The sequence below is a fragment of the Hyperolius riggenbachi genome, chromosome 3 (genome assembly GCF_040937935.1).
Source record: "Hyperolius riggenbachi isolate aHypRig1 chromosome 3, aHypRig1.pri, whole genome shotgun sequence".
Lineage (NCBI taxonomy): Eukaryota > Metazoa > Chordata > Amphibia > Anura > Hyperoliidae > Hyperolius > Hyperolius riggenbachi.
The window spans coordinates 206,104,917-206,177,005 of NC_090648.1; positions in this window are offsets into that span (position 1 = coordinate 206,104,917).

Genomic DNA, 72,089 nt, shown 5'->3' on the forward strand with positions numbered 1-72,089 from the left:
TGCATACGTCTGCGGCTTCGTGGCGTCCGCAGGGTTAGGTGTCAGCAACTGAGGAGCCCACCCGTCCCACAGACCATGGATGTTCTCCGGGCTCCCACAACACTGGCCATTCACATGTGTGCAACATCCCAGTCCCCTCATCTCCCGTGGCAACGACTTGGCAGTCCTGACATATGCAACTACAACTCCCTCTGCTGACTTACAGTCTAAGACTTTATCTACAGGTCGCTCTGTACACTGCTGACCTACTAACCTTCCTTTGACTGATTTTGTCCAATTTATTTGTGGTGATGACACATGAGTCTTACATGTGTCAACAGGAGGGATAGTGGCTAAATTAGAATAAAACCACATGGGAACATTTAAGCTATTGCAAGAGGGCGCACATGGGCCCTCCGAATCCAGATTAATTAAAAAGATCCAGAGCCACAGCTTGCTACGAACACTCACACGAAGCTTCGGTGGCGTTTGAATCTTGCTCAAGAAGAACGCTTAGCGGTCATTTCCTTTTAAAACAGTAGCCAGATACAATCTGTTCTTGATAGTTAGCACCACGGGGTAAAGAGGGGCGGAAATTTGAGATCCTGAGGCGACGGGAACATTTGCCTGAGCCTCAGTGCGACCACGATCTCAAAGGCTGTGGGAAGATATTAGAGGATTCTTCCTAAGGCACAGGTGTAGTTCTTTATCTTGAACCATGGTGAAAAGGAGATAAAAAAGGGGGAACAGATACCCAAAAAGGCTACATAGGGGAAGTTGGGTTAGAGCCATAGCATGTTTAAAGAAGAAGAAGAAGAGTCCTGGAATGACAATGACTGAACGACCTCCATTGAATAGCAATGACAGGATAGACAAAGACTACTGACCCATCCCCACCGGACAGTATTAACAAGATGAACGTGATTAGTAATATAGTTCTAGTGACCGGTGGAATTTTTAATTTTTTGGATTACTTTGGCAATTTTTACTGCAAATCAAATGAATGCGTCTGACTGTATTGTGTGTGCAGCGGCCAGACCGCAGATTGCTCTGGTACCAGTAGTGGCGAGTGGGTCTGAATTAGAATGTATGATACAAAGTATGATAAGTGTGAATCAACCACGGAACTGTACTACAGAGAGAGTCCGTATGAAGGTACCAGGCACGCCGCAGCGTGCATTTGCTACAGCCAGCAATCTTACGTGCTATAATAGATCTGCCCCCAGTAACCATCCAATGATCAAGTATTGTGGAGAAATAGTGGAGATAACCAATGATAAAGGGTTGAGCCTAGGAACAAAATGGCAGTTAGAAGATACTTGGTGGACTTGTGAACCCAACAAAGCAGAATCATCATTGCCACCAGAATGGAAAGGGTTGTGTGCCCCTGTCTGGATGATAGAACATGTCACTATATTGCCCTATGAGTCCTTTAAAATTTTGGTGGATAAAAAGGTACACCGGAGTAAAAGGGAGGCACCAAAAGGGAGTTTGGACCCATATGTATATATTGATGCGATAGGGGTCCCCAGAGGGGTGCCAGACGAGTTCAAGGCTAGGAATCAAATTGCTGCAGGGTTTGAGTCAATTTTCTTATGGCCAACAGTTAACAAAAATGTAGATTGGATTAATTACATTTATTACAATCAGCAAAGATTTGTTAATTATACTAGAGATGCTATCGAAGGTTTGGCAGAACAACTGAAAGCAACATCATTAACAGCACTGCAGAATAGAATTGCATTAGATATGCTGTTGGCAGAGAAGGGGGGTGTATGTGAATTTTTTGGGGGAACAATGTTGTACCTACATTCCAGATAATACATCCCCTGATGGAAAAGTGACAGTGGCTCTTCAGCAGTTAAAAGACCTATCCGAAGAGCTGAAACGAAACTCAGGTGTTTCAAACCCAATAACAGACTGGTTACAGAACTGGTTTGGAAGCTGGACTTCATTTTTTCAGAGTTTTGGTATCGCATTCCTAACTGTTCTTATGGTTCTGTTCCTACTAGCCTGCTGTATTTTTCCAATGCTGAGAACATTTTTTGCAAGGTTGATAGATAAGCATATGAGTACTACTATGTATGCAGCCTTAGCACAGCATGATGAAGAAGCATACGGTGATTTGGGAGGAGATTATGATGGTATGCTGGAGGGAGATGGCTAGGCCAACGTGTGAGGCAATAATTCCAGCTCACGGCCAGAGCCTGATTTTTGTTTTTGATCATTTCACTTCTATGCCCTGACTTGCTGTAGTGCATACCCATTTGCAGCAAAGGGGAGTAGAAGGCTGTGTTTGCTTGAATCTCTAACCCCTGTAGTGGAGACACATTTGCAGATACCTGAGGTTTAAGTAAACATAAGCACAGAAATGTGAATGTAAATATTCCTTTTATACACATATGTAATCAAGCCACAACCCACAGTATTAATTATAAACAGGAGGGAAATGTGGAAAGAATTTTATAATTAAATCTGTTAATCTTTATGTATACCCTGTATATCATGTATATCCTGTGTAACCTATGTGACTATACAGACCACATGCACAAGATTAGATTATTGTGTTAGAATGACACTTTAAGTTAACCGAGGAGTTATCACGATATCACTGAATATATATTCTGCATATGTTTTGAACCATTTACTGTGTACAGTTTTTTCCATATTCCTTCACAGTAAGCCAGAACAACCTTCAACCCCCCCTCAGTGTCATTCTGTACCAAGCACAGAGCCAGCAGATTGAGAGGACCAGTTTAAACCAGTTCTCTGAAAGTATGGGTGATTCTGAAGGACATGAGACAAGGAACTGATGTCAGAAGATTTCTCTTTCCTATTGACTTTCATTTATTCATGAGGGACACAGAGGAAGAACAACCCCACCTAAAAGGAGGAACTGGACATGATGATTGGACTTTTAACAGATAGAACTGCCCAAAGGGAGGAATATTTTATTATATTCATTAGGTTTAAAAGCCTCTGCGCACAGGAAGAACTTGCTTTTCTTTGCTTAGCAGGATTTGTGTAGCTACAATCCATATATATATGCTGGCGAAGAAACGCCCTTGTACAAGAAATAAAGGTTTCTAAGGTTTTGGCAACTGAACGAAGAGTGTCTCATAAGTGAGTTTATTTACTTTTAACATCAGCTCCCACCATCATGAAGATCTTTGAGTGACTGGTTCTAGCCTACCTGAAGCGCTGCACCAATACCCTCCTTGACCCACACCAATTCACATAAAGGTCTAACAGGTCACTTGAAGACGCCATCAACATTAGCCTGGTGTACATCAAAGAACACCTTGACAGACCTGACTCCTACGACTTTAGCTTGGCTTTCAACACCATCTTCCTGGACATCCTGCTTGAAACCTAGGGCAACTCTGTGTTGACTCCACTCTAAGCCCATGGGTCATAGGACTTCCTCAACAACAGAACACAACTGGTTAACCTCTTGCCGACCACATTGGGCATGATTCACAAAGCCTTTTCACATGTTTTCTTCTGTTTTTACCTTATGTGGGTTACTTTTTTAGACTTCCAAAGAGCAAAAAAAAATAATATAATTAACTTCCCTGGCGGTATGATTTATTTCCAGATTTTAGTGTCTGAAAGTGGTGCAATTTTTTTACACACTTTTAGACCTTAAAAATAATACTGCTAGATAGATCTGCGGCAGCCCTGCACATTACTCACCTCCCATGGATCCAGATTGGGGTTACTGCTCTGAGCTGCGGATTTTTAGCCCGAGCCTGACTCAGGGTTACTGCTAAGGAGGTTAAGGTAAGAGAAGTAATATCGAAATGAAGTCAATTAGGAACAACTTACTTTGAGTGATTATTTTGCTTGTAAATGTGCTGAAAGGTTATTCTTATCAATTAGGTGATAAAGAAGTCATGTATGAGAAGTTTTGTGAATCCATTGGAAGCAGCAGAGAGGCTCTGTTGTTCTTCAGCACTGCCATATGGTGTCATCTCAGGAGGAATAAGATTTGACAGTAGCTTGCGCTCACAAGAGTGCACTCTCCAGTCACTGCAAGAAGGGGACTCCAGCAAACAGCCTGCTGGCCAGAGATCGGAGCTGGCAGGCTGCTTATTTAAATATTTAATTAAATATTTATATAGCGCTGACATCTTACGCAGTGCTGCACAGAGTATATTGTTTTGTCACTAACTGTCCCTCGGAGGGGCTCACAATCTAAGCCCTGCCATAGACATATGTCATGTATGTATAGTGTAGTGTATGTAACTTAGTCTAGGGCCAATTAAGGGGAAAGCCAATTAACTTATCTGTATGGTTTTTTTTTTAAATAAAATGTAGGGTTTTTATTAATAAAAAAAATAAAAATAAAACTATCAGCAGCAATAAAATACTTCCAAAAGAAAGCTCTACTTGTGAGAAGAAAAGGGGGTAAAATTCATTTGGGTACTAAGTTGTATGACCGAGCAATACACAGTTAAAGTTGTGAAATGGTGAATTGTAAAAAATGGCCTGGTCACTAGGGGGGTATAAACCTCTGATCCGCACTCCTGTTCTCCATGTACACCAACAACTATACCCCATGTGCTGACTCCATCAAAGTCATTAAATTTGCAAATAACACCATTATCATCAGCCTCATCGACAGTAATGGAGAGCATGCTTACCACAGCGAGATTGAGATAATTTGCAACACCTGCAACCAACAGATACAAGTTCCAAATAGTAATTAGCGCAGCAAAAAAGATCATCCGATCGCCCCTGCTACCACTATGTCTATAATGTAACATTGGATCAATTCTCTGCTGGCAGCTGACTGTTAGTGTGAGCAGGGTCAGACTTGCTGCAGATAGATAGGGAAAGTATTAGCTAGGCCAGTGTTCTTGTTCCTTACTTGCTGTGAAAGCACTCCAAACAGCCCTTTTGAGGGCTAACACATCGGTCTCCTGTGTTTGTGACATGCCACAGCCCACTGACACCCAGAGCTGTGTGCACACTACTGCTGTTGCCTCATTAAGTTGCAGGCACAGAGCCACTCCAATACATTATTATTCACTGTATTCTGATAGTACTATTGTATTTCTCGAGACACTCCACAGCCCACTGACACCCAGAGCTGTGCATGATTTGATTTATGCCAATTAGGGTTTAAAACCCGACTTTGCATCAACTCCGTAATTTATGGTGAGACTTTTGACAAGGATCCCCTTCTGGCATGCTCCTGCCTAGGTGTTAGACCCAGAGCCGGATTAAGGCTAAATGGGGCCTTAAGCAAAGTAACTGATTTGGGCCCTCCATCATGTCGTAATAGAATCAGAAGATGCAGCTGCACAGCAACATGCCGCACACACCGGGGCAACTGAGCTACTGGTTGCTATGGGCAACAGCCCGCTTTACTCTGTGGGTGCACAATGCAGGGAATAGCAGCGGCAAAATGCAGAGTGAGAGATGAATGGCTGGGACATTTGCACTCAGGGGCTGGGGCACCCCTGTGAAGAGGGCGCCAGATATGACAGCAGCAGCACTTTCCCCCTGCATCTCCAGCCTGGCAATAGCAGAAAGCTCTGGACACCGCCAACCCGGAAGCCGTTCCCCAGACAGAATTACATAACCATCCCTACCACCGAACAACCGATTTCCTCCCAAACTAGACAGTCACCATGCAGCCTCCATCCCAGTGAATATGATAGTCCAGCAGAGAAGGCAGCCGCAGCGGGGGAGAATGACAGCACCAGATGACTCACATTCACCTATTGTGATCCAAGCAATAGAGGTCCCGTCATCCGGAGCCCATCTGTCTCCTCTAGAGTGGTGTCGCTCTGTTACTACTACTATTACTACTTCCTACTTTCTGTCTGATCTGAGAATTAGGAAGTTCAGAGCGAGCAGCTGCACTGTAGAAGAGACAGATGGGTTTCAAATGACGGGATCTCTATCGCTTGGATCATGGATAGGTGAGTGAGCGTTTGCCATCTGCTGCTATCATTCTTGCTGCAGTTGTGGTTCTCTGTGGGAAGGGAGGGCAGAGTGGGCAGCGGCAGAGCGCACAGTAGCAGGAGGGGGACCTAGGAGGAGAGCCTGGCTCTGAAGACAATCAGCAGCGCACGGCATCATTTGACAAGACAAGACAAATAACATTTATATTGCGCTTTTCTCCTGGCGGACTCAAAGCGCCAGAGCTGCAGACACTAGGACGTGCCCTATAGGCAGTAGCAGTGTTAGAGAGACTTGCTTAAGGTCTCCTGCTGAATAGGTGCTGGCTTACTGAACAGGCAGAGCCAAGATTCTAACCCTGGTCTCCTGTGTCAGAGGCAGAGCCCTTAAAGGGACTCCGAGCAGTGCCTGTGGGTATGCCTTTAAGCATACCCACAACTAATTAATTACATCCTCACACCTACCAGCATGATCTTTGTAATTATATCCCCCCTGGGTTCCTTATATTTCATTGCATTGTGCTGAATCGAGCTGCCGACTTTGGAGAAAAGTCGTCCTGCGGCCGCAATTTCGATCGCCTAAATAGCGAAAACTAAAAGGCATATATATCATTGGAAAGAGGAGAAAGAGAGCTTTAAAATGATATGCATCTTTCCATAGTTACTGCACTGCCCAGAGTCCCTTTAACCATTATACCATCCAGCCACCGCTGACAGGATGGCGAGGGCTGGTTTATGTGCTGATGGGGCCCCTTTGACTCTGAATGGGGCCCCAAGCGACTGCTTTTGTTGCCTGGTTGGTAATCCGGCCCTGGTTAGACCCCTTGAAACAACTTTTTCATCACTTTTGTGGCCAGAAACAGTCTTTGTAAGTTTTAAAATTTGCCTGCCCATTAAAGTCTATGGCGGTTCACCAGATTCGCCTGATCGCGAACATTTGTGGTTCACACTCGCGAACAGAAAATTCTATCTAATTCTAATATCTCTACCCAGGACCCAGTGCTGCAAGGCGAGAACACTAACCACTACACCACCTCGCTCCCATGTTTATATCAATGCAATGTTTGTCATCTGTACTTCTGCGAATGCCGTGTGAACCACGAATAATTCCTGGCACGACAATCGTTGTACTTTGCAAACATGGGCGTAACAATAGGGGATGCAGCCCATGCGCCCGCGGGGGGTCTGGCCCCCCCTGGGGCCCGCTCATGGCCGCTTTGAGGGGCTGGAGGGGTCGCACCATGAGGGGAAAGCTATGGCCCCACTCGGCGAGGAGGGGGGAAGGTCCTCCCCCTCCTTCACCTCGGGCTTTTCCCTCTGTGCTCCCCTCCAGCTTCTAGCTATACAAGTGCAGCGGAGCGGCGGGCAGCGGCAGGCAAATATACCTTCCGTGTGTTCCAGCGCGGACAATTCTCGCTCTAGTGACTGAAGCGACTTCCTGTATAAAAAAGGAAGTCGCGTCAGTCACTAGAGCGAGAAGCGTCCGGACGCACGGAAGGTATGTATGCCTGCCGCTGCCCGCCGCTCTGCTCGCTGCACTTGTATAGCTAGAAGCTGGAGGGGAGCACAGAGGGGAAAGCCCGAGGTGAGGGAGGGGGGGACCTTCCCCCCTCCCCACCGAGTGTGGCCATAGCTTTCCCCTCATGGTGCGACCCCTCCAGCCCCCCAAAACAGCCACGAGCGGGCCCTGGGGGGAGGGGGGCCCGCTCGCAATTTCTGCAGGGGGGCCCGGGGGTTCTTAGTTATGCCCCTGTTTGCAAATAAAGATAATGATTCTTCTTCTGACATGTAAAAGCTCTACTCTTATCCTTGACACACATTATACTCCTTCATGAACCACATACATCCCGTTTATAATGACGCTGCGTTCAATGCCATGATGCTTGTGACTTAATATAACAATTTTGTATACAGATTTAAACTGTTATCTTGTGACATAATTACTTTCTCAGAGAGCTCCATGTGATTTACAGAGCAACAGGACATCTTCAGCTTAAATGAACTGCACCACCATGTGACCTTTGTCTTGTTAATCTACAGGAAATTAGACCTCAGTAGCAAAGAGTCCTTTTGTTGTTATACATGGACTTCAAAATACAATAGCTGTGTTTGATGTGTTTACATATAAGAGAGTGATTGCAGCTTCAATGGAGGGCAAGGGAATGGTTGAATGTCATGTGTCAAATGCTACAATTGATCAACTCAACAAGAAGTTTAATCTTGAAATGTGATGCCATTTCTATAAGATACACTCAGTCTTCAGTGATCTCATCACTCCTACTGACTTTGCCAAGCACTTTGCAAAATGTCAGGATTCTTTTACTACATTTGGAGACTAGAGAAGAACCTATGGCAGTGTAAAATGAATATGCCATTGGCAGAGGCATAGCTAGGGTTTTCAGCACCTGGGGACAAAGACAGTTTTTGCGCCCCCCCCCCCCTCTGGACAAAATGGACGTGGCCACACATCAGAATGTGGTCATGGGTGAAGTCAAAAGTTATTTAGATATATGTGCCCCCTTACCCCATTCAGATAGCCAGATGTGCCCCCCTTTAAATAGCCAAATGTATGCCCCTTTAGTTAGCCAGAATTCCAGATGTGCCCCCCTTCACCCTGTTTAGACAGCCAGATGTACCCCTTTTAGATAGCCTTATTTTGCTACTGTTAACGCTTCTACAGAGGCTGGGAGAGAAGCAGGGGCACTTCAAGCAGCCAGCGAGCCACCTCTCATGCATGTGGGGGTGCAATGGCCGTGCTGAGCACCCTCACAGTGCTGAGCTACTCCTCTAGCCATAGGTATACTGTACGCCAGTAGATCTGCCAATGTTTCACTTCAGGTTTGCTGTAAAGATGAACTTAACCAAGGATCGAACTTTATTCCAATCAGTAGCTAATACCTCTTTTCCCAGAAATCTTTACCTTTTCTCAAATAGATAATCAGGATGGTCTGTTTGGCTCATATTGTGGTGAAACCCCTTTCACAGTGTGATGTCATGACAAAGGTCCTAAAAGTTTGTTGTCTATAAACTTCGTTTCATTGTGGGAAATAAAATTTTTTCAGCTGCTGAGCAAGCAATATCTCCCTCTGTGCATAGAACTAGAGTTGGGCCGAACCTCCGATTTTCGGTTCGCGAACCGGGTTCGCGAACTTTCGCGAAAGGTTCGGTTCGCGTTAAAGTTCGCGAACCGCAATAGACTTCAATGGGGATGCGAACTTTGAAAAAAAAAAATAATTATGCTGGCCACAAAAGTGATGGAAAAGATGTTTCAAGGGGTCTAACACCTAGAGGGGGGGATGGCGGAGTGGGATACATGCCAAAAGTCCCCGGGAAAAATCTGGATTTGACGCAAAGCAGCGTTTTAAGGGCAGAAATCACATTGAATGCTAAATGACAGGCCTAAAGTGCTTTCAAACATCTTGCATGTGTTTACATCAATCAGGTAGTGTAATTAAGGTACTGCTTCACACTGACACACCAAACTCATCGTGTAACGCACCGCAAACAGCTGTTTGTGTAGTGACGGCCGTGCTTTACTGGTGCGCACCATGGCGAGAGTGCAGGTTTTGGTGGCTTTACAGCCCATATGGTCACCTGGCTGATGTAGCTGAATGACAGAACAGTGACTGTCCAGCTGATCAAATTTGGTCTGACCACAATGAGGCAACGACCTTATTATCGTGGGTGTGCCCCCCGAGACACTCATCTAGGCGCCGGTCATTGCTCCATTGTGATACGCAAGCCCCTTCACCACGGCAAGGTAATGATCACGAAGGGGAATGGGCGCATGTACATGCCTTTTCTTTTGTTGTTGCAGCTGCCCGCAGTGCAGCCAGAAAAATTAGGCAGTCATGTACACGCACCCGAAAAATTATTACAGCGGCCGCTGCTAGCAGCGGCCTAAAAAATTCAGCAATCCGCCTGGAGTCCCGGACCCTGTTGGTGGTGGCGGAGAAGGTAGTCAAGCGGCCTGCAGGCAGACATGCTGTGTGGAGGGACTGGGAGCGACTTAGTCTTCTTGGGGCAGGCCAGGCAGCCAGTCACACGGCGTGCAGGCAGAGATGCTGTATGTGCGGGGACTGACTTAGTCTTGGGGCGGGCAGCAGCCCTCCGGGATCCATGCCTCATTCATTTTGATAAAGGTGAGGTACTTAACACTTTTGTGACTTAGGCGACTTCTCTTCTCTGTGACAATGCCTCCAGCTGCGCTGAAGGTCCTTTCTGAGAGGACGCTTGCGGCAGGGCAGGAGAGAAGTTGGATGGCAAATTGGGACAGCTCTGGCCACAGGTCAAGCCTGCGCACCCAGTAGTTCAAGGGTTCCTCATCGCTGTTCACAGCAGTGTCTACATCCACACTTAAGGCCAGGTAGTCGGCTACCTGCCGTTCCAGGCGTTGGTGGAGGGTGGATCCGGAAGGGCTACGGCGAGGCGTTGGACTAAAGAACGTCCGCATGTCCGACATCACCATGAGATCGCTGGAGCGTCCTGTCTTTGACTGCGTGGACACGGGAGGAGGATTAGTGGCAGTGGTACCTTGCTGGCGTTGTGCCGTCACATCACCCTTAAAGGCATTGTAAAGCATAGTTGACAGCTGGTTCTGCATGTGCTGCATCCTTTCCACCTTCCGGTGAGTTGGTAACAGGTCCGCCACTTTGTGCCTGTACCGAGGGTCTAGTAGTGTGGCCACCCAGTACAGCTCATTCCCCTTGAGGTTTTTTATACGGGGGTCCCTCAACAGGCAGGACAGCATAAAAGACGACATCTGCACAAAGTCGGATCCAGTACCCTCCATCTCCTCTTGCTCTTCCTCAGTGACGTCAGGTAAGTCAACCTCCTCCCCCCAGCCGCGAACAATACCACGGGAAGGTTGAGCAGCACAAGCCCCTTGCGATGCCTGCTGAGGTTGTTCTCCTGCCGCTGTCCCCTCCTCCTCCTCCTCCTCCCCCAAAGAAACACCTTGCTCATCATCCTCTGAGTCTGATTCGTCTTCTGCACACGACTTCTCTTCTTCCTCCTCCTCCCCCCTCTGTGCTGCCGCAGGTGTTGAGGAAACAGCTGGGTCTGATGAAAATTGGTCCCATGCCTGTTCCTGCCGTAACGGTTCCTGGTCACGCTCATTCGCAGCTTCATCCGCCACTCTACGCACAGCACGCTCCAAGAAGTAAGCGTAGGGAATTAAGTCGCTGATGGTGCCCTCACTGCGGCTTACCAGGTTGGTCACCTCCTCAAACGGCCGCATGAGCCTGCATGCATTCTCCATCAGTGTCCAGTTGTCGGGCCAGAACATCCCCATCTTCCCAGACTGTTTCATTCTACTCCAGTTGTAGAGGTAGTGGGTCACGGCTTTCTTCTGTTCTAGCAGGCGGGAGAACATGAGCAGGGTCGAGTTCCAGCGAGTCGGGCTATCGCAAATGAGGCGTCTCACCGGCATGTTGTTTTTGCGCTGAATTTCCGCAAAGCGTGCCATGGCTGTGTAAGACCGCCTCAAATGTCCACAGAACTTCCTGGCCTGCTTCAGGACATTCGCTAAGCCAGGGTACTTTGCCACAAATCTTTGAACCACTAGATTCATGACATGTGCCATGCAGGGTATGTGTGTCAGCTTTCCCATATGCAAAGCGGCAAGCAGATTGCTGCCGTTGTCGCACACCACGTTGCCTATCTCCAGGTGGTGCGGGGTCAGCCACTCATCCACCTGTTTCCTAAGAGCAGCCAGGAGAGCTGCTCCAGTGTGACTCTCCGCTTTGAGACAAGCCATGTCTAAGATGGCGTGACACCGTCGTACCTGGCATGCAGCATAGGCCCTGCGGAGCTGGGGCTGTGTAGCTGGAGAGGAGAACTGCCACTCAGCCAAGGAGGAGGAGGACAGCGAAGAGCATGTAGCAGGAGGAGAGGAGGTGGCAGGAGGCCTGCCTGCAAGCCGTGGAGGTGTCACAATTTGGTCCGCTGCGCCCTGCTTGCCATCGTTCACCACCAGGTTCACCCAATGGGCTGTGTAGGTAATGTAGCGGCCCTGCCCGTGCTTGGCAGACCAGGCATCCGTGGTCAGGTGTACCCTTGACCCAACGCTCTTCGCAAGAGATGACACCACTTGCCTCTCAACTTCACGGTGCAGTTGGGGTATGGCCTTTCTCGAAAAATAAGTGCGGCCTGGCATCTTCCACTGCGGTGTCCCAATGGCCACAAATTTACGGAAGGCCTCAGAGTCCACCAGCCGGTATGGTAACAGCTGCCGAGCTAACAGTTCCGCCACGCCAGCTGTCAGACGGCGGGCAAGGGGATGACTGGCCGAAATTGGCTTCTTCCGCTCAAACATTTCCTTCACGGACACCTGACTGCTGCTGTGGGCAGAGGAGCAGGAACCGCTCAAGGGCAGAGGCGGAGTGGAGGAGGGTGCCTGTGATGGTGGAAGGGAGAAAGCGGCAGAAGCAGATAATGCACCTGATGGAGGAGGAAGAGGAGAAGGAGGGTGGCTTTGCTTTTGTGTGCTGCTGCTGCTTTTGCTCAGGTGGCCATCCCATTGCTGTTTGTGCCTTTTCTCCAGGTGCCTTCGTAAGGCACTTGTCCCTACGTGAGTGTTGGCCTTTCCACGGCTCAATTTTTGTTGGCAGAGCGAGCAGATGGCTTTGGTCCGATCTGAGGCACACACATTAAAAAATTTCCACACCGCTGAGCCACCCTGGGATGTGGGCACTATGGGGACCTCAGCAGCTGATGCTGAAGGGCAAGTTGGCTGGCTGTACATAGGTGGCAATACATGGTGCCGGACACTGCCACCAGCTGTTTCTGACGAAGAGCTGCCCCAGCTTCTTTCAGCAACTTCTCTCCTCCTCCTACTCTCTGACTCCCCCTCTGAACTGTCCCCCTCTTCATCTCCTCTATTGGGTACATACAGAGGATCCCTATCATCGTCATCATCGTAATCATCCTGCCCAGCTTCGCTTGCCTCAGACAAATCCAAACATGCACCAACATCAGTAGGTCCTTCATCCTCCTTACACGTTACATCCATAATGTTGCCGCGTAACTCAGACATATGAGCTGGTGAAAATTCATCTGGCTGTAACAACAATGGCTGTGCATCAGTGATTTCACCACTAAATAATTCTTGCGAAGTGTCAAATGCAGCGGAAGTGGTGCTAGTAGTAGCACTGGTGGCTGAGCAAGATGAGGTGTTCTGTGTCGCTAAATACTCAACCACGTCCTGACAATCTTGGGAGGTGATGGGACGTGCCTTCTTCCGAGCACTGTACTGTGGGCCAGGTCCACACGAAATTACATTTACACGACCTCGCGCAGACCTGCCGGGTGGCCTTCCTCTGGCTCTGCCACTACCTCTTCCTCTACCTGTTTTGTCCATATCGGGTATGCACGGAGTGGTATATCACACTGCGTGCACTCACGTAGGTAGGTGGGTTCACTTAACTGCACAGGTATGCGCACTGATGCTGTGGGTTCACTGAACAGAACAGGTATACAGTGGCGGGTTCACAGAACAGGTATGCAGTGGCGGGTCCACTGAACAGAACAGGTATGCAGTGGCGGGTTCACTAAACAGAACAGGTATACAGTGGCGGTTCACTAAACAGAACAGGTATGCAGTGGCGGGTCCACTGAACAGAACAGGTATGCAGTGGCGGGTTCACTTAACTGCACAGGTATGCGCACTGATGCGGTGGGTTCACTGAACAGAACAGGTATGCAGTGGCGGGTTCACTTAACTGCACAGGTATGCGCACTGATGCGGTGGGTTCACTGAACAGAACAGGTATACAGTGGCGGGTCCACTGAACAGAACAGGTATGCAGTGGCGGGTTCACTAAACAGAACAGGTATGCAGTGGCGGGTCCACTGAACAGAACAGGTATGCAGTGGCGGGTTCACTAAACAGAACAGGTATACAGTGGCGGTTCACTAAACAGAACAGGTATGCAGTGGCGGGTTCACTGAACAGAACAGGTATGCAGTGGCGGGTTCACTTAACTGCACAGGTATGCGCACTGATGCGGTGGGTTCACTGAACAGAACAGGTATGCAGTGGCGGGTTCACTAAACAGAACAGGTATACAGTGGCGGTTCACTAAACAGAACAGGTATGCAGTGGCGGGTCCACTGAACAGAACAGGTATGCAGTGGCGGGTTCACTTAACTGCACAGGTATGCGCACTGATGCGGTGGGTTCACTGAACAGAACAGGTATGCAGTGGCGGGTCCACTGAACAGAACAGGTATGCAGTGGCGGGTTCACTAAACAGAACAGGTATACAGTGGCGGTTCACTGAACAGAACAGGTATGCAGTGGCGGGTTCACTTAACTGCACAGGTATGCGCACTGATGCGGTGGGTTCACTGAACAGAACAGGTATGCAGTGGCGGGTTCACTAAACAGAACAGGTATACAGTGGCGGTTCACTAAACAGAACAGGTATGCAGTGGCGGGTCCACTGAACAGAACAGGTATGCAGTGGTGGGTTCACAGCACAGGTATGCAGTGGTGGGTTCACAGCACAGGTATGCAGTGGTGGGTTCACAGCACAGGTATGCAGTGGTGGGTTCAATGAACAGGTATACAGTGGCGGGTCCACTGAACAGAACAGGTATGCAGTGGTGGGTTCACAGCACAGGTATGCAGTGGTGGGTTCACAGCACAGGTATGCAGTGGTGGGTTCACAGCACAGGTATGCAGTGGTGGGTTCAATGAACAGGTATACAGTGGCGGGTCCACTGAACAGAACAGGTATGCAGTGGTGGGTTCACAGCACAGGTATGCAGTGGTGGGTTCACAGCACAGGTATGCAGTGGTGGGTTCACAGAACAGGTATGCAGCCAGACAGGAACAAGCTAAGCCTAACTAATCTTTCCCTGAGAGACAGTCTGCAGCAGCTCGCCCTACTCTGACTAATGCAGGCACACGAGTGGCCGTAATGGCCGCCGCTGCCTGCCTTATATAAGGGGGGGTGGGGCTCCAGGGGCTAGTGTAGCCTAATTGGCTACACTGGGCCTGCTGACTGTGATGTAGAGGGTCAAAGTTGACCCTCCATGTGCATTATGGGGCGAACCGAACTTCCGCAAAGGTTCGCCTGCGGGACGCGAACGCGAACCACTGAAGTTCGCATGGAACCGTTCGCAGGCGAACCGTTCGGCCCAACTCTACATAGAACTCCCAGAAACAAACATTTCAGTGAGATCACCTGATAGAACTTAAGATGTCACCACCAGTGATACATTTCAGAATGTAAATTAGGGAGAGGAAAGATTTTACTTTACAATGGGCAAACACTGACTAAATAATTTATAAATGAATATTGTGAACAATAAGCAATTTTATTAATTATGTTATTTTCACTATAGTTCCTCTTTAACCTCCCTGGCGGTAATCCCATGCTGAGCTCGGGCTAGCCGCCGGAGGCTTAATGGAAGTGAATGGAGGCAGCCGGGAGATTTTACATACCTCTCGGGTGATCCTGACCTTCGTAGCCCTTTTATTTCCTGTCCTCGGAGGCTCTAGGTCACTCTGGTGAGATCACCGTCCTTGATCTCACCAAAGTGTTACAGCGCCATCCAGTGGATGGCGGTAAAATTGCAACGCTGGAGCCAGGGAGGTGAGTGAGAGCAGGGGCTGCTGCTGGCTTCCTGGCAGCATGATTGTTTCCTTATTTAAGGGTCTGAAATGTTTCAAAAAGACCCTAAAATCTAGAAATACTCATACCGCCAGGGAGGTTAAAGGAAACATACAGGATTTAAAAAAAAAAAAAAAAAAAAAGCAGATCTACTTACCAGTGGCTTCCTCCAGCCCCTGGCAGTTTATGTGTCCCTCGCCACAGATCTGCTCCCAGACTTTTGCCCGGGGTTCCCTTCATTGCAGTAGCTGACCTGACGAGGTTGGCAGCCTCTACTTCTGTGCAAGAGTGCAGCCGTGCAGCTCACGGTCATACTCCTGCAGCTGCCAGCTCTCTGCATAGGAGCCTGCACAGAATGCTCCTGGCTACGTGGGCACAATAGCGAGTGGCGTGGCCATGTGCTCGCGCAGGTGCAGAGGCTGCCAACCTCACCATATCTGCTGCTGCAACGGAGGGGACCCCGGGTCACCTGCTGGGAGCGGATCTGCAGTAAAGGACACATAAGCTACCAGGGGCTGGAGTAAGGCTCAGGTAAGTAGAACTACTTTAAAAAAAATCTTGTATGTTTCCTTTAAGGAAGGTTACAGTTAGTACATTTACAGAAGTAGGTTTAGAATTAGGTTTAATACTAATGATATTTTATTTGTTTAAGAATCTCTACACAGGGTTGCCCAATAGGTCGATCGCGATCTACCGGTAGATCGCAACCGCCTTCTTGGTAGATCGCGGCCTCTCGGCCGCGTCTCGTAAAAGTTTGTTGCGGCCAGCAGCTCATCGTGTTTAGCTGCTGGCCAATAAGGATTCAGGCGAGGAGAGAGGGAGGAGAGAGGCGGCGCGGCCGCTACATCATGGCTGGGGGCGGAGACGGGCAGCCCGCAACGTGCGTGCTTGTAACGTGCCCGGCACCGCCCCCAGCCATGACGTAGCAGCCGAGCCGCCTCTCTCTTCGCCGCCGCTTCTCTCCTGCATCCCATTGGCCTGCTAGTCTCTCCTCGCCACCTCTTCTCCTCTGCCTGCCTGCCTGCTAACCTACGCTGCAGGTAAATACCGCTGGAGGGCCCATATACCTGGCTAATCTACACTGGGGGCCCATATACCTTGCTAACCTACACTGGGGGCCCATATACCTGGCTAACCTACACTGGGGGCCCATATGCCTGGCTAACTACACTGAGGGCCCATATGCCTGGCTAACTACACTGAGGGCCCATATACATGGCTAACTACACTGAGGCCCCATATACCTGGCTAACTACACTGAGGGCCCATATACCTAGCTAATCTACACTGAGGGCCCATATACCTGGCTAACTACACTGAGGTCCCATATGTCTAGCTAACTACACCGAGGGCTCATATATCTGGCTAACCTACACTGAGGGCCCATATACCTGGCTAACCTACACTGAGGGTCCATATACCTGGCTAACTACACTGAGGGCCCATATACCTGGCTAACTACACTGAGGCCCCATATACCTGGCTAACTACACTGAGGGCCCATATACCTGGCTAATCTACACTGAGGGCCCATATACCTGGCTAACTACACTGAGGCCCCATATACCTGGCTAACTACACTGAGGTCCCATATACCTGGATAATCTACACTGAGGGCTCATATACCTGGCTAACTACACTGGGGGCCCATATACCTGGCTAACTACACTGAGGGCCCATATACCTGGCTAACTACACTGAGGCCCCATATACCTGGCTAACTACACTGAGGGCCCATATACCTGGCTAATCTACACTGATGGCCCATATACCTGGCTAACTACACTGGGGGCCCAAATACCTGGCTAATCTACACTGAGGGCCCATATACCAGGCTAACCTATACTGAGGCCACGTAACCTATGCTGCAGGCACATATACCTGGCTAACCTACGCGGGGGGTGCTTAGCATTTGGGACGTTGGTAGATCTCCTGGCCTCGGCAAATTTTAAAGTAGCTCGCGACCCGAAAAAGTGTGGGCACCCCTGCTCTACACAAAGTCATTTTCATTGCAGAGCAGCTAGTGATTAACCACAGTGATTAACCCCCCAAAGACCAGGCCTTTTTTTTGTGATAATGGCCACTACAGGATTAAGGCCAGGCTGCAGGGCCGCACAACACAGCACACGAGTGATTCCCCCTCCCCCCTTTCCCCCCACCAACAGAGCTCTCTGTTGGTGAGGTCTGATCGCCCCCCCAGATTTTTTTTTTATATATAAATATTTGTTTTGTTTTTTTATATTTTTTTTACATTTTTTTAAATAATTTTACATTCCCCCTGGTGTGACGGAGTCCTTCTGTAGTTAAAGATTGTTTACAGAAGAAATATATTTGCAAGATTATCAGTAATAACATATGTCTGTCTAATGTGTAACACCACTGAGTACTGTGTCACAGCATGGAAATACTCACTAGCAATTCCCAAAACCAACCAATTCCTCCCGACAATGCTAGAGGTGGAACTAAGCATCACAACTTCATATACCCACACAAAGTGTCTGCAGGAATGACAATTCATACATGCCCCAGAAGGTGTGTAAATCATGGATGAAAACATTTAACTCTTCTGGTGTGTCAATACATTAAAACACAAAGGTTAAAGAGCAGGTGACAAGGAGAAGATGTTTTTGTCACTTAAAATCCATCATGTTTGATTAATTTGTACTAACACTTTGCAGCTAGTTCCATCTGTTGGTTTGCAGAAATGTGCACATGATCACAATATACCCAGCGGTACAGCTGAAGCTAATTGAGCAGAAAATGTGAGCAAAATGCAAGGAAAGAATCTCTGTGCAGCCGCTTTATTTCATTGTTTCCTTTCCCAGGCTTCTCACAGTTTTCCTGAGTACAATACTGTCTGAACAGGCTCATAAACTACCCCTTAATGTACTATGTCCAAAATCACAGGAGGGTGTCAGAGTCACTCACTGACTGGCAAATGGGATCCTTTGTGACCAACCTATGCATGCACTGTAATAGTTAAATGTTGGTTCTCTAAGGACTTGTCCACATGGGTGTCTGATGTATAAACGCTATTATTTAATTCACAGCAAGCTGAGCAAATGAAACCGTGTACTGTCCATATACATTTTATCCACTTGTTTAGGTTCTGATCTCTATACAAGACTTATTTTTGTATTACCATTTTCTGCATTTGTATCTGTGTGTTTTGAAGCACTTCCTCTGCAAGTGTAGTCTCGCAAAACATAGGGGTCAGTCTGACACCCATGCAATCTGATCTATTAAATAGGGCCATAGGAGCTATCATCTTAGCACAAGGCAAGTTAAAAACTGACAGGTGCATTCATAAATGTCGATGGCCCGAACGGTTCGCCGGGGAACAGTTCCCGGCGAACTTCCGTGGTTCGCGGTCGCGGAGAACCGCAAACTTTTCCGGAAGTTCGATTCGCCCCCATGGTGCATCATGAGTGTCAACTTTGACCCTCAACATCACAGGCAGCAGGCACATTGTAGCCAAATAGGCTACACTCCCTTCTGGAGCCCCACCCCACTTATAAAAGGCAGGCAATATCAGGCTTTTCACTCACTCGTGTGCCTGCTGTAATTAGTGAAGGGATAGCTGCTGCAGATCCTCATAGGGCAAGCTTAGTTAGGCTCTTGTAGGCTTCTTAGCTTGCTCTTTGCTGATTCTTATTGCTAAAAAGCACCCCCAACAGCTCTTTTGAGAGCTAATCTTGTTCTTGTGATCTATTTTTTTTTCTGTGTTTCCCACTGACACTTGTGTTGCATAGACAGCCTTACTAATTCCTACTGTGTGTGCCATTGCCAGGCCCAGCACATTCAGTGACTACTACCTGTGTGTGACAGGTGCACATTGTAATACCCACTGCATATACCTACCTGTTGCTCACTGTGCACCCACCCACCTACGTAAGTGCACGCACTGTCACCGTGCCTGTCCAGTACCTGTCTGTGTGTGACAGGTGCACATTGTAATACCCATCACTGCATATACACACCTGACAGTCACTGTTGTTCTATCATTGAGCTACCACAGCCCCACAACCACCACGGCCTGCACTCTGGCCATGGTGCGCACCCGTCCAGCATGGCCGTCACTACGCAAACAGCTGTTTGCGGTGAGTTACACAGTGAGTTTGGTGTGTCAGTGTGAAGCAGTAATCTAATTACACTCCCTGATTGATGTATACACATGCAAGATGTTTTAAAGCACTGGGCTTGAAAACCGCCACGGCCTGCACTCTGGCCATGGTGCGCACCAGTCCAGCACGGCCGTCACTACACAAACAGCTGTTTGCGATGCATTACACAGTGAGTTTGGTGTGTCAGTGTGAAGCAGTACTCTAATTACACTCCCTGATTGATGTATACACATGCAAGATGTTTTAAAGCACTTTAGGCCTGCAATTTAGCATGCAATGTGATTTCTGCCCTTAAAACACTGCTTTGCATCAAATCCAGATTTTTTCCCGGGACTTTTGGCATCTATCCCACTCATTCATGCCCCCCTCCAGGTGTTAGACCCCTTGAAACATCTTTTCCATCACTTTTGTGGCCAGCATAAATGTTTCTAGTTTTCAAAGTTCACCTGCCCATTGAAGTCTATTGCGGTTCGCGGAAGTTCGCGCAATCCGAACTTTTGCGGAAGTTCGCGGACCGAAAATTGGGGGTTCGGGCCATCTCTATTCATAAATACATTTTACACGTTCATCCAACTATGTAGATGGTTATTTATATTAAACAAAGTATAGCTTTTAAATGAATGTTGCCATTTCACCTACAAAGTTCTGAAGCCACTGATAGTGATAGCTTTGTTCAAAAGGAATTTCCATTTTTGTAAAAAAAAAAAATATGTAAAAAAAAAATATATATGTATATATATATATATATATATATATATATATATATATATATATATATATTAACAACAATATAAAAAATAATAGTAGTACTAATACTAACAATAATAACATTATTATTATTATTATTATTATTATTATTATTATTATTATTATTATTATTATTATTATTATTATTATTATATAATTTAAGTAAGGAAAAAATAAACATAGATGGGTTTTGCACAAGTTATTATGAAATGTATTATTATTACAGAAAACATGAAGTGAAAATAAACTGATGAGATAAACAATTGTATCTATCCTTCTACTCATGAAACTTACTATTTTCTTTTTAAAAGCAATAAGCATTACGTTTAATGTTGTATTGTGTCTCAGAAGTTAAATATATGAACTATTGACTTTTTTATCTACCCCCTGCACTCAGAAGATATTCTCTGCTAGGCAAGTGTTTTATGGCTGCATTTCCTTATCAGTGAGGGTTACCCTATAGTCTCAGTGGGTCCCACTGGGTCCTAAATGGAGAGAAATTGTCATTTGCATACCTGAAAGTTTAGCTCATTCAAGCAGAAATAGAAGAAAAGGAACACAGATTAGTTTATTGTATGCTTGCCACTGTACATACACATGTCTAGCTCATCATGTCACATATTGCCTCAGGTACACTTTAAAATATTGTTTTCCCATTTGCAGTCATTTAAGAATTTTGGAAACAGACAGTAGCAAAAAAGTTTCTGTACCGTGTTAGCCAAACACATTTTTTAGGAAACAGACAGAAAGTTCAAATTGCTCTTCTTTGCAGCTGCAGCAACAGTACAAGTGTACAGTTGCTATTAGATTCTTCAGGATTTCCAGCCTTGCATTTGTTATATTTAGTTGCACAGGGCCAGAAGTATTGTTACTTATTTTTAACCCCTGGCCTAATCCTATGATTGGCAGCAAAAGATAAAAGCAACCTGAGGTGAGAGGGATATGGAAGCTGCCATATTTATTTCCATGAAAACAATGTCAGTTGCCTGGCAGCCCTGTTGATCTTTTGGCATAAATAGTGCCAGAGTCAAAACCCTGGAACAAGCATATGGCTATACCAGTAAAACCTTAGTCAGCTGAGTCAGAGTACCTGATCTGCGCATGCTTTTTCAGGGTCCATGGCTAAAAATATTAGAGACCAAGTATCAGGAGGACTGCGGGTAACTGGTATTGTTTAACAAGAAATAAACATGGCAGCCTCTATATCCCTCTCACCTCAGGTTCCCTTTAACACATCTATCAATTACTTAAAGAGAAACTCCAATCTAGAATTGAACTTTATCCCAATCAGTAGCTGATACCGGAAGCAGGAAATTTGGGCGCATGAGGCAGGTGGACAAAAAGGGCGCCGCCATTCACTCCCATAATAAATATCGTTTAATGGGCGCCCAACAGGAAAAAAGGGCGCCGGAGAAAAATAACGTTTTAAAAGCGGCGCCCGGAGACTTTTAATGTTTTATAACTGCTTCTCATGATTACCCATTATTTAATGATTTATAATTTTTTAAACGAAAAACAGTACAATATTTTTTAAAACATTACTTTTAAACGAAAAACCGTACAATTTTTTTTAAAAACATTTTTAAACGAAAAACCGCACCATATTTTTTTTAAAACGTTATTAATGCTTATCACTGGGGGGTCTTAGGTTTAGGCATCACAAGGAGGGTCTTAGGTTTAGGCACCACCAGGGGGGTCTTAGGTTTAGGCACCACCAGGGGGGTCTTAGGTTTAGGCACCACCAGGGGGTCTTAGGTTTAGGCACCAACAGGGGGGGTCTTAGGTTTAGGCACCAACAGGGGGGTCTTAGGTTTAGGCACCACCAGGGGGGTCTTAGGTTTAGGCACCAACAGGGGGGTCTTAGGTTTAGGCACCAACAGGGGGGTCTTAGGTTTAGGCACCACCAGGGGGGTCTTAGGTTAAATCAATTGCTTACAACAAAACGTATTTCCAGCTTCGAAATGCCTTGGTAGATCAGGTCTATGATCTTCTTTGCCAAGTTTAACATACTAACATTTTGGACTGGAATTGCCAAAGTTTCTGTTACATTTTTATGTATTTTACACTTTATTGAAGATTGAATATATGAGTGTTGTTAAAATGCTTCTAGTGCTCTTTGCTTTAAGTATGTTATTACTTGTATTCATGTGTATTAATTTAATAGTTCCGTGCTAAAGCACTTAATTCATTTGAATCTAATCAAACTTGGCATGAGGACCATTTAATCAGTATACTGTATTAAATAAAATAACAAAATTAAGAGTGCAGAACAGTCCGAAATGTAATTTGACTTTATGGCATAGATTTGTTATAAATCTTATTAATAGCATCTGGATGCATTAAAGGAAAGTTTGATTATAAAACTCAGTAGTCACGTGTTGTAAACAAACTTCCTTTATGTATCATAAGGAATGTTAAGAAAATACAAACACAGCATTTCACAAAAATAATGCATTTAATTAGAAAGCAATGGGCAATAATGCTTATCTCCAGGCAAAATTTTAAGCATACTATTTGACAGGTCTGAAACTGTGGTGACCAAATCCAGTGGCTAAGCAATAAGAGATGCAGGGGATATATGTGTCTCAGGGCCCCTTGATATGAAAGGTTCAACTGGAATCCATCTCAGAGGGAGAAGTAATTTTGGGGTCGATTGATTGCCAGAACCCCGAAGTACCCTTACGTGCCCTACACACTATTGCATTACTGCTATAGCGGCACCTGGTTTCCGTGCTCAGCGCTAAGCATCGGGCGCCAAACCCACTTGTTTCAAAAATTAAATGCATGATCTTCGGAGAGAATTTACCTTTACCTGAACATGAAGAAAAACACCATTCTAGAGCCATAGAGCCGATTCTCTGTCTTTTATTTGACTAGACCTTCTGTTTGTATTTTCAGCTTAAAGTACTGCATACCTCAAAACTAATTCACTCAATTTCATTTATTTTATATTTGCAGGGTCACCTGTTACTGCTGGGAAGTCTTGACTTCAACATTAAAAAGTTGGTTTTCAGATATCTTTAAAAGTAAGGACCTCAGCAGGATAATCATGTTTATTGTTTGTAAACACCAGCAAGCTACAAAGCTTCATCAGTGAACAGTGGGGTCACACTTTGGCTTACGCAATGTGGCAGGCAAAATAATAGATGAATTTAATACTTTCTCAGCATATTTAGATTATGCTTAGATTTTTTTTTTAATTATTATTTAAAAAAAGACTGAATGGCATTTTAAAAAAGATTTTTTTGGGGGGTGACGTGACAGGAAGCAAAAGTGGGGTGCTTGCCCGGCCACTTACATCTTCCCTGGGGTGATCCAAGTGACCGTAGGTCCTTTAATGGACCTGTAAAGGCTTCGCCCCCTAACCCTTAATTTTAGTTCCTGTGTGGTACCCAAAACCAGTCAATTTCCTTTCATCTTGGATGAATTGCAAATTGAATGAATGCAGCAAGACAGTTTGGCCTCTGATGGCCTGGTCTCTAATATGTGCACCAGGCAATGATTCTTGGTAATTTGGGAGTAGTAAATTATTTGTTTTATGGACAGGTCTGTGACCAGATATGTAATATTGATGATTGTAAGGTGCAAGGAGGAGGATCATGACATGTTAGGTTTTTTTTTTTTAATATTATTATTAAATGCTATGCTTTACTAATTGTCATGTGACTCAAATAAACCCCAACATATTTTCAATATCTGTGTACCCACATCTAAGGTTTCTGGGGGCATGGGTTTGACTATTTTGGTCCCTCCCTGTCTTAACCACTTCACCTCCAAGGGTTTTTCCCCTTAAAAAACCAGAGCATTTTTTACCTGTCAGCGCTCCTTCCAATTATTCACCTATAACTTTATTACTTTATTTGCCCTTTTGTCCCGGTTATTGGAACATATTTTATTTGGAAATAAAGGTGCATCCATTACTAATTACAAGCCCATAATTTATAAAGGAACAGTAATATACCCTCTTAACGTGACTTTTTACATACATACATGGTAGTACCCCATCAGGTCCGTACATGGCAGTACCCCATCAGGTCCGTTTTTTCCTATTGGGTGTGGCTTAGCAGCCGTTTTTTCTGTGGGGGTATTGCTTGACAGTGATGTCACTTGTGGGATGTACTTCCTGTGTACTGAAGTTCCCCATCAGGTCCTCTGCTTTTTGATTTGCTCTGATTGGTCACTTCTCAAGTTCTATTTGTGGATTGGTTAACATTTGAATGTGTAGCCATATAAAAGGAGGTACGTGAACACTGTCTGTCATTATGAGTTTGCAACTTGAAGAAGAGGCATGTCGCTTCGAAACAGCGGGCTGTAATTGCCTTCAGCTCTATTTTTGTTATGTGATTTTATTGCACAAATAAAAGAGCTATCTTTTTCACTTTAGCGGTGCTGCTGATACTTCTCTTTTGCTATTTTTGAACTTGATGAGCAACGAGTTCTAATCAGCTATAGCACGCTGGTCTCCAATTAGAGTGCTGGGTCAAACAACTTTTTGCATCACTTAATTATGGACACGAATTTTGCCGGTACACCACAAATTCGTAAATTTGCAATTGCCATACAAACCGTAATTTGTAATTCTGTAAGCGAAATTTTGGTTTCGTAATTTCACGTTTCTGTGCAAATTTGTGTTTAACATGAAATTTCGTAAATTTTATGTTTTCTAGAGAAACAAAGTTATTTTAGTTACGAAAATGGACATACTTTTGTTTCTAATAGTAATTATGCACATTTAGGTAATGACTAAACTCAGGAAAGTCACTCATTGATTACAATTACTGATTGCAATTACTGATAATGCAAAGGCCCCTGCACATGCTGTTGCTTTAAATGTATCAGGAGGCTCTATCTGCAGCCACTTATAAGACAGGTGCTCTTTGCCATGGTGCACTTAGCAGTCATGTTAAGACACTTAATTTTGGGCCTTGCAATATCTGACAATGCAAAGGTCCCTGCAAGACTGCTCTTTGTCAAGGTGCACTTAGCAGTCATGCATGCTGAGACACTTGGTTTTGGGCTTTGCAATATCTGATAATGCAAAAGTCCCTGCACGTGCTGTTACTTTAAATGTATCAGTAGGCTCTACCTGCAGCCACTTCAAAGACAGGTGCTCTTTTGGGACAAAATTGGTCACATGTATTGATCAGACATGCTGCAAGATGTCGGGCTGAAGCGCTCGATTGGGTGCGTGGCGATAAAGGCGTGTGGTATCAGGACAAGCAGCAAATGCAGCTGAACCTCCCACGGTTTCCACCCTAGTGTAAAATGTGCCCTCCTTTCCCTGAAGCTCCGTGTATGAATACTTTATCTGTCGTCACACACGCACCCACTTTATGCCTGCAATTCTGTTGGATGTGTGTATGTAAGGAAGAGTGCTGAGACGGAGCCAGTGGTACACAAAGACAGGTAAAGTATTCATGCACGTGGCACTGAGAGGCACATGTTACACTAGTGACGGCGGCAAGGCTGCGTCACTAGGCCATTTGCCACACAAGATTTCATGCTAAAATCAATCTGGAATAGGCCTGCGGTGTATGGGCAGCTGACAGATCTCTCTCTGATCAGATCGGATCAGAGAGAGATCTGTCTCTTGGTTGAATCTGCCCATCATTGCTAGATGTGACCTTAATGGTCATGAGTGGCAAAAAGTTATCCCATTCTAGTGAATGGAGCTTATCACCATTTCAGGGTAAATACAATATAGGAATTCATTTTTTGATTTTTGAAAGCTTGACCATCTATGACAAAAACTATTATTAATTTAAAAACTATAGCTTTATAAAAGTGAAAATCAGTTTTTCAAACCTGGAAACAGAACAGTTGTGATCTGAATCTTGTAAACTTGCCCTATCACAGATACATCCAGTAAATAGACTTTAAATTATTCAAGTTTTCAGTGAAGCAACTAAATATATAACCTGGAAAAAAATAATAAAATAAATTCAGTTGAAGGAGCAAAATTCAAACTGTAATCTGAGCAGAAAGATGTTTAAAATTCATTACAGTACATTAAGCTTGCACTGAGCGGTTAGCTTCATTGCAAAAATAAATAAATAGCCATTGTGCTTCCATCAGCAGAAATTCTGATAAAATCAGCAAAACCCCAATTAGGATATGAAAAATGTCACCTACTTTTTTTAATGAATCAAAGGCAATGAAGAAGGAACTGACTGGAAGTTTATTTGCCATACTGCTTTGGTTATTACAAATTGTGAAATGTTTAACTTGTATATCCAGGACCTAAGGAAGCAAATTAATTCCACAGAATAGTTACAGACAGCAAAAACAAAGAGGATAAACTGCAAGCATGAGCTTGGGATTGTTTGATGTATTCTACCAAATTCTAGATAGCAGGTTTAATTTCTATTTCTATTTCTCTTTCATTCATTTTGTTCATTCTCTACTTCTACGTATACCATGATGAGATAAACAGTACAGTACTAGGTCTTTTTAGAACTAACCTAAGTTAGGGCTAGTGTACACCAAAACGCAATAGCAAAAGTGATTTTCAGAGCAATTTTTAATTAATGAGTGTTTTTGCTCATTTATTCAAGCCGAATCGCTCCAAAAAATGCTACATGCAGTGTGCTTGCGATTTTTAAAAAATCACAATGCTGCTGTGGGAACGCCATCATAGGGAAACATTCGCCAAGTGCTTTTCAAAGTGCTGGCGATCTGAAAAGCACTCAAACATGCTCTTAGTGTGCACCAGCCCTTTATTCATTCTTTTTTCTCACTGTTAAGAATACCTTATTTTTTACACCATAAGATGCACCTGACCATAAGACGCACCTAGTTTAAGAGGACAAAAACCAGGGAAAAAATATTCTTAATCGGGTGTGTCCATGGTGCAGGGGCATCTTGTGTGGAGCCTATTTTAAATAACTCCTTGATAAATCAAACTGAAGTCAACAATAAAAACATTAAAACACAATAAAAACTACCGACACAACCAGATAAGGCAGTTGATAAAACCAGGCAAGCAGCCGAGCACATTACCGGCCAACACACAACAACATTCTCCATCCACACATACAACCTCAATCCAACATAATACAAGATGCTCCTGCCGTGTCTCCCTGCAACTCAAAAAATGACAAACATATGACCCGCAGCAGAGTGCGCTTAGAGTGTCATATGCATAGCACCACCCCTGCTCAGTGACGTACTCCCCTACTGGGCAGGAAGTACATCACTGGGATTCCCATAGGTCCGCGACACACCACGCTCCCATTGATTCAATTCCTGCTTTGCCCATTGACTCCAATAACTTTTTCCACCTCTGCTTCACCATGGAAGTCATACAATAACATGCTGCAGACTTTGTGACAGCTTGGTGGCAAATCAGAAGCTTCCGGCGCCATGCGACACAGTAAGTGTGCAAGGCCCCATACACTTGTATTGCCATTGCATTACCCTGCAATAAAACAGGTTAATGCAACGTACACTTGCAAAACAAGTGTAAAAGGGGCCTCAACAAGTTTGATCACTGCATGCATTGCATTCCAGTCTATGTTAATGAATGCAATATAAAGGACAAGTGTCTTCTACAGGAACAATGTTTCTCATACTGAACATGATGAAGTAATGAAGAGACAATATTAGATATATGCAAAAGAAGAGAAGTCTGGTTACAGGAGGAGAGAACAGGTGCTTCTTGGTCCTCTAGATATTGAAATGCTTGCTTGAATACTCAATTAATGAGCAGGTATCTATCTAAACTGATTTATTAACCACTTCACGACCTAGAGCAATTTTCACCTGTCAGTGCTCCTCCCTTTTATTCACCAATAACTTTATTACTACTTATTACTACTTATTACAACAAATGATCTATACCTTGTTTTTTTTCGCCACCAATTAGGCTTTATGTGGGTAGTACATTTTGCTAAGAATTTTTTATTCCAAATGCATTTTATCAGGAAAAATAAGAAAATAATGGAAAAAAATAATTGTTTTATTATCTTTCGGCCATTATAGTTTTAAAATAAAATGTTCTCCTGTGGATAAAACCAACACATTTTATTTGCCCAATTGTCACGATTATTAAACTATTTAAATCATGTCCCTATCACAATGTATGGTGACAATATATTATTTGGAAATATAGGTGTTATTTTTCTGTTTTTTTTTGTCCGGTCCATAATTACAAGCCCCTATGTAGTAAAGTAAAAGTAATTTTCCCTCATAAAATATAGATTCATAAAGCTAAGTCCCCAAGGCAACTATTTATGTATTTTTTTTTAACTGATATATTTTTTACAAGTGTTTTTTTTTTTTTTTTTTTTGGGGGGGGGGGGGGGGCTTTGGAAGTGCAAGATAATAATGTTATTGATATTTAATAAGTGTATATGTATGTATTGCCTGTATGTGTAATTTTACTTTTTAGGCACAAATTAGCACAAGATAGCACTAGTGAACATTCTCCTGTTTAAAAGGAAGTGTTCCCTTTTTCTTTTTTTTCTTTTTTTACATTTTACTATGCTGTGACTGTTTCCTGTTTTATGAATAGACATGGCCACTGATCGCTGTCGCGCCATTCTTTCCAGGCATTGTGATTGGGTAGAGGACCACTTGGTCCTCTTCCCCAATCCCAGATCGTGGGGACCCGATGGTGAATGGCAGCGGGAGTGGCGCGCACACGTGCGGAGCAGCACCAGGAGCAAGCAACTTACAGGCCATTAACAGGCTCAAACATGACGTTTTATTAAGTTAGATTGACATTAAGGGCTCGATTCAGTAAACCGTGCTAAGTGTTAGCACGCCTGTGAAAAGCCCTATATCATGCCTAAAGTTAGTTTAGGCATGATAAATTCACATCTAAAGACTTTAGGCGTGATAACTAGGGTGCTAACTGGGTTAGCACCCTTTACTAAATTCACATCGCGCGCACAGTCCCGCACGCAAAACTTTGCGCGCGCACCGTGAAAACAGCGCACCCGATGCGCCTATAAGGTCGCATTGGGTGCGACCTTAATGTCGCACCATGTGACGTTAAAGTCGCACGTAATGCGACCTTATAGGCGCATCAACGCACCATTTTTGTTGCACTGCGATGCGACATTTCGCGCACACCGCGCTTGGGCACGCAAAGTTTTCAGTGTGGGACTTTGCGCGCGCTGTAAATTTAGTAAACAGTGCTAACCCAGTTAGCACCCTAGTTATCACGCCCAAAGTCTTTAGGCGTGCTAACTGGGTTAGCACCGTTTACTGAATCAAGCCCTAAGTGTTTAAAGGGAACCTTAACTGAGAGGTGTATGGAGGTTTCCTTTTAAACAATACCGGTTGCCTGGCAGTCCTGCTGATCTTTGGTTGCAGTCGTGGCTGAATCACAGACCTGAAACAAGCAAGCAGCTAATCCAGTCTGACTTCAGGCAGAGCACTTTATCTGCATGCTTGTTGGGGGGCTGCAGCTAAAAGTATTAAAGACTCAGGATCAGCAGGAGAGTCAGGCAACTGGTGTTATTTTAAAAGGAAATATCCATATGCTTCTCAGTTTAGGTTCCCTGTAAAGGTGATTGGCCCAGAAAAGTAACTCTTTAAACAAGCAGCCAGGTGGTTAAGGTCTGATGAGGAATTTAGTACAAATGCTTTAGAACAGTTATTTTTATAACATATTTTATAACAATTTCCATTTTCTTCGGGGGTTTGCGATACAATATCCCTACTATATTTAAAGCCACTTTTGGATGTATTTGGATTTATTTATCATTCCGACTTCTTCCACAGAGCACACAGTTTTGGGGCTATCAATTTAATCCCTACAATTGCAAATGCCTATATTCAAAGCCTAATGCCAGGCATACACGGCTGCGATTATGCGCCGGATCGAGCCGCTGGCTCAATGCCGGCGCATCCCTGCTCGTCCGTGCGTGCGCGGATCGATCCCCGCTCGTCCCCGCGGGCGGCTGCTAATCAGCCGCTCGTTTCTTCTATTGTTCTCCCTGCCGGTATCGAGCACACTATCGATCCGGCGGGGTATCGGACACGTCGGATATTATCAATCGAGCCATCAGGCTCGATTGATAATCCTCCCAGCAGCCGTGTATGCCCAGCATAAGAGCAATTTACTTATCTATAAGCAGGGGCGTAGCAATAGGGGGTGCAGAGGTAGCGGCCGCATCGGGGCCCTTGGGCCAGAGGGGCCCCGAAGGGCCCTCCCTCAATTACAGTATTAGCTCTCTATTAGTCCTGTGCTCATAATAATCACTTCTATAGATACTTTTATTAGTGGTAATCATTAACACACTGTTCCCCATCCCCTTCTTGCACCTCTGACACTGTAGTTGCCATTGGCAGGTTTTGGTGCACTGTATCAATTGTTATGTATAGAGTGCTAGGGGGGGCCCCATTGTAAAACTTGCATCGGGGCCCACAGCTCCTTAGCTACGCCACTGTCTATAAGTTTTTGGGATGTGGAAGAGTGCAGGTAGAGAATACAAACACCATGCAGAGAGTCTACTGGCCCATAATTTGAACCAGGGACCCAGCACTGCAAGGCAAGAGTGCTGTTCACTAAGCCACTGTGACACCTAGAGGCCCATATATAATTCACCTTTTCTCCTAAGTTTTCTCCTGGGTGATACTTTTAAATACTCTGTTTAAAATAACTTTTCAGCACTTTGCATTGAAAAAATACCAAAAAGTAGGTGAAAAAGTGCTGTCAAAATTATTCAGTGTATTTTATTGCTTCCCAGTGGCTTAAAATGCATATTATTGACAAGGTGTCAAAATATCAACTTGGACAAAACTAAGGAGAAAAAGTTAATTGCATATGGGCCCTAGTATGCATGGGCGTAGCAATCACCCCTGCAAACCCTGCCATCGTAAGGGTGCCCAGAGGCTTTTGGGGCCCCTCCTCCTTCCTCTCCCCAACCACTAGTTCAGCCAATTAGCAAAAAAACTCAGTTTGTTTACAAAAACTGTGTGCATGGGCATGTGTAATCTTTTTCCTGCTTCCAGACGCTGCTTAAAGAGAAACTCCAACCAAGAATTGAACTTTATCTCAATCAGTAGCTGATACCCTCTTTTACATGAGAAATCTAATCCTTTTCACAAACAGACCATCAGGGGGCGCTGTATGACTGCTATTGTGGTGAAACCCCTCCCTCAAGAAGCTCTGAGTACCGAGGTACTTCTGGCAGTTTCCTGTCTGTGAACTCTGCTACATTGTGGGAAATAGCTGTTTACAGCTGTTTCCAACTGCCAAAACAGCAAGCAGCAGCTACATCACTTGCCAGCAGTAAAAATGTCACCATGTAATAAATGTCAGAATATAAATCAGGGATTTAAAATATTTTACAATGGGCAAACAGTGACTAAATCATTTATACATAATTATTATAAACATTAAGCACTTTTTTATTACATTATTTTCACCGGAGTTCCTCTTTAACAGCAGAACACTCTCTGTTGCCATTCACTGGCTCCTGATCACGTGACCTGCGTGGGGTTCGGGGACAGGGGGCCCCATGCTATCATTTTTGCAGGGGGGGGGGGGAATTTTAAGTCTAGTTACGCCCCTGCTAGTATGTTTTGGGGTGTGAGAGAAAAGCCATGCAGACATAGAGAAAAGATCAAAACTCCATGTAGACAAGGTCCTCCTGGCCAGGATTTGAACCTGGGACCTGCTGGCAGGTGATAGTGCTAGTCACATAGACATCATGCTACCCAAGCACTGAAATACTCCACCTTTAAAAATAGTGAGAAGAATGCGTAGACTGTAATTTTTATCTCTTTATAGAAAATGGCAGTTGCATGATTGTCATGCTGATCTTTGGCTTTAATTATATCTGAGTTGCACGCATCAACAAGCATGCAGCTTATGAAGTCAGAACAACGGATTTGTATGCTTTCTCACCAATTTGGAAATCAGCACTCAGCAAAGATAAACAGTTCAATAGCATATTTTCCATTTCTCTTTTTTTTCTTAATGCTAAAATGAACAATGATTTGTGCTTTGCTGTTGTTTTCTCTGCAAGTGACAATTCCTCTTGAGTCAGGACCTAGTCAGACAACAACATAATCCTCATTGATAAGGAAATACATCCATAAAACAGTTCCTTGGCAGAGAATAGCTATAGGTATAAATAAAGGTATAGATAAAAAAGCAATGGTTCAGTGTTTTAGTTCTGGATCATTGAAAGACTGTGAAAGGCTGTATAATTCAGATGAGACATCATCATTACTTATAAATACAAAACAGAACTGTGCAATTAAAAAAAATTAGGTAATTTTTTAGGAGTAGGATGATGGATAGAATTGTTAATGTCTTAAGTTTATTTTCACATCAGGTTACCTTTAAAAACATTGCATTAAGTGTTTACAACATTAGATATAAAATGTAAAGGTTAAACAATTACAGTAATGTGTGTGAGCAAGGGAAGAACAAATCCTGCTGCAGCTTGAAGAGGATCGAGACGAGGAGGAGGAGGGGGAGGAAGAATGTTTTGTGGATACCCTATGTGGATAGGTATAGTGCCTTCAGTATGGGTTAGCTAGGTATAGGTGCTGCCAGTATAGGTTAGGTAGGTATAGGTGCTGCCAGTATAAGTAGCTAGGCATAGGTGCCACCAGTGGTGCTCAGCAGAGCTCGAATATTCGAGTAGCTCGAATATTCGAGCTCTTTTCCAGCTATTCGAGCTCGGTATTCGAGCTGCAGCTATTCGAATGGGCTATTCGAGTAAACGCGAATAGCCCATTCACTATTCGAGCTATTCGAGCAAACGGCGCTATTCGAGCTCGAATACCGAGCTCGAATAGCGTCATAGCCCAGATTGATGTCCTTAGAGCCAATCAGAGGGCTCCCAGGCCCTCTGACGGCAGCCAATCACAGAGGGGGACCCTGGCCAGCCCCTACCCTATAAATAGCGGCCGCCATGTTCCGTTTCTCCGTCCTTGCCTGAGACTTGCATAGAGAGAGAGTTGCTCCTTTGTGCTTTGGCTTAGCAAGAGCTCTATTGTGGTCATTTACCTAGCGTTTTTGCTCACATACACCTCCTATACACACCTATATTGTTGTTAGTTAGATAGACATTGTATTTTAGTTAGTAGCTTTTGTGTTACATAGAGAGAGACTCAGACAGCTGCTGCAGGCTTACAGCTTTAGGCCTCAGGGCCTTGCCTGTGTGGGCAGCTGTCCTCCTGTCCTCTGTTAGTTTATTTCTCATTAGTATTTAGACAGTATTAGACAGTATTAGATAGTATTAGACAGTATTTCTGCTGTCCTTTACTACTTAGTGATTGTATTTTGTATTGTAGTTATATACTGTAACTGTACTAGGACACTCACTGACTGTCACTGTTCATAGGCTAGCTCCTGCGTGTGCTTGCACTCACTGTCTGTGTACACACACTCTATTTCCTTCTGAATAGTTATATACTGTAACTGTACTAGGACACTCACTGTCACTGTTCATAGGCTACTAGCTCCTGCGTGCGCGTGCACTCACTCACTGTCTGTGTACTGTACACACACTCTATTTCCTTCTGAATAGTTATATACTGTAACTGTACTAGGACACTCACTGACTGTCACTGTTCATAGGCTACTAGCTCCTGCGTGTGCGTGCACTCACTGTCTGTGTACTGTACACACACTCTATTTCCTTCTGAATAGTTATATACTGTAACTGTACTAGGACACTCACTGTCACTGTTCATAGGCTACTAGCTCCTGCGTGTGTGTGTGCACTCACTGTCTGTGTACTGTACACACACTCTATTTCCTTCTGATTACTGATTGATTATTGTAAATTCTACTTCCTGACAGTTACTACTTACTTACTGTAGTAGGGACACTCACTCAGTCACTGTTCATAGGCTAGCTCCTGCACGTGTGTGCGCGTGCGTGCACTCACTGTCTGTAGTGTACACACACTCTATTTCCTTGTGATTACTACTGATTATTGTAACTTCTAGTTGTATTTCCTGACTGTTACTACTTACTTACTGTACTAGGGACACTCACTCACTCTCTGTTCATAGGCCAGCTCCTGCGCGTGTTTGCGCGTGCGTGCACTCACTGTCTGTAGTGTACACACACTCTATTTCCTTGTGATTACTACTGATTATTGTAACTGCTAGTTGTACTTCCTGACTGTTACTACTTACTTACTGTACTAGGGAGTCGGGACACTCACTCAGTCTCCTCACCCACCAACCCACTCCATTAAAGTACCCCACTTTTCACCCGCCCTTTTCAAAAACTTTTGTGTTTACGCCCAAAACATCGAAGATGTCTGGAAGTGGCAGCCAGCGCGGTTTGGGCAAGGGGAAGGGCAGCAAGGGAATCAGGAGGAGAGGGAGCAGCATTGTGGCAAGCCGCGGGCGCGGCCGCGCCACCATGCACAGTTCCGCAGCAGCAGCAGCAGCGTCAGTGGCTAACATTCCTTATAGCCACTGGCCGTGGACGCCTTGGGCGCCGCCCAGCAGGAGCATCTGCAACTCACGCTGCAGAGACACAGCAGCAGCAGCAGCGTGTAGCACCTGCTCCGATTTTCCTCCAGCCGGGTCGGAAATGTCCCATTGAGGAAAAGGATGCAGACACTGTGGTGCAACTGATGACGGAGGATGAGCAGCCCGCCATCAGCTCTGCATCCGAGGCCTCCACCCTCACCACCACCACCACCACCCCTGTTCGCAGCAGCCGCCCAGCAGGGCCTGGGGAGGAGGCCAGTTCACCGTCAGTCGCCGACCTGTCACTCAGCACTCTTTTGACCCCAGGCATGATGCGTCAATTGTCTGCTGTTGTTGGCGATTTGGAGGAGGAGATGCTGATGGGCACTTTGGGGGATGAGGGATTGGACAGCAAGACTGTGGCGACAGTCAAGCAGCCCATCCATGCATCAGGAGAGGAGTTTGGGGGGTCATCATCCCAGCAGGACATGTTTCAGGAGGGGGAGGCTGATGATGACACGGTGACAGACAGAGACTGGGTGCCACCACCTCCAGGGGATGTCGTCCTCAGCAGCTCTGAGGAGGAGGAGGAGGATGCGCTTGTGGGCCTTGCAAGGAGGCGCATCATTGCAAGCATTGGCAGCAGTAGGCAGGTCCCACAGCCTGCTGGTGTCTCAGGCTCAGCAGCAGCAGCAGCAGCATCTGCCAGTACCACCACCAGCCGCACCCAAGCCCCCCCCCAACCACCACAGGGAGACAGGCAGCAGCGGTTCCATGCCGTAGGGGGTCGTTTTTGTCACCAATCTGGCGTTTTTTCACCATGCCCACAGTGTACAGCAAGTACGCCACTTGCAACCACTGTCAGCGGAAGTTGAGCAGAGGTGCAGACCCCTTAAAGTTCAGCACCAGCTCGCTCATCAACCACCTTGCTGCGAAACATTTCCACCAGCATGAGGAGTTCCAGAGGCTGAAGGCATCTGGTGCTGGCAGTGGCACCACACCCATCACTGCACAGCCTTCAGCAGCAGCAGCAGCAACAGCAGCCAGCCGCCCTCCTGCTTTTCCAGCAGCACCAGCAGGAGTGCGGAAACGCACTGCTCCTCCCCCCTCTGCAACTCCTGCCACCGACACTGAGGCCTGTTCTGGCAGCCAGTCCTCAGTGGCCTCCTCTGCTGTGTCTGCTGATTCCCGTGCCAGCAAAAGGCCACGCCAGAGCCTTTTGAGCGAGTCCTTCCAGGGGGTGGTTAGGGCTCTGCCTCCCAGCAGCCGTCGCGTGCGGCAGCTGAACGGCTTGCTGGCACGGGCCATGTGCTCCCAACTCCTGCCGTACACGCTTGTGCAGGAGGGGAGCGACATGCGTGCGCTGCTTGCTTGTGCAGCCCCAGACTGGCAGCTCCCCAGCAGACACTTCTTCGCCCGCAAGGCCATTCCTGCACTGCACCGCTTTGTGATGGCCAATGTGGAGCGAGGGCTGGAGCACGCGGTTGGTGAAAGGGTCAACGTCACCATGGACTCCTGGAGCAGCCGCTTTGGGACAGGCCGCTACCTGTCTTTCACTGTCCACTGGGTCAGCTTGGTGGAAGGGGGTGAGGATGGGAGAGCAGCAGCGGGCACAGCAGCAGCAACACAGTGGGTGGTGCCCCCCCGCAGGGTCAGGGGAACTGCAGCAGGTTCCTCCGATCCTCTGCCATCCTCCGGCACACCTGGCCAAACCCCCCGCATCAGCAGCAGCGTGAAGGCCCGCCACTGCCAAGCGCTGCTGCACTTGGTCAGCCTTGGGAAGACCAAGCTGACGGCAACCCATGTGTTGGCCAAACTCCAGGAGCAGGAGAGGATTTGGCTGACCCCCAGAGGCCTCAGAGTCGGAGAGGTGGTAGCCGACAATGGGGCCAATCTGGTTGTCGCAATAGACAGGGGAAACCTGACCCACATCCCCTGTCTTGCCCACGTGCTGAACCTGGTGGTGCAAAAGTTCTTGCGCACCTACCAGGGGATGGGCGAACTGCTGGAAACGGCAAGGAACGTTGTGCGTCACTTCCGGCGCTCGGCTGCAGCCTGTGCGAGCCTGGAAGACGTGCAAAAGGAGCTGGAGCTGCCACGCCATTGGCTGATCCTTGACGTTCCGACTCGCTGGAACTCCACCCTGGCGATGTTGGAGCGTCTGGTTGAACAGAAGCACGCTGTCAACCAGTACCTTGCCCTGGCCACTGTTTCCGCCGCTCGGAGAAGGGACAAGAACAGCAACATCCCGTCCATCGTCCCCGATGATGACTGGAGGCACATGCAGCAGATGTGCTTAGTGCTGGCTCCCTTTCTGCAGGCCACTAACATGGTGAGCAGGGACCATGCTATGGTCTGCGAGTGGGTGCCCCTGGTTTGTCTGCTGAACAGGGCCCTCGATGCTTTGCTGGAACAGGGAGCGGCAGCCTTGGACCAGCAGGAGCGGCAAGCAGCTGCACAGTCCACCTCTGAGGGGGAGGAGGAGGAGGACTTGGTGGAGGTCCCTGACCTTGCTGCTGATGAGGGGGATCAGCACAGCGCAGCTGAGTTGGTGCGGGGGTGGAGAGAGGATGAGGCGGCAGAGGAGGAGGATGAGGAGGACAGCACTGCCGTCGATGTGCCAGCACACGTGGCCCGCCTCTTCCCAATGGCAGCGCACATGCTGGCGTGCCTGCGCAAGGACCCCAGGGTGATCCAGATGAAGCAGAGGGAGGACATCTGGATCAGCATGATGTTGGACCCACGCCTCAAGGGGAAATTAAACCAGTTCCTGCCGCCTGCAGGAGGAGACCCAGCGCAACAAATAAGGAGCTTGCAGCAGGCCCTTGTTGAGCGCTTGGAGGAGGCCTTCCCCCAGCCTTCCACCCCCACTGTCCAGCAGCCAGCACAGAGGCAGCAGCAGGTGCCTGCATCCAGCAGCAAGCGCCCCACAGACCTGCTGTCTCTCAGCCACGAGCTCTACAGGACTGTAGAGGCTCCGGCAGCAGTGACTGGAGAGGAGGTGCATGATGCAGCAGCATCCTCCTCCGGTCACAGCCAGCGCCTGACCCGCATGGTGGCTGACTACATGGGGTCCTGCAGCGGGCTTGACAGCGATGCCCCTGTTGATCCCATGGAGTATTGGGTCAAGCGCCTGGAGATCTGGAGCGAGCTGGCGCAGTACGCCCTGGAAGTGCTGTCCTGCCCCCCTTCCAGCGTGCTGTCCGAGCGCTGCTTCAGTGCAGCTGGTGGCGTGGTCACCGAGAAACGCTCACGTCTGTCTCACAAGTCTGTGGACAGACTGACGTTTCTCAAGATGAACCAGGCGTGGGTGGAAGGCGAGTTCCTGTCCCCTGTTGTCGGCGAGAGGGGGACATGAACTGGCTAAGAACCATCGTTAATGTGCCTTACCACCCTTTACCACCTCCTGGCTCCTGCTCACTAAGCCAGCCTGGTTCAGTTTGACTATTACGTCGCCTGCAGCCACACATTTTACACCTACAGTGGGCTGCTGTGTACTGCCCTTCTGCTGTCTGTCTGTATTTCCCACTGCCAGGGTACACAGAATTACATTCTGCTGCCACTCTGCCACCAGCTATTACGTCAAACAATAGCTATATATCTGTGTAATTGGTTGTACAAACAAAACCAAAAAACCATTAAAAAAAAAAAAAAGGTTTAATTTTTCTGAGGTGCCCGGGTTGAAAACTGTGTTGTCCCAGTTGTGTATTGGACACGATGTGGGCTGCACGACCGCTGTCTGGGACCTCCTGTTGTGTTTATTTACAGCCCTGTTATCACCGCTAGGTACCAGGGCTATTATGTCACGCTACCTGCCTGCTGCCACACTCACACTACTCCTCCATTCCTCCTGCTGCTGCTGTCTGTCTGTGTTTCCCACTGCCAGGGTACACAGAATTACCTTCTGCTGCCACTCTGCCACCAGCTATTACGTCAAACAATAGCTGCTCACATTACTCCTCCATTCCTCCTGCTGCTGCTGCTGTCGGTCTGTGTTTCCCGCTGCCAGGGTACACAGAATTACATTCTGCTGCCACTCTGCCACCAGCTATTACGTCAAACAATAGCTATATATCTGTGTAATTGGTTGTACAAACAAAACCAAAAAACCATTAAAAAAAAAAAAAAGGTTTAATTTTTCTGAGGTGCCCGGGTTGAGAACTGTGTTGTCCCAGTTGTGTATTGGACACGATGTGGGCTGCACGACCGCTGTCTGGGACCTCCTGTTGTGTTTATTTACAGCCCTGGTATCACCGCTAGGTACCAGGGCTATTATGTCACGCTGCCTGCCTGCTGCTACACTCACACTACTCCTCCATTCCTCCTGCTGCTGCTGTCTGTCTGTGTTTCCCACTGCCAGGGTACACAGAATTACCTTCTGCTGCCACTCTGCCACCAGCTATTACGTCAAACAATAGCTGCTCACATTACTCCTCCATTCCTCCTGCTGCTGCTGCTGCTGTCGGTCTGTGTTTCCCACTGCCAGGGTACACAGAATTACATTCTGCTGCCACTCTGCCACCAGCTATTACGTCAAACAATAGCTATATATCTGTGTAATTGGTTGTACAAACAAAACCAAAAAACCATTAAAAAAAAAAAAAGGTTTAATTTTTCTGAGGTGCCCGGGTTGAAAACTGTGTTGTCCCAGTTGTGTATTGGACACGATGTGGGCTGCACGACCGCTGTCTGGGACCTCCTGTTGTGTTTATTTACAGCCCTGGTATCACCGCTAGGTACCAAGGCTATTATGTCACGCTGCCTGCCTGCTGCCACACTCACACTACTCCTCCATTCCTCCTGCTGCTGCTGTCTGTCTGTGTTTCCCACTGCCAGGGTACACAGAATTACCTTCTGCTGCCACTCTGCCACCAGCTATTACGTCAAACAATAGCTGCTCACATTACTCCTCCATTCCTCCTGCTGCTGCTGCTGTCGGTCTGTGTTTCCCACTGCCAGGGTACACAGAATTACATTCTGCTGCCACTCTGCCACCAGCTATTACGTCAAACAATAGCTACATATCTGTGTAATTGGTTGTACAAACAAAACCAAAAAACCATTAAAAAAAAAAAAAGGTTTAATTTTTCTGAGGTGCCCGGGTTGAAAACTGTGTTGTCCCAGTTGTGTATTGGACACGATGTGGGCTGCACGACCGCTGTCTGGGACCTCCTGTTGTGTTTATTTACAGCCCTGGTATCACCGCTAGGTACCAGGGCTATTATGTCACGCTGCCTGCCTGCTGCCACACTCACACTACTCCTCCATTCCTCCTGCTGCTGCTGTCTGTCTGTGTTTCCCACTGCCAGGGTACACAGAATTACCATCTGCTGCCACACTGCCACCAGCTATTACGTCAAACAATAGCTGCTCACATTACTCCTCCATTCCTCCTGCTACTGCTGCTGTCGGTCTGTGTTTCCCACTGCCAGGGTACACAGAATTACATTCTGCTGCCACTCTGCCACCAGCTATTACGTCAAACAATAGCTATATATCTGTGTAATTGGTTGTACAAACAAAACCAAAAAACCATTAAAAAAAAAAAAAAAAAAAAGGTTTAATTTTTCTGAGGTGCCCGGGTTGAAAACTGTGTTGTCCCAGTTGTGTATTGGACACAATGTGGGCTGCACGACCGCTGTCTGGGACCTCCTGTTGTGTTTATTTACAGCCCTGGTATCACCACTAGGTACCAGGGCTATTATGTCACGCTGCCTGCCTCATTGACTGCCTGCTGCCACACACTCATCCTTCTCCTCCTGCTGCTGAATTTACCTCCTGCTGTCTGTGTGTTTCCACTGCCAGGGAGCACATACAATGGCGCTTCCAACATGCGTGCGCCACCAGCTATTTGTTACGCTCAAAAATAGCTGCATTTCTGTAAAAAAAAAATTTAAAAGAGAAATAAGTGAAGAAGAAGACGATATAGAAGAAGATGAAGAAGAAGAAGATGAAGAAGAAGAAGATGAAGAAGAAGAAGAAGAAGGAGAAGAAGATGAAGAAGAAGAAAATGAAGAAGAAGATGAAGAAGATGAAGAAGAAGAAGATGAAGAAGAAGAAGAAGAAGGAGAAAAAGAAGAAGAAGATGAAGAAGATGAAGAAGAAGATGAAGAAGACGAAGAAGAAGAAGATGAAGAAGATGCAGAAGAAGATGAAGAAGAAGAAGATGAAGAAGAAGAAGATGAAGAAGAAGAAGAAGAAGAAGATGATGATGAAGAAGATGAAGAAGATGATGATGAAGAAGATGAAGAAGATGAAGAAGAAGAAGAAGACAATATAGAAGAAGAAGAAGATATAGAAGAAGATATAGAAGAAGAAGATATAGAAGAAGAAGAAGATAGAAGATAAAGAAGAAGAAGAAGAAGAAGAAGTATATACAGTACTAAACAAAATTCTGGACACAACTTCTCTTTTCACCTTTTTTTTTTAAAGGAACATCCCCACATAATCACTTGCTGTTGTTACTTGGAAAAAAAGATGTTTCTTGCATCATTTACCCTCAAAACAAGTGTTGGAAGCTATTTAAGGCCAATTCGAATAGTCAGCTCGAATAATGAGCTCGAATACCGACTCGAATAGTGAGCTCGAAGTCCGAGGTCGAATCGAATAGTAAAAATTATTCGACTCGAATATTCGACTGACCTCGAATAATTTACTATTCGAATTCGACCAAACTCGAATTTTAAAAAGGGGTATTTGAGCACCACTGGGTGCCACCAGTATAGGTAGCTAGGTATAGATGCTGCCAGTATATGTAGCTAGGTATAAGTGCAGCCAGTATAGGTTAGCTAGGTATAGGTACCCCTCCACCCCCCATATAGTTGATGGAGGGGGAGGCGTGGCCACACTGAGACTCAGCTGCGGGGAGGGGAGCTTGACTTCTCCCTCCCTCTCTCTGGGGCCCCCCTCAATGCTCTCCCCTCTTGGCAGAGTAAACGCAGGGAACCCTCGTATGAGAAACTCTCCTTTCTTCCTGCTCCAATTGCCAATCACTTGCCACTGGACTCCTCCATCTACATAGCTGCTTATACACTCTCTACTTCCCGCAAATACTTCCTGCTGCTCATTTTTGTTCCTTACATGCAGATCCATGCAGCCCGTTGCATATCACAGGGGTTTTGCAATTATAGGGCCATATTAAGCCAAGGATTGTTTTTCATGATCCTGAGGCTTAGTAAATGAAGCTTTATGCGTTTTATGCTAGTGCATATTATTCACCTAATAATTATTAACATTACGGTATATCGCAGAACATTGATCAGCAATTCAAACACCCACACACATAAATATACCCTTCTAAATCAATAGCATAGGTTTGGCATTGTAAAATTATCTTAGCAAGTACATTTTTATCTATTTTTACATTTGAATCATGTTGTTCTTGAAGCAAGCCTGAACTGAAAATTAAAAGTCAAAATAAACAAACACATGTCATACTTACCTCCTGCGTAGTCTACTCATCATCAATCTCTTTCTCCTCTCCTGTGTCCTGTTAGTCCGCTTTGTTCAATGTAATTCTTTATCCTCCATTTTGAAAATAGCCATTATCCCATCACAGCTTCCTGGTCAGCACACTGTTAAACTGTAATATTGCCATTGAGCCATAGGGAAACATGGGCATTACCTTCCTCATCAGTTGTCTTTTCAGTTATAACTGACAGCAACTGATATATAACTGACAGCAACTGAAATATAGCAGTTCTGACAAAATCTTGTCAGAACTGGAAGGAATCGCTGTAAGCAGAAAATGGAAAGCTTCTGAGAGGAACTGTTGGTGAGGTAAGCATGCGATAATTATTTGCAGACACATCATGTGTTTATTTTAAATAATTTTACTCAGTTCAGGTTCAGTTTAACTACTAGCCAACCGCGTCATGCCGATGGGCATGGTCGCGGCGGCAGCCCAAGGACCGCCTAACGCCGATCGGAGTAAAGTCCTGGGGCTCTGTTTTGCAGTAGAGCAATCTCCTGCTTGGTGGGCGGAGCGATTGCTGCTCAGGAGACTGTTAGACGGCGTAACTGCCATCTAATTACATGTACAGCACTGCGATCTGCAGCAGCACTGTACCGCTGTACTGCTCCTGAGACACAGAGGTGATCGGCTGTCATAGGCTGAAGCCTATGACAGCTGATCGTGGGGGGAGGGAGGGAGGGTTACAGTAGTAAAAAAAAAAAAAAACACTTATTTTTATTAAAAAACACACACAAACAAATAAACAAACAAACAAACATTGTGTGTGTGTGTGTGTGTGGGGGGGGGGCAATCAGACCCCACCAACAGAGAGCTCTGTTGGTGGGGAGAAAAGGGGGGGGGGGAATCACTTGTGTGCTGTGTCGAGTGGCCCTGCAGCTTGGCCTTAAAGCTGCAGTGGCCAATTTAATGCAAAATGGCCCGGTCTTTAGGGGGTTTAACACTGAGGTCCTCAAGAGGTTGAGGTGGTCACAGAAAAAATTGTTTGTTTGGCTAAAAAGGCCTTTTTCAGATAGACAGTTTAACTGAGCGCTTGTCGGTTCAGTCTTCAGCCTCCCATCTGCTGGCCATGAGCACCTTTCAACTGCAACTTAATGTAAATGGCAGGCTTTGTAAAGTTATTACCCAGTGGCAAACATTGCATGTTGCGTTTCTGCACACCTGAGATCTGCTATTATGTGATAAATAAAAGGGTTAGTAGTGGCAACATTTCTTTCTTCTAATTAGCTTAGGCTCAATGTCACTAGGCAATGCCCGTGGCTAAGGAAAAAAAAAACTGCATGTAGCATAAATAAATAGTGCAAATGTAAACATTAATGATATTTTCTGTTTCTATATTTTCATTTTAAAATTGATTTTCACCCTTCTATTGCAAATTGAAATTTGTTAGATTTTTTTTTATACTGCAAACCATCTATTTATTTTTCAAGTAGCTATGCAAAATTGTACGGTTAATAGACTCCGACATAAAAACCAGTGTACAGTATCAAATGCCATTAACAAGTTCAGTAATTTGGACAGGGCAAATTGGTAATGGCAAATGGACTGAAATCTTAATGCCTCCTCAAACCCATTAAATATATTTGGAAGAACACCCAGACAATTAAAAATTGCTGAATATAAGCAACATTCTGAATTTAAAGGACCTACTGAAGTCACCATTTGCACGCATTAATTTTAACTACATATTACACCACATGTATGAACAAAGAATAAACTTATAAGAGTACATTTGCCAAGCAGGAATGCTACACACACAAAAAAAACAACAACAACAAAAACAGAAGTCATACGGTATGTGCTCTCGGTTTATTAGAGGATCTGATATTTTATTTATACCATGTAATTTTTGCACATACAATGCAAGACAGCTGATTATTAAAACATTAGCCTATTAGGATATAGGATAGACTATTATTGCTGAAAAAAGTGGTGATATCCCTGAATCTGTAAATAACACAGTGCTGGGCCGAAATTACGCATTAGCGTAATTACGCATCGTAATTCACTACAAATGCACCGTAAGCGTTACGTGTAAGGTTACGGTATTACGCGTAATTAATTACGCGTAGACCGTGGGGTTACGTTTTACGCATAACAAATTACGCGTAAGACAGTAAACTCCCATTGAAATTACACAGTCTGCCGTAATCGCGTAATATTACGCTCCCGTATAATATAAAAAAGCCGCCGACTTTAAGGGTTAATAGCAAAGCCCCCTTAAGTGCTAAGAGCTTCAAATTTGGAGAATATATTAAGGAGATCAGAAGGAATAAGAGGAAAAAAATTTTTTTTCAAAAAGACCTTACAGTTTTTGAGAAAATCGATGTTAAAGTTTCAAAGGAAAAATATATACATTTAAAAACCCGCCGACTTTAACGGTTAATAGCAAAGCCTGCTTAAAATTTAGGAACACCAAATTCACAGGGTATATTAAGGGGATCAGTGGGAATAAGAGGAAAAAATTTTTTTTCAAAAAGACCTTATAGTTTTTGAGAAAATCGATTTTTAAGTTTCAAGGGCAAAAATGTCTTTTAAATGCGGAAAATGTCAGTTTTTTTTGCACAGGTAACAATAGTGTTTTATTTTCATAGATTCCCCCAAGTGGGAAGAGTTTTACTTACTTCGTTCTGAGTGTGGGAAATATAAAAAAAAAACGACGTGGGGTCCCCCCTCCCAGACCTCTTTAACCCCTTGTCCCCATGCAGACTGGGATAGCCAGAATGCGGAGCACCGGCCGCGTGGGGCTCCGCACCCTGACTATACCAGCCCGCATGGTCCATGGATTGAGGGGTCTCAGAAGGGGAGGGGCAGCCAAGCTTTCCCCTCCCCCTCCGAGCCCTTGTCCAATCCAAGGACAAGGGGCTCTTCTCCACCTCCGATGGGCGGTGGAGGTGGAGGCCGCGATTTCCTGGGGAGGGGTTCATGGTGGCATCTGGGAGTCCCCTTTAAAAAGGGGTCCCCCTCCCAGGAGAAATGAGTATAGAGGTACTTGTACCCCTTACCCATTTCCTTTAAGAGTTAAAAGTAATTAAACACACAAACACATAGAAAAAGTATTTTAATTGAACAAAAAACATAACCACGAAAAAAGTCCTTTAATATTCTTAATTAACCATTAATACTTACCTGTCCCTTTAAAAGCCAGTTCCCACGCAATATCCTCGGAAATATACTAATCAGTTACAATGTAACAAAGTTATTACAATGTAACAACTTTGTTACTTTGTAACACCACCGCACCCGATGTCACTCGCCGCTCACCCGCCGGCCGCCGCATACACGCTAGTCCCCGCCGGCTCCCGCCGTCCACTCCGCCCACACCTGTCACCCATATACATGCTGGCACCCATGGGTGCCAGCATGTATATAGGTGACATGTGGGAGAGGCGGGGAGGGCAGCGGAGCCGGCGGGGAATTAGCGTCCCTTCACCCGACAGAGCTCTGAGCTATATTAGCTCAGAGCTCTCAAAAGCATCTTTGTATTTGGGCTCCAAGGAGCCCCATTGGTCCTTAGCAGACCAATGGGGTTCCTTCAAATCAAATCAGAATATACCCTGTGAATTTGGTGTTCCTAAATTTTAAGCAGGCTTTGCTATTAACCGTTAAAGTCGGCGGGTTTTTAAATGTATATATTTTTCCTTTGAAACTTTAACATCGATTTTCTCAAAAACTATAAGGTCTTTTTGAAAAAAATTTTTTTCCTCTTATTCCTTCTGATCTCCTTAATATATTCTCCAAATTTGAGGCTCTTAGCACTTAAGGGGGCTTTGCTATTAACCCTTAAAGTCGGCGGCTACCTAACATTGATCCATGCGTCAACTTTTCCGCTTGGCAGCATGACCTTACACATTAATTGCTAGTAGGATTTTACGCGTAAGCCTATAACGTAATAACCTGAATTACGGTATACTTACGCGTAATTGCGTAAGTGCTATGCGTAATTACAGACATGTACCGAAATTGAATGTCTATGCCGTAAGCGTAATTTCGTAATGCGTAATAGCGTAAAATTACGCGTAATGATCCGTAAGCGTAGCTTTCTCCATTACGACCAGCACTGAAATAACAAGATTAAAAAAAAATAAAATAAAAAGCAGATTTAATTAAGAAGAAGTATTGCACAACGGTGTACATGCATGCTCTGCACCGAACTCACAGCGACACAACAAGAATTCATAATGTAATTTCTTTTTTTTTCTTCTTTTTTTTTTCCCTATGGAGTTCAATGCTCCAGGGGATGGCTTTTCTGATCTGAATGCATACTACTTATCAACATTACTTATGAACATGGATTTGATCATGAAAAAATGTTCAAATCTAGTGTTGATGTTCGAATTCGGCACTATTTGGTTCGGAAACTGAACACCTGCAATCAGCACCATTTCAGCAAGCAACGGCAGTACACAAATGTGTTTCATTTACAAGCTGGAAAGATAAATTATCAGGGTTCATGAAACACACCCCGTCCTGCTGTGAATTTGTCTGTTCAGGTGGCGAACCCCATGGTTCTGAATTTGAACACCAACACTATTCATAAGATTTTAGGTTTTTAATGTTAATTTTTTTTTCAATGAAAAAAGAACATAGCACCTCCAAAAAGACTTGTTAACCCCTTAGCCACATAAGGACCGCAGGCTTTAGCCCCCTTAAGGACCAGACCCTTTTTTTTCCATTCAGACCACTGCAGCTTTCACGGTTTATTGCTCGCTCATACAACCTACCACCTAAATGAATTTTGGCTCCTTTTCTTGTCACTAATAAAGCTTTCTTTTGATGCTATTTGATTGCTGCTGCGATTTTTACTTTTTATTATATTCAACAAAAATGTTTTTTTTAACTTTCTGTGCTGACATTTTTCAAATAAAGTAAAATTTCTGTATACATGCAGCACGAAAAATGTGGAGAAACATGTTTTTGATAAAAAAAAACCATCCAGCCTATATTTATTGGTTTGGGTAAAAGTTATAGCGTTTACAAACTATGGTGCAAAAAGTGAATTTTCCCATTTTGAAGCATCTCTGACTTTTCTGACCACCTGACATGTTTCATGAGGGGCTAGAATTCCAGGATAGTATAAATACCCCCCAAATGACCCCATTTTGGAAAGAAGACATCCCAAAGTATTCACTGAGAGGCATAGTGAGTTCATAGAAGATATTATTTTTTGTCACAAGTTAGCTGAAAATGACAATTTGTGACAAGAAAAAAAAAAGTTTCCATTTCTGCTAACTTGTGACAAAAAAAATGAAATCTGCCACGGACTCACCATGCCCCTCTCTGACTACCTTGAAGTGTCTACTTTCCAAAATGGGGTCATATGTGGGGTGTGTTTGCTTTCCTCGCATTTTGGGGGGTGCTAATTTGTAAGCACCACTGTAAAGCCTAAAGGTGCTCATTGGACTTTGGGCCCCTTAGCGCAGTTAGGCTGCAAAAAAGTGCCACACATGTGGTATCGGCGTACTCGGGAGAAGTAGTATAATGTGTTTTGTGGTGTATTTGTACATATACTCATGCTGGGTGGGAGAAATATCTCTGTAAATGACAATTTTATTGATTTTTTTTACACACAATTGTCCATTTACAGAGATATTTCTCCCACCCAGCATGGGTATGTGTAAAAATACACCCCAAAACACATTGTACAACTTCTCCTGAGTACGGCGATACCACATGTGTGGCACTTTTTTGCACCCTAACTGCGCTAAGGGGCCCAAAGTCCAGAGAGTACCTTTAGGATTTCACGGGTCATTTTGCGGCATTTGGTTTCCAGACTACTCCTCACGGTTTAGGGCCCCTAAAATGCCAGGGCAGTATAGGAACCCCACAAATGACACCATTTTAGAAAGAAGACACCCCAAGGGATTCTGTTAGGAGTACGGTGAGTTCACAGAAGATTTTATTTTTTGTCACAAGTTAGCGGAAATTGATTTTTATTGTTTTTTTTCACAAAGTGTCACTTTCCGCTAACTTGTGACAAAAAATAAAATCTTCTATGAACTCACCATAGTCCTAAAAGAATACCTTGGGGTGTCTTCTTTCTAAAATGGGGTCATTTGTGGGGTTCCTATACTGCCCTGGCATTTTAGGGGCCCTAAACGGTGAGGAGTAGTCTTGAAACCAAATGTCTCAAAATGACCTGTGAAATCCTAAAGGTACTCATTAGACTCTGGGCCCCTTAGCGCAGTTAGGGTGCAAAAAAGTGCCACACATGTGGTATCGCCGTACTCAAGAGAAGCAGTACAATGTGTTTTGGGGTGTATTTTTACACATATCCATGCTGGGTGGGAGAAATATCTTAATGAAAATGGACACAACATAAAGATAACTGGTCATATATTTTCATCAAAATAAGGTACTTTTGGGTGCTGTCTGATACATTTGAGATTTGAGGAAAATGTGCCAAAGCAGGAAAAGGGGGGAAAATCTGCTTCTTTGTGAGTGACTTTAAGGAATAGGAGTCAGCAAAGGTATATATGCCGATTTATTTTTTTTATAGTCTGCTTTCACAAAGATGTTTGAGAGATGGGTGACAATTATATTTTTCTAAAGTGTAATTTAAAGAAAACCTGAACTGAAAATGTCAAAATAAACATACACAGGTCATACTTAACTCCTGCATAGTCTACTCATAAATCTCTTTCCCCTCTCCTGTGTTCCCATTTATCCACTGTGATCAATTGGAATTCTCCATCCTCCCTTTTGAAAATGGCCATTACGACATACCCGCTTTTTGTTCAGCACACTGTTAAACTGTAACATCGCCCACTCGAGCCATAGGGAAACATGGACATTACCTGTTGTCCTCTCAGCTATAACTGACATCAACTGATATATAACTGACGGCAACTGATATATTTCGTAAAATTTTGTCAGAACTGGAAGGGATCGTTTTCAGAAGAAAATGATGAGCTTCTGAGAGGAACTGATGGCAAGGTAACAATGTAATATTCATTTGACGTTACCTCATGTTTTTATTGTAAATAATTTTACGCAGTTCAGGTTCCCTTTAAAATGACCTTGTAGAAAGCCAGTGCCACCTATTTGACATTAAGGCTATAAAGAACACTTTCTTCTTTAGCAGTACTGGCTATTGTCATAACTTGGACTTTACTGAACCCTGGCAGGTCACCATAATGGGATCCAAATCCCACTGTGAACCTGACTATTACCAGCCTCCTTACCTTTACACATAAAGTTGCCTAGATTTAATACTGGTACAGAGTCTAGGTGATGATGTCACTCAGGGGTTAGAGGGTGGCATGGCTTTAGTGGGAAGGTTATAACCAGTGTGAGGAGAGGTATTGTTAGTAGTGGGCAGTTGCCTAGCAGTGGCAGAGTGGGCATGGCTGGGTTTCTGAACCAAGAAGTCCATGTGTAGCACCACTAAGAGTACCCTGTGTAGTGCAATGCTCCCATTACCTATGTATGACGGCAGAGCTCTGTGCACTGGTCAGGAGCTAATTTCATTGGCTCCTGACCCTGTCGATCAATGTAAGCCAATGCTATTAGCTCACAGTGATTACCAGATCAGGAGCCAATGAAATCGGCTCCTGACCAGCTCACAGAGCTCTGTCGTCATAGTGACGGTAGGGTGAGTGAGCTGTGGCTGGGGGTAGAGCGGCGCAATCAGCAGGAGCTGCATCTTATCAGAGTAGTGCAACCACCAGCAGGACATAGATTTCAACTAGCGGGGTACAAAAGCAGCTAAATGTTATAATTTTTTGTGATAATGATCCTTAGTAACAAGGCCTTTTAAAACTGAAAACATTACTTGTGGGGTTCATAAATTGGGTTCAACTTAGACTTTGTATCTCAAGAATAACCATTCCTAACAATGTTGACGAGGTCAATTTGAACTTCTGAAAGAGACTCGTAAAAACAGATGAGACTCAGCAGTGTGCAAAAATTGCAAACTGCAACAATTAACTAATTAAAGATGTACATTTGGTAAGTGGGCTTTCCCAAAAGTGAACTAAATAGGGGATAGCATTGCAGCTTTTAATCATCCCCTATGAGTAGTTTCTGTGCAGTTCACGGTATTTAATCAAAATAAAAGTTTCTAGAAGTAAGACTAAGCCAAGAGTAACAACAATCAGTCTATGAGTATGAGAGATTTCTTAAAATGCTTTAGGTTTTAGTTTTCTAGTAGTTGAAAGGTTAAGTTATCATTATTATTTATATCCTCAATAAATCTGATGTTAATCCATTATTCTGAAAAATGGTCTTGCACTTTGTAGGAAAGAGCTTCCCACCTCTCCATCAGCTATTAGATGTTCAATTTATTGGCATGACAAAGATCCAGATATCTATATATTTTACAGATTTCTGCCTTAACTGGGGAGATGATGCCAAAAGACTTCAGAGTTCATGAAAACTATCTCCCAAGACATAATAGTTTATTATCTCCATAAAGCATTTTAGTACAAAATAAATTGCTGTCCTATTCAAATCCTAAGTGCAGCACAGTAAAATGTCAGGGAAGACACAAGGCTATTTTTCCCTTTCCTAGGATATATTTTATCATAATTTGTGGGCTAGATGACAGCCTTGTACACATGATTGCCTTTTCCTGGTTAGTTAGCCTGTCAAGGTCAGAGTCCTTTTGGCCTTTTATGCATGTGGAAATAACAGATAGAAAGAGGTAACATTACAATCTACAGAATATTAAATAGAAAAAAAAATCAAAGATAAAAAACAGTTTTAAAACTCATGTCCACACCCAGATCTACACAAACCACCTAACAGCCTGATAATCAAATTGCATGACCTAAGGCAACCATGTTAAGGCAGTCAGTAGGAGGCTTTGAAGGTGATTTTGCTGTTGCTTGGATTACATCACTCTGCTATTTAGACTGCAAGGAGGTTAGCAGCACAGACGAGATTTTCTGAAAAAACTACAATCCACAGCAAGAAAAAAAAAAACTATGGTACAGGAAGTGACTACTGTATTGTGAACTTGGGAGTGAGAAATGCAAAAAGGTAAACTCTGAGTAATCAGTATTAGCATCATGCAGTTACAGAGTATGCAAAGTACACGTGTGTTTTGCATACTCTGCAACTGAATGGTGCTAATACAGATTACTTGAAGAAGCCTTCTGTGTTCCGTCTCCATTTTGTTTCTTGTTCACGTATTTGCAGGAGTGGTGTACCTGCGGGAGGCTGGCATCAGCTTCCAGGCCTGAAAAAAGATAGGCCATTAACAGGTGTGTGAATAGTGTGATTGCCTACCAAACCAGGTCCCCCTCTCTGTATTTCATGCATGTCCACCAGAAACATTAGGAAAGAGACTTTCACAGAAATGTACCAGGTGATCGGTAGAAAGATTTATGGCTACCAATTCCTAAAATTTCTATTCATCTGGCTACTATGGAGCTGGTATATAAAATTCTCATTTTATAGTATTTAGTACCAACTACATTACCCAACATATCCTTGAGGACAAATATTTCAGGGGGTGTAGGGGAAGAAGGGACATGGCCCACTTCTGGTCCTGCCCTAATTTAGCGAAGTTTTGGTCAAGGATCAATGAGCCACTCCAATCTATGTTTAATGTGCACATCTTTAAAGATCCTTGGGCTTGCCACTACATATGAAATTCCCTTACCTGTACACCTTCATTCTAGTAGCCTCCAAGCAAACTGTCATCAATACATGGATGAGAAGCATCATGGTTCAATATAAGAGGATGGAAAGGATTTGGGGAACATAGTTGAGACATGTGGGAATACACCATGCAGTTTGGGTGGACGCTCAATGTCAGGTGGAAGGGGTGGCTCACATCTCGGCCGTTACAGTATTGCCATTCCTAATTTTTGCACCGTAGCTTCTTCTCTCCTTTCTCTCTCCCCTGATTTACCATTACATTTTACCCTAGCTGTCTTTTTTCTTTTTCTTACCCTCTTCCCAAAGGGTCATTATTGTATTTATTGCAAGGAAAGCACTTGTATAACGCACAATATATACACATTAAGTAGAAACTGTCGGACAACTCTCAAGATAAGACGTGAAGTGCAATAATGTAGACAATGTAAGGTCAATAAGTCTGTTCTTTGGCTTTAAATGCTTCCTTGCATAAAAAGGTAATATTCAAACATATAAAACTTTATAAAACTATCAAATAGCATGTTTAAAATTGTTTCTTGAGTTGGTCTTTAAAATGTACCTGAGATGGTACATACAGTTGTATTTATACTAACCTGGGGCTTCCTCCAACCCTATGTGGTCCGTGGCTCCCACACCATCCTCCCCGACCGCTCCCTTGTCCCATGGTAGCCCCCAATATTTTTTGCAGTTGGGGTCAGTTGTGCTTTTCTGCACATATGTTGCCAGGCCACGTGCAGGGCCAGGAGCGTTCTGCACCTGCGCAGTACTCCGTGCATGTACAGAAGAACCCAAATTAAGAAAATAGCGGAGGCTACCATGGGACAACGGAGCAACAGAGGAGGATGATAACGGAGCTCATGGACCAGATGGGGCTGGAGGAAGCCCCAGGTAAGAATAAGTGCAGCAGTATAAACTGTTTCAGGGTCCCTTTAAAACACAACAACTGAGAGGGATATGGAGGCTGACATATGTATCTCCTTTTAAACAATGCAGATTGCCTGAGTGCCCTGCTGAGCATCTGTTCCTAATGTCCCTAACCATAGACCCTGAATAAGCATGATCAGATCAGAGAAAAACAGGACTGCCAGGCAACTGGTATTGTTTAAAAGGAAACAAATATGGCAGCCACTATATCATTTTCAGTTCAGGTGTGTTTTAAAGAAAATATTTCTTGGTACAATGGAAAGCAGGAACCTGAAAGGAAACTATCCAGTTCAGTAGCCATCTCCTATTTGTTCCATAATGCTAAGGGCTCAGACATGCTATAAGCGCTTTTCTGAGTGCTTTTTGGCCACCAGAGCTTTCCGAGAGGTTTTTAAAAAATGTTCCCATTTACTTACATTAACGATTTTACTGCACTTTTAATGTAAGACAATGGGAAAATATTTTTTAAAAAGCTCTCAGAGGGCCAATTCACACTAGCAGTCACAAAACGCTAGATTTTACTTTAATTAGCGCAGTAAAATCACTGTTGCGATTCTCGAGCGATCATGATCAGCGCTTTTTTATACACTGTATCGTGATTGCTCCAGAAACGCAGCAAAATGCTACATGCAACATGTTTTGCGATTGCCGCTAATTGGGAATCGCCCATGATCGGCGACAATCACGGCAGTGAGATCACTGCCATTAAGTTTGTATTGCGCTAGCACTTTAAAAAGCGCTAGCGCTTCGGCGATTAGCGGGAATCACCTACTAATCGCCCAAGTGAGAACGGGCTGATGGCCAAAAAGCGCTCAGAAAAGTGCTTATAGTGTGTCTGAGACCTAACAGTTCTTTGTTCCAATCTTCATATCCGTAGCTTATGCAAATCCAGATTCCAGACTATTATATGTTTAAGCTAAAATAATTCGTTGTATACACTATGTTATTTTTTTGTACGGCTACATTGCGTTTCCAGAGAATTTTCTCAAAAAGTTGATCTTACTGTTAACTCTATTATGATTAAATATAACTTTTTTTGACTGTAGTAAAAATGTTTCATGTATCTTTCAAACCTAAGCTACCTAAAGAAAAGCTGTCAATCGCTTGCCGAAGTTGGGAAAAGTCACTTTTAAAACTAGAACAGTCCAAGACTAAATGGTAGATTTTTTCCCTCAACTTCCACTTCAACAAAAAAATACATGAAAGGAAATCTATACTCAAGAACATTGGATAGCGTGCTAGAGCTGTCAATCTGGCAGTTTTTAAAGGAGCTTTTGATGAGGATATGTTCTTGACAAGTTGCAGGCTACGGGATGTTTGAAAGTACAAATTTGCATGCAATGATTGATGAAAAGGACCAGGGCCAGAGGGAAAAAATGTCAGAAAAAGCAAAGCTTTATACAGCAGCTTGGTTTCTGAAAAAGCAAAGGATTGCTTTACTACAGCACACATTTGATTTACCCTATATTCTCTGCACTACTGCTTATACAGTTTCTGCCTCTCTACACAGCTAATAATTATGATGGTGCCTGAATTGATATTTGGAGACAATTGGGGATTTCTGCCAAAACAAAGCTTTACAGTTGTACTAGATAACAGAAAATAACAAGGCTGTATTTGGCCTTTTTCTTAATACACATAACAGTGAAAACATGCATAAAATAGGGGCTCACAAGCCACGCTTCATTATTGGCAGGAAAACATGTCACTGGACAGCCCGCAGCTAAGACGCAAACATGCAAAAAGGGCACCAGGAAATTTGCGCGCAGGGTGAAGCCAAAAAATGTCTCACCCTGCTACTGCAAATTTCCCGGCGGCATTAATTACTATTCCCCCTCCAGGCCTCTGAGCATCACTATAGCCATAATTCCCATTACAATCTATGGCAGCTACCAGTGGTGCCCAGATGTCCAGCGCTCTTTTTGACTTGGCTAAGACACTTTGATGCTCAGTCATGTACAGGGAACACACAGATACACATGTACTATTCCTTATTCATTTGAATGGATCTGATCAAATCTTCTGATGTGCACAAAGCTGTAGGAGTTAGTGGTTCTCTGCACGTCAATACCACAGCAAAGCCCAGGTGACTGCAGTCTGTCCACTAATTATGGCCACAGTCGCATACTAAAGCGGACCCAAAGCAAACATTTTTTTAATGCAAAATATTTAGTTGCACTGTTCTGACACATACAAAGATAAATAAACTCTCCTTCAAGCCTATGAGCATCATTTCAGTGCATGCTTTTCACCCTTCTCATTGCATAACTAGGGTTATACTGGGGGCAGCCATTAGCAATTCCTCTTTTGCCAGACACCACCTACTCCAGAATTGTGCCGGATTCTGTCCCGGCAATATGAAAGGAACGGAGGGGTTCCTCCAATAAATGTAAAAAAAATTATATTTGTCATCATGCGGCTAAAAAAAGGCTGCTATTTATTATTATAATTTAGAAAATAGATTTTATTCCTGAAATCTTGTATTTTTAATTTGGGTCCACTTAAGGTAAATGATCACTTTGCACTTTTTTTTTGCTTATAAATCAGGGCCCATGACTCAAAGCACTTTACATTCTGCCTTTATTTATATTCAAGATGTGAAAATTTTGCTCTTACCCAACATGCTATTTTTTACTGTATGCACCCTCTTAATGTGTGTTGTATAACAACATAGAATACAGAATGCGTGTAAAAGGCTGAATTCTAAAAGACTCTAAACACCGGATTATTAGATCTCATCAGCCATCACCACACCATACTGAACTCAAGACACTGCTATGCAGTAACAGTCCAACATGGGAAACTTTACATAAAGTCATAGGAAATAGGAAGACTAAAGCACTACACACACACACACACTAGATAACCACTTCTGCTGAGAATTGAGCTTGTGTACAGTGGCCCCCGATGCCTAGGTCAGCAATCCACCAGTCCGATCGAGTTGGCTGATCGCTTACTGAGAGCAATTTTCTCCTTACCAATGCGTGACATGACTTGCACACTCGCACTCTGCTCCATTGGTCCTCCTCCCCCTGCCTAGAGTCTAGTTACAGTATGTGTCTGTATACTGTTGCCCGAGGTTTAGAGCAACCATCCTTTGCTGTGACATTCCTTATATGTTTGTATGAGGTTTAAGATTCTGTGGGACTTCCAGTTAGACAGGTACTAGCCAATTAACCAGATATCATGGTACTAGACAAGGAACAGAAAATAGCAGTGATGATAGATGTAGCAGTGCTGAGATTTCAGGAAAATGAAAAAGTGCCAGGGCCTGACAAAAGACACTAGAGATGATTTGGAAAGTTAAAACTAAAATGGTCCCACTCAGAGCTGTATCTCCTAAGTTGAGAAAATGGTTCAAATGGTTTCCAGGAACCAAAGCATGTGATTTGGGCTCCAGAAAAACTTTGGTAAAATGGGTGCCACATAAACAACAATGTCAACGCAATAGCAGTGCCCAGGAGGTAATTTTGGCACCTGACCACGTCTGATAATTTAAATTTTTAGGTGGCATGGAAATCATTGGATTGGGTTTTTAGCATCAAAGCTGGCTTACCTCCAGGGATTGCACTATATACAAGCAAACAAAATATTTATTAACTGGTTCCAGACTGACGCAGTATGAATCTACATCCAGCAGGTGGTGCTGCCACTCTTTGACTGGTTGTAGATTCAATGTCCTTTTGAATGACGCGTCCCCACCGTTACCACTGATCTTGCCGCTCTGAACCCGCTGCAATTCGCTAGCTCTGCCATCTATAAGAGCTCTGTAAGCAGGCCAGGAGCCGCTTTCACTGGCTCCTGATTGTGTGATCACGGTGAGCCAATCACATTGGCTCTGATTTGGTAGACAGCGTCAGGAGCCACCGAGAGCGGCTCCTGACTGGCTGACAGCGCTCTGCCATCATAGAGACAGCAGAAATAGGAACCTGCGGCGTTGAGACGGCGTTGTGACCGGCGAGAGCGGCGGGTATGTGCGGCTTTTTCCTGAGCACTCTGCTCCGCCTCTATGCTTCTGGCTGTCCATCTATGCCCCCTGGCTGTGGCTCTTTGGAACTGTTAAGACTTTGCTAGCTGCGCGCACAGCTTGATCGCCGCCGCTCTGCGGCGATCGCCCGCACGCAGCGGCGCCAGAGCCCTTCGCTGCCTGGACCAATGAGTTCCAAGCAGCGCTATGGGCTGGATCTGAGGCGTCTAACGTCAGGACGTTGGCTGACGTCCATGACGTCATTCTGATCGTCACCATGGCGACAGGAGAAGCCAAACAGGGGAACGCGTTATATACGCGTTCCCCTGTTTGCTATAGATGCCGGCGACGATCGCACTAGAGGGACACATGTGCCCTCTAGTGGTGTTTCATGTAGCTACCACTCTGGTAGCTTTACAAGAAACAAAAAAAAAAAAAAAAACAGATTTCTGCCCATTTGGAAAAAAAAAATCACCCGCCAGGTGGGTTAAACACACTGTAAAGAATGATTGCAGTCAAGGGAAACTGGTAATGCTTTCCACTACAGTTTTAACCCCAGGCTTTCGTCTCATCTGCGATGTTCTAAAGCCCTCTTCATATCTAATTGCATATCTACTAGCTCTCTCTCTCCTTTGAATTTTGCAGCTAAGTCATTAGTTTAGGCATGCTCAAAACATGATTTTTACCATACTTTTGTAGTATGTGCATGGATAGGACTGAACACAGAGTTTACAGGCAGGTAACTTTGATATACAAAGCCAGCTGAAGAGCAGAATAAAGTTGCATGATAATTAGGGCAAGAAGACCATGAATATGGTTTATTATATGATACAAAGTGCATATCCCAGATTTTCGGGTGCATTCATTTTGTATGTATCATTTTACCACTTTATCAAGCAAAAATGAACTGGCAAGGTACGCAATTATTTTGGTGGACATGCTGCTCATAAATGAAGGGAACTTAACTATTCAGTACTGCAATTCATGAAACAACAGTATACCTACTTTAATGTAATATAGGTGTCATAGGAATGAAAAAGAAAAAGGCGGAGGGGCGCTCCGTAGTGTGTTACCCTTTAATAAATAAAAACAATGCGCTTACAAAATTGCACTTACTAGATACAAATTGTAGCAGGCGTATAACATAGGCTGAACAGCCGTATCATCAGCAACCAAACCGGAGACCCTGGGAACAGCTATGGCCAGTAACCGTCCTGATCCTGTGGATGTTATGGATCTGTGGTGTCCGACGTGGTGCTGCTCGTGTGCTGGATGGCGTCACGACGCGTTTCGGCGTATCCACGCCTTCGTCAGGTGATTCAGCCTATGTTATACGCCTGCTACAATTTGTATCTAGTAAGTGCAATTTTGTAAGCGCATTGTTTTTATTTATTAAAGGGTAACACACTACGGAGCGCCCCTCCGCCTTTTTCTTTCTCTTTTCTAATCCAGCTGTACAACCCAGCTTGGAGGAGCCGCTAGAGTGTGTAACCTGCGATCTGTCTGGCGGACTGTGCAGCGCAAGATTGCCCATCTCTTGTCATAGGAATGAAGAATGTTTTAAAATCCAGGCTTAACAGCACCCCGTCACATTTTAAGTGGGTAACAGGTGGTGTTTATGAAATTATGATAAGCATCAGGCCCCTCTGGAATTATAATGACTTCCTAAAGAGAACTATGTTATTTTTTGCGCTAGTTAAATAGTAAATTTGATTCTACAACCAAATTAATACATTTAGTTCGTAAAGCAAGTAATATTTCACATCCTTTTTATCCACCCATGAGAAGTTCTGTAATAGCATATCTCTTGAGTTCAACTCATGTCTTTAGCTCTGCTAATCCTAAATTTAATTTTAATCCTCCTCAGTATCTCAGATGTAGACCTACTTTTAAGAGACTGCTCCCCTCAAATTCAGACCCCTTTGTCCTACAGTGACCCCCATGACCAGGAAATCCCTCTGCCAGATATCACATAATAAGTTTGGCCTCCACGACTCTCCCCACCAAGTGTGGTCACACAACCATCTGGCCAAAAGGGGCATCCTCTGTATTGGGAGGAAGGAGGGTTAGAAGTTGAGTCACCCCCACATATCTAGAGCTGTTTCCCCTATAGCTACACCTTTGTTACATTTGTGTTGTGGATCATCATCTGGCTATGTTTAGGATTGGCTGTTCGAGAAGAGATGATTGGATGTTTCCATTAAGAATGCTCTAACATGGTGAGAAGTCCATGGTTACTTCAACAATGGCAGGTATTTAGGAAACAAAGGTTTTATACACCATAACATATCATCACCACATTTGGCAATTATAATGAGGCAAATTTGCAGTGGCATTTGCAGTGGAATGCATTATTTAATTTACACTTTTTTTGCAGTTGTGAAATATGTATTGATTTCATGATACTTTTGTTGTATAACCTAGTATCTACCTTGCTGCTCTTCCATAAGTTCAGTTTGTTTATTTGTATTTATTTATTTAAGTATTTATATATAGCACCAACATATTACATAGTGCTGTACAGAGTATATTGTTTTGTCTCTAACTGTCCCTCAGAGGGGCTCACAATCTAGTCCCTACCATAGTCATATATGTCTATGTATGTATCGTGTAGTGCATATATCCTAGTATAGGGCCAATTTTAGGAGAAAGCCAATATCTGTATGTTTTGGGGATGTGGGAGGAAACTGGAGTGCCCGGATGAAACCCAAGCAGACACGGGGAGAACATACACATTTCTTGCCGATGTTAACCTTGCTGGGATTCGAACCGGGCACCCAACGCTGCAAGGCAAGAGCGCTAACCACTACACCACCGTACTGCCCAGTTTAGTACAGTCTCTCTCTTACTGCAAAATCATGAACAGTGACTTTAGCCTAGGCAAGGGAGGCAAGCTTATTACTTTGTGCCTGGTGACATATTTTACAACTAACCTGGTTAAACCCATTGGTGAGTGTAACTCTAGTCAAAAATCCATCTCTAATGTTATGCTACAAAATGGCATTGATTATTTCTATTTCTATTATTTCTAGCACAATTAAAACTATTAGACATAAATACTATATAAATCCTGTGATTCAGCCCCCCTAAAAACCCAATTCTATGGGGGAGCACTCATTATTATCATTATTATTTACTGTAGAATTGATATAGCATGACATGTTCTGCAGTGCTTTACAGAGTATACAGTCATGTCACTAACTATCCGGAGGGGCTGACAATGTAATCCCTACCATAGTCATATGTCCATCGTAGTCTAGGGAAAATTCTAGGGGGAAGCCAATTAACTTATCTGTATGTTTTGGAATGTGGGAGGGAACTGGGGTGCCTAGAGGAAACAGACACCGATATGGCTGAGATACAAACCAAGTACTGTAACAATAGTGTCAGCGGAATACACAGAGTTCTGATTATGTGGTGATCTGCAGTATCACCAATAATACAGATACTATATCTGATTATGTAGTGATCTGCAGAATCACCAATAATACAAATATAGCAAGCACAAGGCATGTAGGATGTGATAAAGGTCACAACTTTATTGCACAGGTGTAGTGATTGGTGCAAACAGTAATACTGGAGTTCTCCCCTAGTGATAGCCCCTGGAGGCTGGGTCTAACACCAGATAGAGAGTGGTCGTACAGGCAGAGTCGGTAACAGGTCGGTCAGCAGCAGTACAGAATCGTTAGGCAAAATCTTGGTCAAATACAATCCGAGGTCGGCAGTGGGTCGGACAGGTGAGGTACAGAATCAGGAAGCGAAAATCAGAGTCAGAGGTTCAGGCAGGAAATCGGCAACAGATCAGATACTTGAAGTACAAAATCAGAAGGCAGGAGAATGGTCAAAGGTACAGGCAGAGATCAAGACACAATATAAGATACAATGGTATTGAATACTACTGATTACAGCTATCAAAGGTCTGAGCGTTAACACGAAGTATTCGCAACAACAGACAAAGAGCAACTGACCGGCAGATCCTTATATGCTAAGGATCATTCAGCAGTGCCGCCCAGAAGCCCAGCCAATCAGAGTGCTCACCGAGGTCAGCTGACCGGCGGGTCAGCTGATTCTTCTCCTCAAGCAATAAAGGTCCTGCCGCTGGGCGGGCGCGCACGCGCGGGTAGCCCTCACTCTGTGAGCGACCAAAGGACCTGAGCGTGGCGCACTGCATGCCTGCGAGGCGGGGACCGCCGCCGGCTGAGATGCGTAAGCGGCAGACATGCCGCTCTCCGCCGTGGCGGTGTCCCCGCCAATCGTAACAGGTAACCAGCACTGCAGGTCAAGAGTATTATCCACTACCCCATTATGGCACCCACATAAAATCTATCAACCATACAGACACACCACTTGATATCACTAGGGAGTCCCCTAGTACAAAGAATGTTTGATGGTTTTCACCTGATTCCAGTCTATTGAAGTATCGTCAGTCTCTGATATCATCCAATAGAGATACTACATATTATAGTGCTTGCTTGATAAACCAAACATTAAATTAAATAAATGTATAAAATAAAAATCACTTCAGTTGCCTAAGGATAAGGTTAAAGTTCATCAGCTCCTCCTTAGCTTAGCCTTTTGTCTTATTAGTGCAAAACATGTTATCCACCACTCCAGAATTGGCATATGAAAAGCAGCTTTGTTTCGACAAATCAGTGAAATGCAAAGCTGCTGTAAGCAGCATTCACTGACTCTTAACACTGCAATGCACATTGATCACCACTTCATTGTTGATATATGTCAATGTTAGTGTTGGGCGAACAGTGTTCGCCACTGTTCGGGTTCTGCAGAACATCACCCTGTTCGGGTGATGTTCGAGTTCGGCCGAACACCTGACGGTGCTCGGCCAAACCGTTCGGCCATATGGCCGAACTAAGAGCGCATGGCCGAACGTTCCCCGAACGTTCGGCTAGCGCTGTGATTGGCCGAACGGGTCACGTGGTTCGGACCCGAACGCGCTCTGATTGGCCGAACTGTCACGTGGTTCGGGTAAATAAATACCCGAACCACGTCATATCTCCGCCATTTGTCTGTGGGTTTAGCTTTGGGTAGGCAGGCAGGGTAGTTCGCGCTCCAGCCACGCTAGCCAGGGTCCCCCCCAGTCATTGTGTGTCACTGCTGGGAACAGTAGTACACCGCTCGTTCAGCCACACTATATAGCATTCTGTGTACTGTTCTGTGTCTGCTGGGAACAGTAGTACACCGCTCGTTCAGCCACACTATATAGCATTCTGTGTACTGTTCTGTGTCTGCTGGGAACAGTAGTACACCGCTCGTTCAGCCACACTATATAGCATTCTGTGTACTGTTCTGTGTCTGCTGGGAACAGTAGTACACCGCTCGTTCAGCCACACTATATAGCATTCTGTGTACTGTTCTGTGTCTGCTGGGAACAGTAGTACACCGCTCGTTCAGCCACACTATATAGCATTCTGTGTACTGTTCTGTGTCTGCTGGGAACAGTGGTACACCGCTCGTTCAGCCACACTATATAGCATTCTGTGTACTGTTCTGTGTCTGCTGGGAACAGTAGTACACCGCTCGTTCAGCCACACTATATAGCATTGTTTACTGACACTATATAGCAGACTATATAGCATTGTTTGTACACCGCTCAGCCAGACTATATACCATTGTTTACTGACACTCTGTGTACACCGCTCAGCCAGACTATATACCATTGTTTACTGCCACTCTGATTCTGCTGGGAACAGTAGTACACCGCTCGCTCAGCCAGACTATATACCATTGTTTACTGACACTCTGTGTACACCGCTCAGCCAGACTATATACCATTGTTTACTGCCACTCTGATTCTGCTGGGAACAGTAGTACACCGCTCGCTCAGCCAGACTATATACCATTGTTTACTGACACTATATAGCAGACTATATAGCATTGTGTGTACACCGCTCAGCCAGACTATATACCATTGTTTACTGACACTCTGTGTACACCGCTCAGCCAGACTATATACCATTGTTTACTGCCACTCTGATTCTGCTGGGAACAGTAGTACACCGCTCGCTCAGCCAGACTATATACCATTGTTTACTGACACTATATAGCAGACTATATAGCATTGTGTGTACACCGCTCAGCCAGACTATATACCATTGTTTACTGACACTCTGTGTACACCGCTCAGCCAGACTATATACCATTGTTTACTGCCACTCTGATTCTGCTGGGAACAGTAGTACACCGCTCGCTCAGCCAGACTATATAGCATTGTTTACTGACACTATATAGCAGACTATATAGCATTGTGTGTACACCGCTCAGCCAGACTATATACCATTGTTTACTGACACTCTGTGTACACCGCTCAGCCAGACTATATACCATTGTTTACTGCCACTCTGATTCTGCTGGGAACAGTAGTACACCGCTCGCTCAGCCAGACTATATACCATTGTTTACTGACACTCTGTGTACACCGCTCAGCCAGACTATATACCATTGTTTACTGCCACTCTGATTCTGCTGGGAACAGTAGTACACCGCTCGCTCAGCCAGACTATATACCATTGTTTACTGACACTATATAGCAGACTATATAGCATTGTGTGTACACCGCTCAGCCAGACTATATACCATTGTTTACTGACACTCTGTGTACACCGCTCAGCCAGACTATATACCATTGTTTACTGCCACTCTGATTCTGCTGGGAACAGTAGTACACCGCTCGCTCAGCCAGACTATATAGCATTGTTTACTGACACTATATAGCAGACTATATAGCATTGTGTGTACACCGCTCAGCCAGACTATATACCATTGTTTACTGACACTCTGTGTACACCGCTCAGCCAGACTATATACCATTGTTTACTGCCACTCTGATTCTGCTGGGAACAGTAGTACACCGCTCGCTCAGCCAGACTATATAGCATTGTGTTTACTGCCACTCTGTGTACACCGCTCAGCCACACTATATAGCATTGCGTACTCTGCCAGTCAGTGTGTATATTGCTGGGATCAGTAATACTCCACTCACCGTCAACCACTATATGAGCTCAACATGAGTTCCCCAGAGACCTCCGCTGTGAGCAGCACTCCCAACAACAGCAACAGCCAACGCCCCACGCAAGCTATAACATCCACCCCAGCAGCCAGTGGTCAGCAGCAGCCCTCCCCGGAGGAGAACGTTGTGTCCATCAGTCCGTCGCCAGAGCGATTAATGAGGGCTGCCATTGAGGAGATGATGGGGCCTGATGTGGAGGAGGAGGTCTGGCTCAGGCCAGCATCCCAAGTTAATGTTGAGGACGATGAGGGGTCTGTGTCTGGGGATGTTGGGGTGGCAGAGGTGGTGGGTGGGTCAGACTCAGGAGAAGAGTTGTATGATGAGGATGATGATCGGGACCATCTGTATGTGCCTCAGAGTCCGACCCCGGAAAACATGTTGTATCGTGTGTTTAGGTACTAAAATCTGCGTTCCCTCCCAGTAGTGTTGGGCGAACAGTGTTTGCCACTGTTCGGGTCCTGCAGAACATCACCCTGTTCGGGGTGACTATATAGCAGACTATATAGCATTGTGTTTAATGCCACTCTGTGTACACGGCTCAGCCACACTATATAGCATTGTGTTTACTTCCACTCTGTGTCTGCTGGGAACAGTAGTACACCGCTCACCCGCCACTGTATAGCATTGTGCTCTGTGTCACTGCTGACAATAGTGGTACACCGCTCACCCACCACTGTATAGCATTTCTGTACTGCCACTGTACTGCTGCCAGTCAGCGTGTACTTTAAGGATAAGTGAAATGAGGAAGAAATCCGGTGAAAGAGGGAGGGGCAAGGGAAGAGGTGTTTCCCCTGACGGTTCACGTACAGGCCACAGGGGAGCACCCAAGAAAACCCACTCAATACTGCCCATGTTGTCCAGGACAACAACCCTCACAGATCCAAAAGAACAGGACCAGATAATTACTTGGATGACCTCTCAAGCGTCCAGCAGTGGGTTAAGCAGCACCAGCACATCACGCACGAGGTCCGAGTCCTCAGCCAGTTAAAGTCTGGGCTTTCTTTGAAGACTGCACTGAGGATGTTACCATGGCGATTTGCAAGGTGTGCAAGACCCGCCTGAGCAGGGGGAAAAGTATTAACAACCTCTCCACCACCAGCATGAGCCGCCACATTCTATCCAAACATCCCACTCTGTGGGCAAACGCGGCAGGACAGGGTACCACCAGCAACACTGCCTCCCTTGGGTTCACCAGACTCACCACCAGACCCGCCTCAGCAGCAGCAGTAGCCCAGCCATTGCGTGGTTCACAACATTCACAAACATCAGACGATGCTGACACTGTCACTTTCCGGACTAGTGCTCTTGAGGTCTCCCAGTGTTCATCAAACACAACAACCAACAGCCCTTCGGTGTGCAGCGCTACGGTTGAGTTGTCTGTCTCTGAGATGTTTGAGCACAAGAGGAAATTGCCAGCAAATGACCCCCGGGCCGTGGCAGTAACAGCCAGCCAGCATAGCCAAGCTTCTGGCCTGCGAAATGCTGCCATATCGAGTGGTGGAGACAAACAGCTTCAAGGGCATGATGTCAGTGGCCATCCCACGTTACGTGGTTCCCAGCCGCTACCACTTTGCGCGCTCTGCAGTGCCTGAGTTGCATGAGCACGTGGTCAGCTAAATAACCCGAAGCTTGAAGAATGCCGTTGCCTGCAAGGTTCACCTCACCACTGACACCTGGACGAGTGCGTTCGGCCAGGGTCGATACATCTCCCTTACCGCGCACTGGGTGAACCTTGTGGAGCCTGGCAGCGATTCCTCACCTGCTACGGCGCGGGTGTTGCCCACGCCGCAAACAGCTGCACCGCCGTCCCTCCCACTGGATAACAACAGCAGCACCTACCTCTCTGACTCCTTCTCCTCCAACGCATCTCAAAGCTGTACCTCATCCGGAAACGCTAACCCAGCACCAGCAGCAGTAGGATCGTGGAAGCAGTGCAGCACAGCTGTTGGCATGCGTCAGCAAGCGTTGCTGAAGCTGATCTGCCTTGGGGATAAGCAGCACACAGGGGAGGAAATTTGGAGGGGAATAAAGGAACAGACGGATTTGTGGCTGGCACCGCTGGACCTGAAACCGGGCATGAAGCTAGACACCTGGCACGAACTGGCAATGTACGCAATAGAGGTGCTGGCTTGCCCGGCAGCCAGCGTTATGTCGGAACGCTGTTTCAGTGCTGCCGGAGGCATCATCACAGATCGGCGTATCCGCCTCTCCACAGAAAATGCAGACCGTCTGACTCAAATTAAAATGAATCAATCCTGGATTGGAAACGACTACGCAACACTCCTGGACCCCAACCAAGTAACATGACCGATGAACATCTGGGATGGTTTAGCGTTTCCGGTCCCTGTTTATTGAACCTCTCATCTGTATTACATTTATGACTGCATGGCGGCAAAAAGCATTGCTGCTATATCCGCACGCTTTTTGTCCTCATGCAAGGCCTGGGTTGTTGTGTCTCACAAAGCGTGGCCTTCTCCTCCTGCGCCTCCTCCTGTTCCATCACGTCTGCTGCTGCTGCTGCTGCTGCTGCTGGGTTACCGTTGCCGGTCCCTGTTTATGGAACCTCTTATCTTTATTACATTTATGACTACATGGCGGTACAAAGCATGCTATCCGCACGCTTTTTGTCCTCATGCAAGGCCTGGGTTGTTGTGTCTCACAAAGCGTGGCCTTCTCCTCCTGCGCCTCCTCCTGTTCCATCACGTGTGCTGCTGCTGCTGCTGCTGGGTTACCGTTGCCGGTCCCTGTTTATGGAACCTCTTATCTTTATTACATTTATGACTACATGGCGGTACAAAGCATGCTATCCGCACGCTTTTTGTCCTCATGCAAGGCCTGGGTTGTTGTGTCTCACAAAGCGTGGCCTTCTCCTCCTGCGCCTCCTCCTGTTCCATCACGTGTGCTGCTGCTGCTGCTGCTGCTGGGTTAGCGTTGCCGCGTGGTCCCTGTTTATTGAACCTCTTATCTTTATTACATTTATGACTACATGGCGGTACAAAGCATGCTATCCGCACGCTTTTTGTCCTCATGCAAGGCCTGGGTTGTTGTGTCTCACAAAGCGTGGCCTTCTCCTCCTGCGCCTCCTCCTGTTCCATCACGTGTGCTGCTGCTGGGTTAGCGTTGCCGCGTGGTCCCTGTTTATTGAACCACTTATCTTTATTACATTTATGACTGCATGGTGGTACAAAGCATGCTATCCGCACGCTTCTTGTCCTCATGCAAGGCCTGGGTTGTTGTGTCTCAAAGCGTGGCCTTCTCCTCCTGCGCCACCCTCCTCCTGTTCCATCACGTGTGCTGCTGCTGGGTTAGCATTACCGGTCCCTTTTCCTGGAACCTCTTATATGTATTACATTTATGACTGCATGCCGACAAAAAGCATGTTACCTGTGCAAAGAAAACAGACATTTCCCGCATTTAAAAGACAGTTTTCCCTTTGAAACTTTAAAATCGATTTTCTCAAAAACTATAAGCTCTTTTTGCTAAATTTTTTTTTCCTCTTGTACCCACTCCCAAGGTGCACATACCCTGTAAATTTGGGGTATGTAGCATGTAAGGAGGCTTTACAAACCACAAAAGTTCGGGTCCCCATTGACTTCCATTATGTTCGGAGTTCGGGTCGAACACCCGAACATCGCGGCCATGTTCGGCCTGTTCGGCCCGAACTCGAACATCTAGATGTTCGCCCAACACTAGTCAATGTGGGATATTGGCAAAAAGGCAATTTAGGTATAGAGCTGCCATATGCAGTATTCACCCCCTCTACGCTTTGTTCTTTATTCCAGCCTATAGCTCATTCTATTGAAAATTTATTAGGCTAAATATCGGGCAGCCGGCATACAGGTGCACCTACACTCAAGTCAATATGTGGAACTTTCTAGGAGGGCTTCGAATTGTGTGATTCTTTGGGTCACAGGATTTATATAATATATAGGACAAGGGTGGCCTTTATTCAATCAATGTTTTTCTACAATGTTTTGTGATTTTGTATGAGTGTCCACTGCGACAATTTTGATTATGTAATTTTGGCAGGCCCAACACTGCTTTAATTCACTATTTCAAAATTATTGCACTCACTGTAATGTTGGTTCTATGCTTTTGAAGGGTACCTGAGGTGGGCATTTTTGTAAAAAAAAAAAAAAAAAAAAACATGCTATCTAACCCCGGAGGCTAGCCAGATCAGGTAGCCTCAATAACCGCCACTCTCTGCCACTCCTGTGGCCAGATATCCCATACTTTTGATCAAATCTTCCTGGAATGTGCTGCTGTATGGAGGTCCGTCATAACATTTGATCAAAAATGTGACGAGGTAGGCTAGCAAATTATCAAATTTACTCGAAAACAATCATTTTATTCTGCACTGAGCAGTACAAGAAGAGGCAGAGTAGAATACGGGATACAATTTGACTGGTTGAACATGCATATGACATGAAACTGCACTGCTTTTTGTGGTAGTGCTCAACTTCAAAAACATAATTTAAACAATCATTTTAAAACTGACCTCTGTATGGTCACTTTTTATGAAATAGAATATATGAGAGGTTGAAAATCAGCAGAACACCCAGGCAAGCCACAATTTATTTAAAGGGGAAATATTCAATAGCGTCTTCCATATTCTTTTCACTTAATAAATTCCTTGACAGATCAAAAACCATTTAGTGTTCAAAACATCCATTAATAAAGGAGACCAGGATAAAAAAATGTTTAGGGTACGGTATATATAATTGCAGTTAGGGTTATGAAGGGATTATTTCTCTATTACGGCAAAACAGAATGTGTTTTTAAGGGGCTTTGTTTTCCTTTGGGTCAGCTCTATTTACAGAATATGTGTTGTTTTGATTTTGTTTTCAGAATGTTTAAAATGGATGTATTTGTGTCTTTTCAAACATAACTAAATGAAAAGCTCTAGGTGGTGAAATGTCTTCAGAACAAGTTCAGATGTCAGGCTTGGTTCAAACCTAGGCAGTGAAAGAAGGCTTACGGTTTTGGCAGCTGAAATAGAATTCAGAGCACACACTTGGATATTCTTATTCTTATTTTATTTGTTTAAATCCTGAGTTGGACATTTCCCAAGATGATCAAATTAAATAAGTAAATGATGCAAAAACGGAACAAGTGACAAATTGTGTTTTTCTAAAGCTGAACTTGTTACCACATTGGCTCATGTACAATCTGTCAATGCGGAGCCGTTGTTTAAGCATCTCATTTTTTTTCCATTCATGTTTGGTAGGCAACAGAAGAACCTTCAGAAATAGTGTTTAAATCCCTGTGTCCCTGACACATTGTTTCTCTGCAGATAATACTCAAGGAAGGCCACGCTACATTTAACTTGGCCATCTCTCAATAGGCTGGTAGTCCACGCAAAACACAGCCCATCTGAATATTCTTTGCATGCTAAACAGATCACTGCAAGCCTTTTCCTGAGGCTAGATTGTTATAAATGCTGTTTATGATCCTGCTATGACAACTGTGAAGGACATGGCCAAGAATTTATCATAGCATTTTTCATCCGATGTCAGAATACCTAATAAGATTTTAAATGACCCCACATGATAATAAGATCCATCTTGTAGCAATAAGGTATTAATAAACTTGCTTCCTTTTGATAGAGAAAACTCCAGGCATCATTACTCTGACATATTTGTTTTGCTTAGATTTTGCTGCTAGTCTGGGTCTATTGCTTTACAGAGTAAATCTGTAGAAGGCCATGAGCTAGAAATAATAAACCACGCTTGAAGTAAAAGCCTGTAGGTTAAAACAAAGAATACTCTGTTTTGATGATAGTGTAAATGCCAGATTCCCAAGGTTTTTTTCTAATTGAATTGCCACTGAAAACACTGACAGTCGAGAATTGGGAGACTTTATAGGAGCTTGAAAGAATAATGAATGCTTTTTACAACTTTGGAGAGAAAATATTAATATTAAATAAGGTAGGTATAATTAGAAACAAGTATATACTTTTAGATATTTAAGTTGCATCACAATCAAAGATACTCTAGTTGCTTTGTTGTCTTCTTAGCATTAGGATCTACACTGTGTCAAACACAGCAAATAAAAAACATGGATTTTTTCTTACTTGATGGAGTGTGTTAGGGTTTTATTTTTCTTTGAGTGTTCAAATATTTCTGTTATACTAGCAGGGAGTTTTATCTACTCCATCAGCTTTTTAACCTTGCTCACAGTATCAGAGGCCAGTCGGAATACTCAGTATATTACTGTACATAGAGCTCTGTCCCCGTTCACAAAGAAATAAAATCTAATGAACTAAAAAAAATGTAGCTTGATGAGATAAATAAGTATGTACAGTCTCAAGCCTTCATAGTACTAGGCTGTGTTCCTTTTGCATTTTTTCTTACCATAAGGGTTAAAAATTCAGGTATGTAAATTCAAATTTTCCTTCAGTCGGACTGTAGCACAATGCCCACTGATAAATATTTACAAGCCATAAAACTCTTGGTGGGCAGAGAAATACTTCTGAGTGGAGGGAATAGATAAAAAGGTCAATAGTGGTCAGCAGAGCACAACATGGCCCCGTAAGGACGTGTTCCTGCAGAGCTCCCAGCCTTATGTTAGAAATTAGCAGATACAGAGCCTATTGGTACCCTTTATTGCACCCTGATGTGGTATGGCAAGTAGTAATGGGTGCACATTTGCCAAAGAGAGGACCCCAAAGAATCCCAGAGACTTTTTAGACTACTACTTCTCCTCTCGCGCTACTTGGAGTGGTGTTTCCAAGATGGCTGACAGGCTCTTTTCCTGCAAGCTCCCCGGTTCTTAGGGGAAGAGTTATATGCTGCAGTACCTTTGGACCTACCTGAAAGGCATGCTGACCAAAGCCAATATGCAGCAGCAAACAGAGCGGATTGCCTGCTTCAACAAAGCAGAGATTGCCATGCTGCGGGTGGACATTGTCTCAGCTGTGCAATGTGTGACCAGGCTGGAGATGGAAGTGGCCACCTGCAAACAGAAGTGGCCCAACTGAAACAAAGCAGGGAGAAACAGGGGATTCTCCTGAGCCACATATGTAGCCTCAGCTTGAGGACCTTCAGAACCACAGCCACTGCAACAATATGCGGGTCCATGGCTTCCAATGGCCACAAGGTCAGAGGACTTGAAGCCGACTCTACAGGCCATGTCCAATGGCCTCCTTGACAGACCGGTGAATGTCACCATTAAGATGGATTGGGCACATCAAGCCCTGTGACAAGAGGTCGGAGCCACTGCTAGATGTGATATGCCGGGTCCATGATTTTGCCACAAAGGACACCAGTGCGCAGTGTGGGCCCTGTCGACTCACCATCACTCTGTTCCAGGACCTGGTTCTATCCACTTTCTCTCAGAGATGGGTACTTAAGCTGATCTTGTCAGCCCTACAGCAAGCGAGGGCTTCCCTTTCTAGTTGCAGGCCCACCTGGAGAATAGCTCCTTTTTCCTCAGGCACCCAAGGTATCTATCTGATTTCTCTAATACTTTGCGCATCCCCCTGGTTGTGGTGCCCGATTGGGACCCAGATTCTGTATTGATTGCCCTCCTGCAGCTAATGCGTCGACCAAGTAGAGCAATGAACACTGGCTTGTAAGCACTGTGCTGAGTAGATGTTTCATGCAGTCCCCCTCCTGTCTCCCTGTAATGCTGAAGTTTCCCTGTGGACTTTGCACTGCCTTGTTACCATGCATATCCTTGCCTTTCTGTCAACCGGATATTTGGTGTGTCCCCCCCCCCCCCCCTACCCTGTGACTGTGCTCTCTGCTGGACTTTGACCTGCTCTGCATCATTGGGCTGGTGACACAACCCCACACAGCTGTGAGTTGCCAGGTGTGAAATGACAGCATATCGATGGTGCTTATTGCACCTTCACCTAGCACAGACTCACTCCCACTCCTGTGGCCCTTGCTACAGTTGAACTGGCCTTCAGGGTTTTCTCCCCAATCCTGAATTGCAAAAATTGAGGATTGGGGAGCGCTAGAAGTAATATAAAGTCTGTAACCCTCTAAAGGGGAGCTGTTTTCCATACACCATTGTCTGAAAAAAATTGACTAGGGGAAATGTCTGCTTACAGTATCAAAAAAGTTTATTGATTGAAACCAAAAATGCAGTTGCATAGTAACATCCCTTATCCCCCCGTAAAATACACTGCCGTGTATGCCTATCTTGTCAGCTGACCATCCATGCTAACTCACACATGCAGTCAGGTCACACATTCTCAGAACTATGTCTTAACAAACTATGTAAATTTCCACACTCCAATCTGAAGAGTTTAGTTCACTGAATAGTTCACCACAGTTCAGGGATCAAGAAAAATCAATGACCATCTTCCA